Source organism: Beta vulgaris, chromosome 9 (assembly GCF_026745355.1).
Source record: "Beta vulgaris subsp. vulgaris cultivar EL10 chromosome 9, EL10.2, whole genome shotgun sequence".
In the NCBI taxonomy this organism is placed as follows: Eukaryota; Viridiplantae; Streptophyta; class Magnoliopsida; order Caryophyllales; family Amaranthaceae; genus Beta; species Beta vulgaris.
In genome coordinates, this window is record NC_079210.1 from 2,221,208 (window position 1) to 2,292,089 (window position 70,882).

The following is a 70,882-nucleotide window of genomic DNA, read 5'->3' on the forward strand; positions in this document are numbered from 1 at the left end:
TTTTCATTCATAATTTGTTTCTCTCTCACGTCCGTTATAACAAATTGGTATCAAGAGCTTTGGTGTTCGATCTGTGTGAGAAAGATGTCTGGGGTGAATGTCAAAATCGATAAATTTACTGGGAGGAATAGTTTTAGTCTGTGGCAGATCAAGATGCGGGCGTTACTAAAACAACAGGGGTTGTGGGCACCGTTGGCAAAAAAAGCAACGGATTTAGTCACCGCTGAGATGGCCGTTCTAGAGGAGAAAGCTCATTCAACGATTATGTTGTGCCTGGCAGATGACATAATCACTGAAGTCGCGGAGGAGGAAACCGCATCTGGTCTGTGGTTGAAATTAGAGAGTTTGTACATGACAAAATCTCTAACCAACAAGTTGCTTTTGAAGCAACGTCTGTTCAGCCGCGTATGCAGGAAGGTATGCCTCTTAGAGATCATCTTGATCAATTAAATACAATTTTATTAGAATTGCGTAATATTGATGTGAAGGTGGAGGATGAGGATGTCGCTTTAATTCTGCTTGTTTCTTTACCTATATCGTATGAAAATTTTGTGCAATCTTTCATTGTTGGTAAAGATTCTGTGTCCCTAGAAGAAGTTAGATCATCTTTGCATACTAGGGAATTGCGCCATAAGGCATCTGGTAGTAGTACAGAAAGTCAGTCTTCTGGGTTAGTGGCCAGTAGTAGTGGTGGTAAAGGACATGGTAAAAAGAATTTTAAGAAATCTGGAAATTCTAAAGGGGGTCCTAAACCTAATGATATCTGTAACTACTGTAAGGAAAAGGGGCATTGGAAGAAGGAATGTCCTAAAAAGAAGCATCAGGAGAACAAATCTGGGTCTGGTTCTGGTTCTGCTGCTGTTGCAGCAGAAAATTCGAATTCTGAGGATGACCTTGCTCTAGTGGCAAATGAGAAAACATATAGTGATGTGTGGGTTCTTGATTCTGGAGCGTCATATCATATGAGTCCTCATAGGGAGTGGTTTACTACTTATGAGCAGGTAGATGGGGGAAATATTTCGATGGCTAACAGTGCAGTCTGTAAGATAGTTGGAATAGGCTCTATCAAGATCCGGACTCATGATGATATTATCTATACTTTGAAAAATGTTAAGCATGTTCCACAGATGACCAACAATCTGATTTCACTTAGTCTACTAGACAGTAAGGGTTTCAGTTTCAGAGGGAGTGGTGGAGTTGTGTATGTTTGCAAGGGTTCAAAGGAGGTTTTGAAGGGGGTCAAGCGTAGTACTTTGTATGTTCTGCAGGGTTCTACTATCTCAGGTTCAGCTTCTATTGCATCATCTGAGGTTCAGAAGAGGATATGACCAAGCTATGGCACATGAGACTTGGCATATGAGTGAGAGAGGAATGCAAATCCTCTCCAAGGCAGATCTTCTGTGTGGCCATAAGGTCACAAACCTGGAGTTTTGTGAGCATTGTGTTCTTGGAAAATTACATCGTAGCAAGTTTTCCAAAGGGCATTCATAGAACAAAAGGTACTCTGGATTATATCCACTCTGATTGTTGGGGTCCTTCACGCGTGGAGTCTTTGGCAGGTCACAGTATTTTGTTTCTTTCATAGATGATTATTCAAGAATGACTTGGTTGATTATTATGAAGTCAAAAGGTGAAGCTTTCAAGAATTTAAGCAGTGGAAGGCATTAGTGGAAAATCAAACTGGGAAGAAGATCAAAAGGCTACGAACTGATAATGGTCTGGAATTTTGTTTGTCTGAGTTCAATGAGTTCTGTAAAATTGAAGGGATTGCTAGGCATCACACTGTCAGAGTACACCACAGCAGAATGGTGTAGCAGAAAGGATGAATCAGACACTTCTGGAGAGAGCTCGGTGCATGCTCTCTAATGCTGGTATGACTAGAAGATTCTGGGGAGAAGCTGTCAATACAGCATGTTATTTGATAAATCGTGGACCTCATTCTGGGATCAATCTCAAAACACCATATGAGATGTGGTCAGGTAAGCCTGCAGACTACTCAGATTTGCGAGTTTTTGGTTGTAATGTCTACTATCATGTGAATGAAGGAAAACTAGAACCAAGGGCTAAAAGGGGAGTGTTTGTGGGTTATGGGGATGGAGTTAAGGGTTATAGAATCTGGTCTCCGTCTGAAAAAAGGGTTATACTTAGTAGAAATGTAGTCTTTGATGAAAATTCTATGTTTAATCCTAATGTGATGTCCATTGAAGTGTCAGATAGTAGTAGTGTTGATAAACAGGTGGAGCAGCAAGACACTCATGATGAGAGTGATGATCAACACATTGGTTCTGAAGAACCATCATCTTCGACGCCTAGTGAGGAGGCGCCTAGCCTGGCACGGGAACGTCCTATAAGGACAAATTTTGGTAAACCTCCAACTAGATATGGGTTTGAAGATATGGTAGCTTATGCACTGCAGGTCGCTGAAGAGGTGGATGTCTATGAGCCATCAACCTATAGGGAGGCAGTTACATGTACGGAGTCTACCCATTGGCTTGCTGCAAGGGGGAAGAGATGGAGTCACTTCATAAGAACGAGACTTGGGAGCTTGTGTCTAAGCCTTAGGGAGAAAAATTGTTACTTGTAAATGGGTTTTCAAGAAAAAGAAGGGATGACATCTGAAGAAGGGGTCAAGTATAAGGCTCGACTGGTTGCAAGAGGGTTCACACAAAGGGAGGGTGTAGACTATAATGAGATTTTTTCGCCTGTAGTCAGACATACTTCCATCAGGGTGCTACTAGCGATAGTTGCACATCAGGATTTTGAGCTTGAGCAGCTAGATGTAAAAACAGCTTTCTTACATGGAGAGTTGGAGGAGGAGATATATATGGCTCAACCAGATGGGTTTCAGGTTCCAGGAAAAGAAAACAGTGTTTGCAAGTTGAAGAAGTCCTTATATGGGCTAAAGCAGTCTCCAAGGCAATGGTACAAGAAGTTTGATAGCTATATGATGAAGCTAGGCTACAACAGGAGCTCATATGATTGTTGTGTGTATCATAACAAGCTGACAGATGGGTCTTTCATCTACTTAGTGCTATATGTGGATGATATGTTGATAGCTGCCAGGAACAAGTCAGATGTTCAGAAATTGAAGGAACTTCTCAGTGCTGAATTTGAAATGAAGGATTTGGGTGCAGCAAGGAAGATTTTGGGGATGGAAATTTATAGGGATAGGACTCAGAAGAAACTTTTCTTGTCACAGAAGGGTTATATTGAGAAGATATTGTCAAGGTTTGGCATGTCAACAGCAAAACTATAGATACTCCAAGTGCTTCGAATAGTCATTTGTCAGTGGCTTTTGCACCTAAGTCGGCTGAGGAGAAGGAGTACATGAGTCGGGTTCCGTATGCTAGTGCAGTAGGGAGTCTGATGTATGCTATGGTTTGCACTAGGCCGGATCTTGCACATGCAGTCAGTGTGGTTAGTAGGTTCATGGGTGACCTGGTAAGGAGCATTGGCAGCAGTCAAGAGGATCTTTCGGTACCTTAGAGGTACGTCAGATATTGGTCTCATTTATGGAGGTGATATGGCTTGCTTAGTTGCAGGATATTCTGATTCTGATTATGCTGGAGATGTAGATGGTAGAAGGTCTATGACTGGATATGTGTTTACTCTGGGTGGTTCTGTGGTGAGTTGGAAAGCAACTTTACAACCTACTGTAACTTTGTCTACTACTGAGGCAGAGTACATGGCCTTGACAGAAGCAGCTAAGGAGGGAATCTGGTTAAAGGGGTTAAATCAGTGATTTGGGTCTACATCATGATCAAGCAACTGTGTTCTGTGACAACTTAAGTGCAATATGTTTAGCAAAGGATGAAGTCCATCATGAGAGGACTAAACATATTGATGTCAGATATCATTTTCTGAGGAGTGAGACAAGGATTAAGGTGAAGAAGGTAGGAACTGCTGATAATCCTGCTGATATGTTCACCAAGCCGGTTCCGCAGAGTAAGTTCCAACATTGCTTGGACTTACTTAATGTTCGTGATTGTTAGTTGCCCTCTTGAGGCAATTCTGGAGTCCTTAGGGACTAATCTGGTCTGGTTGTCTTTTGGGACAAATCTGGTGTTTGGGAGATTCTGGGCGTTGTGATCAATGCATCTGGTTTTCTGGTGATTATGAGAGAATTCAAGTCAAGGTGGAGATTTGTAAGAATATGCCTTGAATTGTGGTGCTCAAGAAGTGTTCGACGAATTTCACAAGAGAGACGCAAAACTGCGTCTCGCCCGGGCGGTCGGGCGAACCTCACCCGGTCGGGCGCGGGAGCAAAGTTGGAGAAGCGTTTGTTTCGCCCGGTCGGGCAGGTCTCGCCCGGTCGGGCGCGTGTACACTTTTAGGAGAGCTGGGGACCGCCCGGTCGGGCGGATTTCGCCCGGGCGCCCGGGCGGATCGGGAAAAGACGCGGAAAACGCGTTTTTGAGCGGGTTGTATAAATAGGTTATTTTAACCTATCTTTTACACTACGAAAAAACACTCTGTTCTCTCTGTAATCTGGTTTCTTCTCATAATAAAATATTCTCTCTCCCTCTGCCGTGGACGTAGCCAATTTGGTGAACCACGTAATTCTGGTGTCTGTTTTTATCGCTTTTTGCATTCATAATTTGTTTCTCTCTCACGTCCGTTATAACAGATCAACAGTAGATTCAAGCATGAACTGAGTAACATTAGGTGCCTTGTCCTGGAGAAGGTGGCTGCATCCCTTGAACTTCCATGTAAATATCAAAGTTTTGGATATGCCGACATCGATTATCAATGATTCATCGATTATCAATTTAGCTCAGGAAAATCTGACAATTTATAGGGGCTTGGATGCTTCTTTTGGTGGGTGGTTGAGTAGGAAATTGTCCCTGTCTAATCCTTTCGATGATACCATCGACCTGGAGGAAGTAACAGCACTGGTTTCAGTTTTTGAAAATAGTGGTTCTCTTTTAGTGGAGACAATCTGCAGGAAACAAAATATTAAAGGGTCTAACAAGCACATATTTTCCAGTGTTCACAAGGTTAGTGTTTTGTTTTCTTTTCAGTTGGACTTTGTTTATTTTCAGTTGGACTTTGTTTTCTTTCAGTTGGACTTTGTTTTCTTTCAGTTGGACTTTGTTTTGTTTCAGTTGGACTACCTGAAAATAAATGAAGACTACCTGAAAAAGAATGAAGACTACCTGAAAAAAAATGAAGACTACCTGAAAAAGAATAAAGACCAACTGAAACCCAAAGTAAGTCTAACTGAAGTACAAAAACCAACTGAAAAAAAAAGAAGACTAACTGAAAACAAAATGAAGACTACCTGAAAAAAAATGAAGACTACCTGAAAAAGAATAAAGACCAACTGAAACCCAAAGTAAGTCTAACTGAAGTACAAAAACCAACTGAAAAAAAAGAAGACTAACTGAAAACAAAATGAAGACTACCTGAAAAAAAATGAAGACTACCTGAAAAAAATTAAGACTAACTGAAAAAAAATTGGAACCACCTGAAAGTCGTCCGACCAAAGATTATGGTCGGACGAGTCCGACACAATACGTTCTCTACTTTTATTACAAAATGAGCAAAATGAGCAAATGAGTAAATGAGCAAAATGTCAATATGAGCAAATTTGGTGTCAAATGAGCACCTGAAATTCTAATATATTACAAAAATATCCATGTGTGTACCATGCTCATGGTACACCCGTGTGTACCATGAGTGAACTCTGGTAATTTTACTGCTAAATTTTTTTTTAATGGTACAATTACCGAATCGATAAAATTAAGGGTTAAATGGTAAAGTTACGGTTATGATTTATGAGTAAATGGTGAACCGAAATATCGAATTTTTTCTCAATTTAATTATTGTGAAACATTTTCAAACAATTACATTAATTCTAATATTTGTTACTAAGTTACAACAATTAGAGGAAGTATGTGATTATTCCTAATAGAGCAGGCTCATAAATAGCAATATTAACTTTTAGTAAGATTTAACAACAACAAGAACTTGTAGTAAGAAAATACGATTGCGAGGAGAATTTAATTTTTTTTATCCATATGAGCCACGAAGGCAGTACAAAGTATAAAAAAAGGGAATGAAAGATTCAGACCTATGACCTATCGTTCACAACATCTCAATCTTAACCACTAGACTAAGACATCCTTGGTAGAATTTGATTAATTTGGTAGCACATTAAACGCTTATCATCAAAGGTAACATTATCACTAAGCAATTTTTTTATATTTTCCTGATACCACTAGGCAATAATTAATTGTTATTATCACATTTAGTGACCATTACCAAGTTCTTGTCATTTAATTTGAACTTCGAAAAAGAAAAAGAAACAAAAACAAAGACAAACAAAAAAGGCAAAAACAAAAACAAAACGCAAATATGTCTATAAATAAGTAACCGTACGAGCTAGTGATTGATGAATGAAATTTCGAAAACAATGTGCCAAAGTGGCTTATTGAGTGGATTAGTGTTTTGGAAATTTATGTAAGTAGTCTTCTACTTTAGACCTTTTTCAAAAACGTCTCTGATTTATTAGACATTTTCTAAGAAATTTCAAGATTTCAAAAAACACTATACGAAATTATCTATAGTAATTATGAGATATCCGAGAATGCAACCATCTCATAAACCTGTAAAAAAAAAGGATTGTGGGAAATTAAATTATATAACAAAAGAATTATAAATATATTTGAATGATGGTTATTGGAAATTTAGTTCTCTTTAATTTATTACCCGTCTTTTAATAGTTTACATTTTTTCATGTGCACAAAGTTTATTTGAGTGGATAATATAGAAGAATATAAGATTAAAACTCCCTACATTCTTTTATGTTCTTCCTATCTAAATTTATTTAGAGATAAAAAAAAGTTTAGGAAGAATAAAAGAGAACAAATAGCGGTATTGAACTTTTTATTGAAAGAACTATCGAGTGGGCCACAACCACGACATTAGAAAGTGGGTAAAGTAAAAAAAAAAAGTCTCATTCCAAAAAAATAAAGATAAACTAATTCATGACAACTCAAATAAGAAAAAAAATATATACTAATAAAAAACAAACGGAGTACAGATGAAGGCTATACTGAAAAATTGTACGTCTAAAGTATTACAAGGTAACTTGCATCGAATACCAAGCAACGCTTAGCCTAGTTGGCTAGTTGTAAAAGTTTGACATCACGGCTTCAAGATTATAGGATCAAATCTCACAAGGGACTCTTTGAAAGTGAAGATTCTCTTACTAACGTAGGAAGGTTAGCGGATAAGTTCGATAACGAAGTTCGACAAAAGAGCCTGAAATGATTTCTACTAATCGGGCTTCCGGAGTCCGATTGCTTATTGTGATACCTTTCTGGAAGCGAAACGGGCCAACGAGTCAAACTCACCGCTATGTTGTGACCTATAGGCTTTTTAAGCCATCCGAGTTCGTTTAAGGCCCGAAATCAGCATTTTAATTATTTCCGAATTTTATTATTTCCTTAATTTCGTATTAGGGTTTTTTGTTAAGTATTTAAACATTATTAGGACATTATTGGGAGGTAGTTTTTGACTTTTAATAATATCACAGAGTTCCTACTCTTTTCTGGTGGATTCCGGAGTTTTACAGATTTATCGCTTGTAAATCTGTTTGTTCTTGATCGAGATTAGCGCTTGCTTTTCTCCATATTTTCCGACTGCGTCACTTACCAACTCGAGTTCAGTACAATCCTTCATATTAATTTTCACCTACCTACCTGAAAATCGAAAATAAAAATAAAACTTGCACCAAAAAAAAGTACAAGTTAACCATATCCCTAAGTTTTTTCAACTTGATCTAAGAATATGAAGTAACTATGAATCTAAGATCTTACGTTTAAATCTGCACAATTTATCTGTCACTGACAATCAATCTTGAAGGTTACATCCATACTTATATGCCCTAATTTTGCTTTGATTAAGGAGATTTAAAATGCCATTATTATACAAGTGGGATCAAAAAAAGAAAAACAGCAACAATAACGTGAAGAATAAAGTCAAATGATCGTTAGAAAATGAAAAGATTGTTACTTGAAAAGGTACTCATCAATCACAGGTATCTACGACAAAGTTGTAATGTCCCTCTTAATTAGACTACTCTTGTATTATTATTAGCCCGTGATTACATGTCTATATCAACTTGTATGTACAATATACAATATACAGTAATACAGCCTTAGATGTTTTCTAAGTGAGAAATTATAAGGATTAGTATGGGACATAGGCTTTAATAAGTATGAATTAAAATTTTAAAATGTACTAGGCTTGTGTTCTTAGGTTTAGGTTTATGAGATTATACTTTTTTAAGATGTGAAAGTAGTAATTAGTTGAGATTTGTGTTTAAAGGTAGAGTTTGGCCTTTTATGTTACAATTGTAGTAAGTGAGCTCCAGAAATTTATCCAAGTGTTAAACTACACACTTCCACCGCCCTATGTTACTCGGACTTGAGTACCTATGCATGTTCGACACGGGTACGTTCCTAAATATCTAACCCGGCTATTTTGTGGAACTTTCTCAATTTTTTGGCTCAAAATGAAGTGTCCAAGTGTTCCACACATGTACGAGTGTCGTTTCTCGATCTTGTTGTTACCGCTTTCTTACAAGCTAAGTGAGGGAGCCCTCAAAAGGCGCCCGAACGTTTATGAAGAAGCTAGTAACAAAAGAACTGTTGGTTGTTTTACCTAGTGATAGCATTTATCGTTTATAAAGATGTTTGATAGAATAAGAAATTGATTGTTTTACCAAAATATTATTGGAATGAGTATCCGAACTCTAAACAATTTCTTAGAATTCGAAGTAGTACTCCACTGAGCTACCAACCCCCTCTTTCAACTATTTCGTAAAAATATGTATGAATGAATTGACACTTGATGAGAAATTTAACCTCTAGGTAAGTAAGAGTCAAACCTTCCCACTAAAATCTCTTGATTCTATTCCTTATCATACTCGACCTGAAAACTTTTTAACTTGATCGACAATGAAACTCTGTAGAAAATGACACTTCCCACCTTCAACAAACGACTATTAACACTGACAACAATTACTGGGTAATTTTGATCAATAATTTTAAGAGCATTAAAGAAAGAAAAGGAAAGGGGATAATACAAGAGAAGCAAAGATACATACCATATAAGTCCACTCAATATGACTTCAAATGCACTCACTATGCTAATTCATGGTACAAAGTCGGCAAGAACAATAGCCGTATTGGTAAAATGCCCTTAGGCTTCCTACATGTCTATACACGAATCTCGACAGCAAATCACAAGCTACTGTAATTTTCTTCCTAAGTAAAAAAAATCAGGAAAATACAAGAAGTCGTTCGAAAGCTATCAAAAGATCCTAATCAAGGCATGGTGAGAAAGTAACTAGTGATCTTTGAGAACAATTTACACGACAAAGACAATGTCGATCAAAAGAGTTGGGATGGAGCAATCAGGAGTTATGTTCTCTGCTACTACTTTGAATAGGCTCTGGTGCACATCTATCCTCACTTGTCTGAGAAGCATTCAGCTTTCGCAAAGATCTATATTGCAAGCGAACACTTTCTCCGCTTCCAATAATTTTGAGTGAATACCTGACACGTTTCAAGAGCATGAATGTAAATATGTTTTGCTTAAGATTCACCAGTATGCAAGAAATTGCAAAAATATACAGTGTATTAAAAATATAGAATATTCTTCTTTAATTTAGAGAAGAATAAAAACAAGAACAGACACTGAGATATCCTTCCCCCGAGCCACCTCCACCTCAGTAGGTGACGAATCATGGCTACAAGTTCCAGTAGAAATTGGTCGCAAACTAGTCATATTTCCCAGCTGAGACACAGCATCTCCTGTGCTCTCCCACACATTACCCTGATCTAAAGAAATTAACGTTTCCAAAGCCCTTGGTCCTGATATACATACTTGATCCTAATGGAAAATAATACAGATGCCCACATGAGACATGACCAAATAATACTAGTAGGCTCTTGATTTTTCTCCCCTGATGGCTCGTATGATGGAAATCAGGGGATACAGACTTGAGAACTATTTATAAGGTAGTTACTATTTTGGATGTTGTATCTCTTCCTTCTCTATATGAGAGGTTTGAGGTCCTAAAGATGAGATAGTAGATCACACAGACTTTTTGAGGAGCTACAATGTAGGGTGAGAACTCCCATGCAAGGATAATTAACATAGTAATGTATAACTCGTGCTGAAATGAGATGGGAAAAAACATAAGAAAATTCTCAGTGCCAAAAGGTTTTGCAAGCATAAATGACAAACTCGAGAGTTTCTCCTTCCAATATTTCAAATACAAGTATATAATTCAATATATCAAGTATTTTAAGCAAATCAACTAAACGTTAATTAATCTTTGGGGGGGAGGGGGAGAAGAACGAAAAACAGACTAACCATCCATTAAGACATTGAGATGTTATTATAGCTTCTTTTCCTACAAATTTATCTGGCGTTCTCCTGTTTCCCTGCACCATTTACACAAACAATTAGCAGATTCATGGAAAAAGTATTCTAAAAGAGAATGTGATCAACAAATAAATTACCTTTATCATCACTTTCTCACTAACAGAAAATGGATACTGAACTCTTTGCAACCCAATATCTGGAGAAATATCCCCATCTTCCTGAAAAAATCATATGTGAACCAGTTACAAGTGTTAAACAATTAAGAGAGCAAGATTCCTCCCACCCTCAAAGTAAAGTATACAAGCAGTATCCCAAGATCCAACAATTTTAAGCCTCAGAGCTGTACCCAATGTCCAAACAATTAGAGAGAGCAAGATTTCCTCAACAACCATAATACCAAGCTAGTCGGGGGATAAGAAGGTACCAAATTTCCAAGAGGAAGTATCCAAGACAAAAGGTGGGGCATATTTTAAGTTAATTCATGAAATCTCATCACAATATAATTCAACTGAAGAGAAAATGAGTAAAAACAATCTTCACCAGTGTTACCTAATTCGCCTTTTGAATTCGCCAATTCGCCCAAAATGAGCCAAAAATGAACCAAAACTGACCATAATTCGCTTTTCTCAATTCGCGATTCGCGGGGGAATTAGGGAATTAGGTAACATTGATCTTCACAGTGAAGAGTAAAACGAAAAAGGTATACTTGGCTACCTGCCCAGACTCTTCATATAGTTCAAGTTTCCATGTAGAATACAAGAAGAAGCCAAATAGAATGCATGCATGACACACTTCAATCATGGCAAAAAGGGGGAAATTAATACATTACTAGTTACTACTCATGTATACATATATAGCAACGGAAACCAGAAAGTATTATTGTCTTCCTTGTCCATATCATAACTCTGGAAATTCGTCAATTGTCATAGTTTGCTCCTATCTTCATTCAAGAATTTGCCCACCTTAGACTATTACTCAAGTCCTGACAGTTGACACTCATATCCCTGTCTAAACAACATAGATATTTCAAGGGTTCTTTCCTGATGTAAATATACCAAAGTCTAAGAGTTATACGACTGTATGAAATTGATTCGAGAAACTTATCAAAGTAGTGAACTTGATCACGTTCTTTCTCTATATGAGCACAGTATCCTACAATTGTCATAACACCTTAAGTTGCAGTCAGCTTTTCTTCTTTTCTTTTCATTAATTTCCTTCAAATTTTGTTGGGTAGGTTCATAAATAAAAGACATGCACATTGGTCACTATCTTGTAGTAGGACAGTAAGAACCAGGGAACATTCAGCTATCATAATATATATACTTGTACACTGTTGAAACTTGAAACAGTAATAGAGAATGTATAGGTGCAGAGGACAAAGATAAAACAGCTAACAGGGTCCAACTAAAGGGAAAGGTAAAACGCAAGTGATATCATTTCCAATAAAGAGTAACTTAGAAGAGCGCATTCTACAAAAGCAAGCAGTATAGCTTTAGTACCTTGTTAATCCTTCTTCCCAAATCTATCTGATCACCAAATTCTTTACGTCGCTTTCGGAGTGCTGCATTATGGAATAGTCGTCGATCATCCTCATGCTTGACAGCTGCCGCTGCAGCTCTTAGAGCTGTACAGAGAATAAAAATAAGAATAAGCAAAACCATTCAGAAACAGAAAAGCGAGAAAGAAATGGCAGTTAGACCATCATTTATAAAGGACAAAAAGGGGTCCTTGAACGAAACGGGATTCTTGTCCAGTTATACCATTACTTCAAAAAACAAAATAAGAAACAAGAAATCAAAAGATAAAAGGAGAGATTATGAGGGGTAGAGCAAAGGCAAGAAAAGCTACAGAGTGAAGATGAAAAGTCAATCAGAAGAACAATACCATGGTTTGGAATCAATGACCGGGTCTCGACTTCTGAATGACAGAGCATGCACCTGGACTGTCAGGCAAATAATCGGCAGTCATAAATTCTATTTGTACGAGAATCACAAACAGCATAGTCAGAGCTCAGAAACACAGCATGTAAAAGATCATTGTCTCAAGAAATTAGAAATTAGAAATTTGAACTGCTGTAGATCCATAGCACAGGTGCCAGTCATATTATCAGGCAAACATATCATAATGTTCATGTATATCACTTGTAGAATATCTTCCATTTCACCAAATAATTTAATTAGCCCATACCCTCAAAACTCAAAAGCAATGATCTCTGCTGAGAGTAGCAATAATACACAATCTGAGCAATTAGAAGAGTGATTCACTGCAATTTAACTGATTGAGTCCCATCCATTGCTCAAGACGTGACCCCCATTCCTCTTACTCTTACACATAAGACGATGTTAACCAGACAGACTAAGATCGTTCTATTACGTTCATTATTCCTCTTACTCCTCTTCCACTGAATATTGATCATTGAAAGACAGGCATAACCTTAGACTAGCAACAGCTTCACATATCAGGAGGAATATAAGAAGCAAGAGATGCTCCGATATAAGAAAGGTGATCGCCCAACATAGAGGTTGAGCATGATTTTGTTTAATTTCTAGGTAGTGTCTGATAAGTCATGCCTTTTCTCCACTTCAAATAATTCAAAAGGAGAAACTTCCAATGGCTCTAAGTTCTATATAGAGCAAAGTCAGCCTCTTCATACTCTTATCTATCTTCTAAAAAACATCAAAAAACAGCAAGTGAAAAGTTTGGGTCCCCCATGCCTTCACAAGAACCAGTAAGAGAGAACTTCCTGATAACAAACTTAAGATTCAATCAGACGACACATAAGAGTAACCGAAGCACCAACAAACCAAAACCTTCCCCTTCGCATCCACTAACAAAAAGACATGCTCAGATTAAATTAACAATATACCAGTACAATCCAGTAAACATTCAAACGCCAAATATATACACATCATCCATGCAGGTGACTAAAAGGATGAATGAAGCAGACTGTGGCCTCTGAATGGAAACACTCAAAACAATGACATGAGAGAAGAATGCCAAGATATTCCAAGGTGTACAGATGGACTCATGGAGCAAAGAATTTCACACCTTGTGTAGTGACTCTCAAAAGTTAGTTTCAATTTATGTAATTGGACAAAATCTAGAGGAAAACAAATCAATGAAGATCCAAACGTAAGAGAAAATACCAAAGTTGAGGAGTTTACATGGAACCCTATTCACATAAATAATTGAGTTTGTTGGGTCATACCAAACGCTTATAGAGTCTCCTACTTCATAATATCTATGTTGATTGAAAGCCAGCAATTTTTGCAGAGACAAAGTGTTACATACAAGTCTCATATAACAATTTCGAAGAATAAATTTGGTAGTGCTTAGATAATACAAAATACATTCAGCATATATAGCATATAAAAGTACGAGTCCTACAAATAACTGCAACCAATTTAAAGGCAGTGACCAAAAATTCTCTGCCTCATTACTCATGTCTGCAAGACAGATTTGCAAAGCAATCCATCAAGAAACCGTGAAGAACATCTTCAAGAACACTATCAATCAAAACCAAGCAAAGATTATCCTACCGATTCAATAACCTTCCTCAGCATGAGACCCCCAAATGAGTGTCCACAAGAGACGACTACAGCATCTTCAAGAAATGCACCACTGCATATCAACCAAGTAGACCAATAAAATTGATTTAGCTCCATACATAATCTTTAAATCTGGAAACAGGATTCAGAAATAAAACATGTTGAAAAAAAGAAAAAAGAATGAAGGAAATATTGAGAGCTCTGGAAAAATGAGCATCCACAGAACAAACAATATTCTACTATCATCCCCATATCCAAGAGACAGTAAACTGCACTTAATATTTATAATGTGTGCTACCATTTGTTCACGTTCTAATCAAATGTCTAACCCTAACATAGTTATATTCACCTTATACTTTATCACTTTAGCAATCCTGGCCAACATAACTTTTAGAGGGCCAATACAAAAGCGACAATAGGGATGAGGATCCATATTGCACCTTCAGCATGAGCAATATGAACTAGAGTTTTTGTTGTTGTCATAGTTATATTTTGACTATGTTCAAAGTCTATGAACATCAGATCATAGAACCTTTACCAAATTTTAAAGCCAAAAACAGATTATGACACAAAAAGCGAGGAACCCTGGACCCCTAATTCGTAAAGAAAATTAAGGTAAACAAAGATACTTCAAAAGAAAGATAAATAGAGAATGAAACAGAAAAAGGGTGGAATAGAACTTACGATAAGGGATCTGAAAGCACACTTCTCAACGATGCTTCCTTGTTGGTATTATTTTGCTCCACCTGAAACCGCACCACACAACATTAGAATACAACAATTTTCATTGACATGAAAAGATTGGCCATAAAGAGGTTTCAAACAGTTTTATTAGGTCTGAGTTTGTGACTAAGAAACATAAACAACTAAAATCTTGCCAGCAGAGCAATGGATTTAAGATATGCTTTCAAATACATGGAAAGCATTGCTGCTGAAGTCATACGATAGTTTTGAAAACAAATACAATTACAGCACAACCATGCAGCCCCATGGTCAATGCACATGAGATTGCGCAACTCAGTCTTGAATTTGTACGACACAACCCGTTTGTTATTTTTTGCTTTGATCCCTAAACTTCGGGATAAAGTCTTTTAAGGCCTAGAAATATTGCATCATGATTGACTTACTTTTATTAACCAGTACTTCCAACTATGCCTCAAAAAGTACTGAAGAAAATCTAAATCCTTAATTACAAAAATATATGTCCTGGCCAATCGTAATTCAGACAAAACGTTCGAATTTGATGGTCAATGGGAATTATAAAAGTCACAAATTACCTTCTTCAGCCTTGTCTCTCACTCAACTAATCCTAAAGGCATAACCTAAAATCACCAAATGAATAACATTTCATTCAAATCCATCACTCCTGGAAGGCATAAAACTCATTATCTCTTCGTTCAATAAACGAACTACATGAGACCAATTGACACAGTAGCGTGCACTACACTCTAGCTGTATTTATGGGCATCCTCACAACATGAAGTCCCTATTTAACTAGTCAATAGTAGACAGCTCTCAAGCTTTCAACTTCACGAAACCAGCCACCAAGTGAAACCAAGCTGCGTCTCAGTTATTCATAAAAGGCTGGTTTCAACTACTGCCATGCACATCCCACTTCCTGCTCTACCAAGCCAAAGCAAGGGAACTAAAATGCATTTCACTTGGTCACATGTGGGAACAGGATTGCAGTTCACCCCTTCTCTTGCCACAAGGCATATACTTTCAACATCTTCCGAAGTTGTATATTTGGAATATAAACTCATATCATCTTATTAGATGAAGACAAATTTACATGTCTCCTACTGGTCTTGTGAAAGTTCCCAAAACAAGTAGAAAGGTGAACATGATAAAGGAGGCTATCTCGTTCTACAAAAACAGAAGTGCGTCAAGCCGGAATTCGAGCACCAAAGAATGGAGGAAGCCCAAAAAATTTCAATGATGAAAAATAAATTTAAAATATAACAAGAACCAAGGCAATAACTCACTGCTGCCCCTAACTTCCTGGTGTCACAAGCTGCTACTAGCAAACAGACACCAGAATCTCCATACTCCATAGACAAGAATTTTTTTTTGTAGAAGCTTGTAACTGAGACTCGCAAAGTTCACAACTGCTCTTTTTCGGCATGCACCAATTTAAACATCTAGGCCAATCACTAATGAAGAGAAACCATCAGAAAGTTCAACCTCAGTTGAATTAAACCGATCATTAATGGGGAAGGGGGTAAAAGCATGTCTATACACAGTTTGCGTCAAATCGCTGGATATCAGGGTCCCTTGTCCATTGATAAGATTCCCATGGAAATGCTAATTCACCAGATAAAGACCTACCGATCTAAAGATGGGCACAGATAATTTGGTAATTCTCCAGTCAATGTCTCATTGAACATGTAACCATTTCTAGACTCGGCTAATCTCTAATGAAGAGAAACCATCAGAAAGTTCATCTTCAGTTGAATCAAACTGATCATTAATGGGGAAGGGGGTAAAAGCATGTCTATACACAGTTTCCGTCAAATCGCCGGATATCAGGATCCCTTGTCCATTGATAAGGTTCCCAAGGAAATGCTAATTCACCAGACAAAGACCTACCGATCTAAAGATGGGCACAGATAATTTGGTAAATCTCCAGTCAATGTCTCAATGAAAATGTAACCATTCCTAGACTCGGACTCTGTGAATAGAAGAAATAGAAACTACGAACTCCAACGCCAATTTCTAGAAAAGAAATATCATGACTTCTCATCAACATTGTAAACTAGGTTCTTCATGCACTTGCTGGACTACAAACTAACAGAATAGACCGCCACATCTTATTACTATATTCCCTGCTCTCTAGAATACTCTGAACTGGATAAGAGTACCATCTTTACACATAGCTTACCAACCAGTAAAACCTAAATAGATCATTGAAGAAAAATCAAATAATACTTCCTCCGTTTTATATTAGTTGCAACATTTCCTTTTACAGGAAGTTTTATATTATTGCAACATTATTTCATTTGGTAATAGGTTCTAACTATCTTTCTACTCATTAGATGAGTCCCTCTTTTAATTTCTCTCTCTCTCCTCTTCACATGCACTCCGTAAATGTGGGCCTCCCCCCATGTTGCACCTAATATCGAACGAAAGAAGTATAATATATGAATATATTACACTACTTGAAATATTAATCCTTGTGAGTTTGGTCACACAACAATTTAAAGCTGCAAAATGGAAAAGTAGCACATACAAGTTATTTGAATTTTCCTCCAATATCTTCTAACTTGGCAAAGCATACTTCTTGTACCAAAGCTTGAGCTGACTGTAGAAAAGACTTACATATGTACTGTCATTGTGATTGCATAAAGCATCTTCTTCTGCAGAGATATCATCCATGAATTGGCTTACTGATATCGGAACATAACTATGAGGAATGACATGACCAGCAGTAGTAATGGGTGAACAGTCCAAAATGGCATTGCTCTGCGGCATAAGCCTAAAGGCTAATGAAGTCCTGAAATGGAACACAAGTAAGCCTTTTTCTTTTCTTTTCAACCCCCTACTTCTTTTCTCAGGAAAAGGGGTCAACTATAGAAAACCACCCTGAAATGTCAAAGCTATACATCAAAATACCTTCCAACACAACCAGCTACAGAGGAGATATCAGGCGCTGCACGGTATGAGGCAGCAGGACGAAGCCCTGCTGTAGCATGACTAAGTGCCTTTCCTGTCAGTAACAAAACAGAACCAGACCCTAATCCACTATCTGCCGGGTACCATCGACCATTGGGGTCACAGACCTATGGAGACAAACAGCTGACGGGGATCATTTGAATACCACGACTTTAAGAGGAGGAAAGCAACAAAATCAAACCTACCAAAGAAGAGTACAATCTAAAAAGAAAGTAACCAAAAGGATAAACACACAAATAGTTGTAAATTTGAAATACTCAAGATATCATGCTGGAGTAAAGAGATCTGAATGCATACATACCTGAAGGCCAGGAGTATCGGACGATATGAGCGTTAACAGTCCCTTCTCAAATTCTCCGTTGACAGATGGTTTGCCTCCTCCAATAGCCCCTTTTCCATTTTGCATAGGAGCAGGAATATAGGTTGCGACGAGCACCGAAGAGGATGCCTCATTGGCGGGCAGTGGGTTATCATCAAGCAGATGGTTAAAAATACTGTTCACAACAAATTACAGCTGTTAAGCAAGAGTAGAAGCCATAAGACGAGTCAAAAAAGGCATAGGGTAGAAGAGCCAAAATATATATGATGGTTACTTAATTACATACTCGCTACGCAGACGGAGGTGCCTTGCAATAGCACACAAAACAGCACGAGCAGCCTTACCCAAGCATCTAAAAGTTTCAGCCATACATGGAGGAGATGAATCGCTATCTTCCAGAGCCCTTCAGACAAAAGCTGATGGAGTGTCAATTTCTCAACTGATAATTAGGGTAGATATGCACAAAATCATAGATCAATGGACATCAATGCATATCCACACGCACAAAAATACCACTAATTGTCCTAACTAATTAGTAAGAGTAACGATAAGATATAAGAACAAAAACAGAAGGCCTCCAACAGGAACCGATACTCCTTGTCCTTCCATCATCCTCAGAATTGACAGCTTGTTTCAGACAATCAATACTGTCCAACTACATATCCAGGACAGCGCTAAAAGAGTAAAAGGCACATTGCCAAAAGCATGAGAGCATGTCTCTGGGAAAAAAGTTCTCTCAAGAAGCATCAAAAATAAAACATAACCCCACAAACCTGTCAAGACACAGGTTACTCTACAAAAGTCTTGGGACATCAACATTTTAATGTATCTGAAAGTATCATTCCCTTGCTTATGCCTCTTACAGGGTGTTTGGTATGTGGGAATATGAGTTTATGGATTAGAGAGTAGGATGGAGAGTAGTTGGTGATTGGGAAATTATAAAGTATTGATATTACCTTGTTTCTTGTGTAGTGGGGATTTGTGGGAATAAATAACAAAGACACAAACCTACCCTACGAACCTTTTTTCCTTTGTTTTCATTAATAGCAAAGTTGTCACCTTGTCCCGATTTCCATCTCTAATACCCCCCCCCCCCCAACAAGGTAATAAAATGATGGGAATAGACCCTTTCTATTAAAAATTTCAGCTACTTTTTTAACCACAACATCATGTCTTTGAGCTAAAGATAACCAAGCATGATGCACTCACAAGCTGCTCTGTTTCACCAAGTGAAGAAGACAATGCCAGACGTAAAGAGGACAACTCTAGCTATCAACTATACCAATGGTGGGGCTTTCTAAATATATAGCAGATAATTGATGCAGGATCCAAATGTCTATAGAAATTCAAGCATCTACTAGTACTCTACTAGAAACTCTACCTACAACAGCTTGGAGATATTCCACCCCCTAGAACTCTACTTCATAAATCAATGTTGCTCAACCGTGGGAAACTCATAGTTCGCAGATAAGGTCCACCCTGGTTCTCTTAGGTCTAAATGACCACATCCCAAGGTCATATTACAATCTCATTCTCAAAGGTCTAATTATGTATGTTATGTTGGAATAGTCAGACGACTTGTTTAGCAACAAACTAAAGCCTAACCCACGATATTACTAAAACACTAAGACGATCCATCCATCAAAAAAACTATGCATAAAAAGTCACATTACATGGTAAGGCCTCAAACCTTACTTGTAAAACAACATAAATCTAGTACAAATGCAGTGGAGGCAAGGTCAGAGAGGTCAAGATGTGCACATTTTTACCACTAGATAGTCCACTAAACTCCAATTTCTCGAAAAAAAATTCTCCACAAAAATCCGTTGTCTTCACTTAAAAATTCTCTTTACAAGGAAATATTGGAACTTAATAGTCGTGAGCATAACTTAATTGTAAGTTACACTTGGCTACCCCTTATTGGCCCTAAACGAAACTTATTTCCAATGAACTTATCGAAATTTGTCTGAACCTATTAGCCCTCTCAACTAAAAGTATCATCACACCTTACTTCCCCTAAAACTAGTACTTCCTCTGTTTCCATTTAATTGTGACACTTTCTATATTAGGAAGTTTCAATTTAATTGTGATACTTTTATTTTGGGTAATAATTTCTCTCTATCTCTCTCCTATCACATGGCGAGTATGGCACCCTTTAATTTTCTTTCTCTATCTCTCTCCTCTCCAAAAAATTACCTAGGAGTCCGTGATTTTAAAAGTGTCACAACTAAATTGAATTGGAGAAAGTATAAATAAGCTCCCAATTTTGAAACCACTATTATGCATCTCAAAAACACCAATTAAGTGCAACAATCCAACAACAGAAAAACGATTACGAATTCAAACATAACAATCACAGCAAATGAGAAAAATGAGCACCCTCAAGAGCAATAGCAAAAATACCTTCCAGCCCTATACATGTACACACCTCTGCTTCCTTTCCCAACATTAACAGCCCTATTCCTGAAATACAACCTCGCTGACTCCAACCCACACCGCATAATAGCAGCATCGTTGCTACCGAGCTCAAGAACCGCAGCATTATGCCTCATTAGAGACCCAGAAAGAGCATCCACAGCCTTCAAGTAGCCCCCACAAGGCGCCCCATCATAGGGCCCAATATCCGAAAGCCGAACCCTCACCGGAAGAACCTCAGATTGGAAAGTAGAAATGGGAACAGCATGATCAGCACCACGGTGGGAGGAAGAAGATGAAGGAAGAGGCGGCACCGAAGCGAGAGGTGAAAGACAGAGTGGAGGTGGCTGATTATGGTGATGATGATGATGAGTTTGCGAATTGTTGTTGTTGTTATTGTTGTTGTTTTGAGAGTGTGAGTGAGACATCATCATCATCATCACCATTAACAACAACAGCAACAACAAGATGATGATAACTACAACTTGAACAACATATGAAGTTCACTCTCATTATTCTGGGGTTTTTTTTTATTTAATAGGGTTTAGGGTTTTGGAGAAATTGGAATGAATTTACAATTAAAGCATAGAAAATCAAGTTTTTTTCAATTCTAAGCTAATATTGGTGAAATCAGCACATATATTATATGAATTAGATACTTACAAACAAGAGGAAGTTGAGAATTGAAGTGGGAAATTGAATTGAGAGGGTTTTTTGCGGAGAAATGTTGTGATTTCTTGCTGCAGTAGTCGAGCAAGAACAAGAGAGTATAGAATGAAAGGAGAGAGAAAAAAAGTGGTGGAAAGTGGGAAATTAGAGCAAATTTTTTGGGTTTTATTCGTCAGAAAATCTGTATATAGAAGTGGCGTAAAGTTGTTTTCAAGATTTTTGTGTTTGTTTGTGTGCACATGGCTAAGTAACCATGGCTTCTTTAGTCATGATCCTCTTAGAGTCTCATGCTCTTAATTAGGTTACGACTTACGACGCATAACAGCATGGTTCTTCATTAGGAGATTCTCCGCACGAGGGGAGTTTCAACCTTATCGTTTATAAGGATTGAATAAAGAGCTGAATGAGTATAATTTTTCATACAAAAGCTAGATTTTATGAGATTATTAACATTGGCAATCCAATCTGCTGCTTTGTTTGCTTCTCGGTAGACATGTCTATTAACAGCTAAATCTTATCTTCTATATGTAGATATATTCTCTAATATTGTTAGTTAGAGTTGACTCCTTCTTCTTTGTTATCTTTTAGATATCTTATCATGTAAACAACTGTATTCCTATTCTTTAGCCTACGAATACTTATCACTCTAGGTTGTTGTAATCTCTGCTTATTTAAGCAACATACTTTACTCAATATAATTCACTTGAAATTATAAACCTTACATGGTATCAGACGAAACCGATCCGCCCACCACCTCTCTCTCTTCTTCCTCCTCAATGGCCAACGAAAATTCGCTCATCCCTAACCCAACTGATCCTACCAGACCGTTTACCATTATTCAAGTTCACAACTCCATCAAACTCACGTCCACCAATTATGTTGCGTGGCAAACCCAACTTCAAGCCACCCTGCTTGCCTATGACCTTTGGAAATTTGTTGATGGCACTCATCCCTCGCCTCCTGCTTCCATTACCGCCGATGATGGCACCTCCATCCCCAATCTCGCTACCCTTCCATGGTTCCGTCAAGACCGTCTCGTCTTTGGCGCCATTATTAGAACCCTTTCTCAAGACATTGTCCCTCTTGTGTCTCAAACCGCCACCTCTGAAGAGGCTTGGAGAGTTCTCTCCAAAACCTATGCCAACCCCTCCTGTGGTCACCTTAAACAAATTAAAACCAAACTTAACCAAATCTCCCACACCACTCAATCAATCACTGCCTATATGCAAGCCATTAAACAATGTACCGATCGTCTCGCCGCCATGGGAAAACATATGGATCATGAAGATGTCATTGATAAAGTCCTGCTCGGCCTTGACTACGAGCAATACAAATCTGTTATTGATGCGGTTAACGCACGCGACACTCCCATCTCCTTTGATGAACTCCGTGAGAAGCTCATCAACAAGGAAGCCACGCACGACTTCCCTACAACCTGCTCCTCTCACCTTCCCGACCTCCGTTAATGTCGCGCACTATCGTGGTCGTCTGCCTTCTCTCTCTGCGGCACCACGACAACCCAAGCCCTACCTTGGCAAATGCTAATGGTGTCGTGAGCAAGGCCACTCCCTCAGCCACTGTGCTCTCTTCAAAAATAAGCACCCCACCATTGTCGTGCCTCCCCTGACTCACTTTCGGTCTACACCCTCGATCTGGGTCATCCTCTTCGAAGCCACCTCCCCAAGCTCACATGGATACTGCTTCCTCGTCGAACCCCTCTGCATGGCTTCTCGACAGCGATGCCACGCACCATGTTACCAATAACCTAGCCAACTTGTCTCTTCATGCACCCTACGATGGCACGGAAGAGCTCATTATTGGCGACGGCTCCACCCTTCCGATCCACAACACAGGTAGTTTTAAAGTTAATACATGTTCTACAACTTTCATTTTTTCTAACGTATTACATGTTCCGTCCATCTCTCGTAACATCCTCTCCATCTCTCAATTTTGTCGAGAAAACCGCACCTCCATTGAATTCTTACCATCCTGTTTTTGTGTTAAGGGGCTTTTGCAAGGGGGATCTTCTTCTTCAAGGACCAACTAGAGCTGCCATTTATGAATGGCATCCTTCCCCTCCTCAAGCTTTCACCGGCATGACCCTTCCTCGTAGCGACTGGCATCACAAATTAGGACATCCTTCTTCTTCAGTTCTTAGGACTTTAAATTCGCATTATGATTTGTCAATTCCTCTATTTGAAATATCACATTGTAATGCTTGCAATATCAATAAAAGTCACAAGCTACCTTTTTTTACTTCTAAAATCTCGTCTCATCAACCACTAGATGTTATTTTCTCTGATGTATGGACCTCTCCGATCTACTCTATTGACAATCTTAAATATTACGTTATTTTTGTCGATCACTACACTAAGTACACTTGGTTCTATCCAATTAAACACAAATATGATGTCTTTGATGCTTTCAAACGTTTTAAGGCTCTCGTTGAAAACTACTTTAATCTGAAAATTAAACACTTCTTTTCTGACAATGGCGGTGAGTTCATCAAGTTGACTCATTTTCTCACTTCGCATGGAATTTCCCATCTCACCTCCCCTCCCCATACCCCTGAACATAGTGGTTATGCGGAGCGCCGTCATCGACATCTTGTTGAAACGGGGCTCTCGTTACTCTCTCATGCTCATCTCCCGTCTAAGTTTTGGTCTCATGCTCTCGCCACGGCTTCCTACTTAATCAATAGGCTGCCCACTCCTACTCTCGGCTATACTTCTCCGTATCAAAAATTGTTTGGCCTAGCCCCCAATTACTCCAAATTACGCAACTTTGGTTGTCTGTGTTATCCTTGGTTAAAACCGTACACCACTCATAAACTCGACTCAAAATCTCTTCCCTGCATCTTTTTAGGTTACTCCTTCACTCAAAGTGCCTATCACTGTTTTGACCCCTCCACTACTCGTGTCTATACGTCAAGGCATGTGCATTTTGTAGAACATGTATTTCCTTATACTAACTTGTGCAGGTTTGCTGAGTCTCCCTCTTCTAGCTGCCTTCATGAATGGACAACCATCAATGTGCCGGTTCTCATTTCCTCGGCAACCTCCACCACACCACCACAAACTCCCCCCACCTCTCCCATGCCTCGCTCACCCTCACCACCCTCTCCATCATCTTCTCCACCACCCACCTCACCCGTCCATGCTCCCTCTCGGACCATGGTCACTCGCCTCCAAAATAATATCATCAAACCAAACCCCAAGTATGCCCATACGACTACTGTGTCCCTCCCCCTTGTGAGCCCACAAATATCACTCAAGCCCTCAAAAGCCCTGGCGTGCCGCCATGGCCGCTGAATTTGATGCCCTTGTGAGAAACCGCACATGGGATCTTGTTCCCCGTCAACCCGCGCACAATCTCGTTGGAAACAAATGGGTTTTTCACATAAAATATCAGTCCACCGGTGACATTAAACGGTTTAAGGCCCGTCTCGTCGCCAAAGGTTTTCATCAACGCCCCGGTATCGACTTCTCCGAAACATTCAGCCCGGTAATTAAACCCACTACGGTTCGGCTTATCCTCTCCTTTGCCGTGACCTGTGGTTGGACACTACGGCAGCTCGACATCAATAATGCCTTCCTCCAAGGCACTCTTTGTGAAGATGTTTACATGGCTCAACCCCCTGGTTTTGTTGATCCGACTAAACCCACTCATGTTTGCAAGCTCCGTAAGGCTATTTATGGCCTTAAACAGGAGCCCCGTGCTTGGTACACTGAGCTCAAAAATTACTTACTCTCCTTTGGGTTCATTAACTCCATTGCTGACTCTTCATTGTTCATTTACAATCATCGTGGCGTCATCCTCTACTTACTAGTGTATGTCGACGATATTATCATCACTGGACCATCACCAAATGCTCTCCACAGCTTTATTGCCTCTCTTGCGGCTCGTTTTTCCTTGAAAGATTTGGGTCCCCTGTCTTACTTCCTTGGCGTGGAAGTTGTCCCTAATGCTCATGGTCTCTTCCTCACTCAACGGAAATACATTGGTGACTTGCTTGCTCTTGCAAATATGGTTAATGCTAAGCCGGTCACGACTCCCATGATTCAGCACCCCCCCTTGACACTTGATGCTGGGAGCCCTATTTCAAACGTTACTGAATAACGCGCACTTGTGGGTGTCCTGCAGTACCTTTCTCTCAAGCGGCTCGACGTCGCTTTTGCGGTAAATAAATTATCTCAGTTCATGCATCGTCCCTCCGACGTGCATTGGGTCGCTCTTCGTCATCTACTTCGCTATTTAAATGGAACACTTGATCATGGTCTCATGGTTTATCGTGACTCTCCACTCACCTTGCATGCGTTTACAGACAAGGATTGGGCTGGGGATCATGATACGTTTGTATCCACAACCGGGTTTGTGGTTTATCTTGGTCGCAATGCCCTCTCATGGGCCTCCAAGAAACAACAAGGAGTTGCTCGCTCCTCTACGGAGGCTGAGTTTCGAGCGGTTGCTACCACTACGGCAAAGTTTCTTTGGTTGCAATCCTTACTCACTGAACTTCGTCTTCCTCTCCCTACAGCTCCCACCATTTATTGTGACAATCTCAGTGCCACACATTACTCGAAGAATCCGGTCTTTCACTCTCGGATAACACATCTAGCCTTGGCTTTCCACTTTGTCCGAGAGCAGGTGCAACAACAACAGCTTCGTGTGCAACACATTAATGGTGATGATCAATTAGCTGATGCACTTACCAAGCCCTTAGCTCTTGCACGGTTTGCTACATTACTGTCCAAACTTGGCGTGGTCACACGACCCTCCAGTTTGCGGGGTAATATTAACAGCTAGATCTTATCTTCTATATGTAGATATATTCTCTAATATTGTTAGTTAGAGTTGACTCCTTCTTCTTTGTTATCTTTTAGATATCTTATCATATAAACAACTGTATTCCTATTCTTTAGCCTACGAATACTTATCACTCTAGGTTGTTGTAATCTCTGCTTATTTAAGCAACATACTTTACTCAATATAATTCACTTGAAATTATAAACCTTACAGAATTGTCTAGGAAGAAAAGGAGCGGAGAGAAGTCTGGATATCCTGAATGATGTAAGAGAAATCTTAGTGGAAGCAAAAAAAATACTAATATGGTCATTTTAACATATGATTAGTATGATATAACTAGTTTTTATACTCGGGCTACTTTCTAAGTAATTATATCGTTCATTTATTTATATTTTACTTTAAAATAATAACATCAAGTATTACTTTGTCTAATGGTTAAAACTTTAGTACATATGCTTATGATCACGAGGTCAAAAGTATGATTATTTGTTATATTATTTGTCTAAACTATTTTAGCAAATCATTCATGTGTTAACATGGACACAATCGAGTTCCATTTCTTTTTTCAAAGTCAAACTTGTGAACTTCGATCATGAATTCTCACCAATATATATATAAAGAAACACACTTATGAATTCTCACCAATATATATATAAAGAAACACACTTATGTATGATCTTGTTGTATACATCTTAATGTGTATATTCTGATTTTCAATTTTTTTTATAATTTTTAGTAATACATAATTTAATATATGAGTGATCAAACATATATATTAGAGATTGTGCAAAAAAAAAAGAGAATTTATTAAAAAAAATTATGGGAGTAATTCTCAAGAGTCAAGACATGCAATTGAACTCGCCTACGCCAGTGCTTTTGTGGCCCCCTACATAACCCAAATTGGAAAAAGTTTCATGATATTTGTATTCAGATTTCATATTAGAAAATAAGAGTTTGAGAAAGCAACTCTTTTTTTACAAGTCATTTTTAAAAAAAATATAAATGTACAAATTTTAAGATTTGGTTCACGGATGAGGGTGAAATTTTAAATGGCCACAAATGATGGTCATGGAATGCTGTAATCCAACAACTTTTTGAATATATGGTGTTGCTTAAATTCTAAATCCTATATACATTTTATATGCTATAAAGAAAACTAATAGATCAGAGATTTTGCAGCCAAACAAGGTGCAAATAAATATAACTTCACCATCATCTTTGCCTCATCTTCTCTGAGGGCTAATTCTTTCCACAAAAAAGGGTCACGCCAATGACTGATCTCATCCAAGATCACCATTTTCACAGTTACAAATCTCATTTGTAGATCCATTCATTCGAACGAGCTCCGGACTCGTCCATGTCTATGAATATGCTTACAGCCTGCAGCATAAGAAACAACAATTTCAGCCTCAGTTTGCTTTACTCCTTCCCCAAAACAGTTACTAAAAGATAAATCAATCACATCAACTTTGTAGAATCATTTATAAGATGACTGTGTCATGCTCCTTTTGTGGTAGTTCTTATTGTATAAATGTTTAGAAATCCTTCCATAGTTCCATATATATTGATGCATTCATGAAAACCAACTAAGTTCTTGAACTAAAAAAATTTGATACCTTTCCAATCCGTGGTCGTTCCTTCAACTTAGCGAGGCTGTTTCGGATATGTGAGACAGCTCCCCAACATTTCAAATTGGTTGCTACATCATCAAGCCTCAATATGTATTCCTCTTCACTTAATGGAAATGATCTCTGAGATAATAGTATACAAAAACAAGAAGAAAAAACCTTAGCTGTCTATGAACAAGAATTTTTTTTTGAAAAATAGGATTATTATCTGCACAGTTGATGAATTGATGCAACTGTATAAGACTGATCCACCAGAAAAGTGCTATGCTTTAAGCCTAAAGCAACTATTGCCATGCCAACCAACATTTAAACCATAGGAAATTTATCTATATCGGTTCCTTGGTTTTCATTCAAGCACGGAAATGAAAAGCTGTTCCAGATTAGCCTACTCTAAGCATTATAATGGCATCAACCCCTCTAACATGAATGACACGGAACAGGACAACCAGAGGTTTTATACAAGGGGCTCGTTCCGTGTCACAGTAGGGTCACATACAAACATAACTGTAGAACAGACAACAGACACAAGGTGTAGATGAAAATCAGCATAATGCTTAAAAGCAAGTTTCTAAATTCAAAGCCTTTCCGTTTCAAAATTTGATTTGCTTTCTGTTACCGAATTCAGGCTAATTGTACCTAATAACAGCATGTTAGGTTTCAATAATTCCATCCTTCTCTGACTTCTGTAGCTATCTAATAATGTTAATTTTCCCAACCTGCAAAATAGCAGCAGAGGATCTGTGCCTTAAAGTTTAGGCGACATTAGGAATGTCACACCATAAAACACAGTTATCATTTTTCAGTGTATGGCTAAGAATGCACTGGCAAACATGAGATGGACAAAAAAAAAAGTGAATTACAGAAAATTCGGGGGATTTGATTGATTATAATCTAAGTAATTGATAAGATATTAAAGTGATTCCCTTAAAGCTAACCAACATTTGAGAAGTTGGTACTCTCCAACATTCTTCTTTCAATCTTACACCAGCCTTCTGGTGAAATACATTACAAAAAAATGTCATACTTTCTGCATTCACTTCTAGCAATTTCTGGACCTTATTCGCTACTAGGGAATTCACACAGAAGGGAACGAAGAATTATCAGCAAAAGAATTGCTCTCTGAACCGAATGTGAGTTGTTTTCTATCAGACGGCTGTTCCTGTAACTCCATTCTCGACACAAGTCCTACTGTCAAGCAAAAGGCTAAGAGCACTTGTTCTACTTCTAGTTCTAGAGGGATGGGAAGCAAAGGCACTTCCCAAATCCCGTGGACGACGTACCATGAAACTTTCTATTTTGTCGAGCCCGGCTTTGGTCTCGGTAAGAACTTTGTTTTCGAGGTAGCAGGTCCGCTGCAACCTGCATACATTCCTCTGCAGCCCAGGTATGTAACTTGCTCTAGACGAAGATGGAGTAGATGCGAACGTTTGGATTGAAGATCTTCACGAAATGGCCCAAGCAAAGATCGGCACTATACTGCACTCTGAACCAAGTCCTCACATGCACTAGTAAATAAAGCATTCTGCATTTCCCAAAAGACCGGTGCTGACATATTCATAAGTAGCTTTCCCATTGCATTACCATCTTTGCCTTGCTTGTCTCACCTCTCACCCAGCATAACTAATACAGGGAGGATAATTATTCTGATGCCTTGCATGGTCATCAAGACACGGTCCCTCATGATCATACTAATAGGACAAACGACAAAGAGTCAAAGCTATAAGTGCAGAAGCCAAACAAAGAATTCTGTGACAAATACTTCACTAGATAAAATCTTCACGATGCTCCACAAGAAGGGTATGTTCTCAGAGGTTTTATTTACATGCAAGCTCTTTCACAACCTTTCTTTGCGCATCTTAGGATGTGTAACATCCCATGCTTTATTACTTGCAAAGAGGCAGTAGAAAATCTTCTCAAAAAGCAGATCAATTTACTGTATAGATGCCAACTCGCACTTGTCCAACATAGCATCTTCTCTTATTCTCTCTGACATATACAACTACAAGCATTTGAAATTAACATATCCCTCCAACTTAACATTTACACCTTATCCAAACTTATCTAAGTAATCTAGCAACATTGTCAACCATTAAGTGAGTCTACCCATATTAAATAAGTAAATGATTTTTGTGTATGAACTAGACAAAGAGGCACGATATTGTCCAAATCATAATATAATTAACAGCGATGAGCTTAAGCAGACATGCCGCTACCAAGACATCACGACACAAAGTACGACTCTCATGGTATGATAATGGAGAAAGGTTAGAAAAAGAAGCTGCTGCACTGAAACGTTAAAGAAAATGTTTTTGTACCTGCTCCCTATACTTCCACATAACATTCATAGCAAGAAGGTTTCTCCCCATGAACTCCTGCATAATAGCACTAAGAAACAATAAGTATAATGCCCTTGAAATCTAAAACAAAGCACTTTAAATGAACCCAAGAAAATACAATGCCATTCCTTAATAATTCAGGGTAGGTTGCTGGCTCAACAAGTACAGCCATGCTGATTACTCAAGCCTAAAGCGAGGAATTTTCACTAATTTGGTTACCCGCCCATTTCCTTGGTCAAAACTCATTTAGTTGAGCACCTAGGAAAGCACAGCTACTGATGAGTGGGCAGTGGAAGTAATTCCATAAGTAAAAGAACGATGTTTAATATACTGAAAATCAAACAAAAATTGAAGAAAATTTATCACCCCACCATCCAATTTAATTTCTTTTTCTAAAATGATGTTATAGATTACAGCCTGATAGAGTTGAAAGTGAAAAGTATATAGATGTCAGATCCGAATACTCATAAGTCATAATGTCAACCAGAAAAGACTAAACACTGTTGTTTTCAGATGTTTGTTTTGTTTGGATAAGTAAGATAATTTCAGGAGAAGAGAAAACACCCTTATCAAAAGAAAAGGGAACAAAAAGGGATCAGGTTTTGCTCCGTATAGTCATGTAATTTCATACATAAAACTGTCTTGAATCAAAAAAACTAGAAGAATCCTTGTTAAATTAGTAAAATGAAAGAGATACCTTCTTTATAAGTTGTACATCATAGGACCTTCCATATTTGTTTCTTATAAGAGCTGCAAGATCTGCTCCATTGAACTTGGAGTCATCCACTCCAATAGTTTTTTCCAGATTGTCCCTAAAACTGTCACTGCTTGCCTGCAAAAACTCAGCAGCACAAAATTTTTTTACTTGGAAGAATTCCCTTTAAAAACAAGGCACTCAACAGTCAGTTAACCCCATAGAAACACAGTTATAAACATTTATTTTTAAGACCTAAAGTGAAGCAAGAAAGGACCTATAATCTAGCTACTTCCATAGTATCAGTATGGAACAGAAAAGGTCATTAGAATAATATTTGTGCATGATGGATTTGTTTTTGGGTCATAGTTATTCTGTACTTTGTAATTTCATAAAGTCAAAATTAATATGCTTCTTTCCTGGTCCTTTTGGCCCATCATAAAAGAAAATCAATATATACCGGTTGGTTTTCAGGCTTTGATGATTTCTTCTCTGAGTTTTCATCCTCTGGCTCGATTGGATCGCTTCTATTCAATGAGCTGGAACAAACAACATGATGTTTTCCATCTTTATTGATGTAGATAAGGTCACGGCTTGGAGAAAAGTTTGATTTATAATGAAGTGATGATCCCGTATATCCCTGTCTTCTGCCTTCACTGAATCTTCCGGTAAAACATTGTTGAGCCCCAGACCATATACTGGAATGGGTTGTTGCAATGCTCGTCATACCTCTGCAATTAAATCTTGCACCGGTTAAAACATGTTTCCATGAAATTTACAGTTAAGAATATGAATTCAATCCAGCATAAGATATGCATAATCATCAAATATGTATTGTCCATATGGAGCATGCTACATTTGTCTAGGCCAGCATTTCAAGGTAGCACCAAAAGTTTCAGATTTAGGAGCAGCGCAGCTAGTAAAAACGTTGACACTCCAGCAATGTACTACCAAAAGAAGTATAATAAAGAAATTGCAATAAACTAACAGTAGGCAACAAGGTCACTCAAAAGATAAATAGTAGGAGCAGATTCAAAGTCATTATCCTGTCCCGCGTATTCCATATTGGATCAATATCTGCCAATACATCAAATAGAAAGCTCTGTTGCAACAAGTCCAGAAAGTGGGCTATATTTTTCTAGCCAAAGAAAAAAGTTCAAAAGTGCTTGAAAGATATGTCTGAGCAACATGTTGGGATTTTGATGAATCTTTAAGACTACCCATGACTTAGCTATCAAGTCAGAAGATTGGGCTCGGACCTCGCAGGAGACTTGACTCTTAAGGAAGAATACATTCATCAGATAGTTGTCTGAAATACTTTGAAACACTTGATTGCTTGGAAAGTATAATTCTACCACATTGATCATAAACAATCAACGGACATGTCATCACTCAGCATGCATGAGTTGATGGGATCCTAAGAAACACATAAGCAAAGGATGAAGATAAATACAAATTTACATAGATCACTATTCCAATCCCTGCTTGATGTATCAAGCTTTAGCAATATATCAAGAAGAAACAAAGAAATGCAGGGACAACCAAAGAGGATATCGATATGGAAGAGCTTGCTGTACCCACATATTAGTCATGGCCAAGTTCAAAGTCAAGGTAGCGATTGCGGATAACACCCAGATTATCGGCAGAGATCGAAGAATCTTGATTGATATTTAAGCCTGACTACTAATCATGAGATTGGTAACGCACAATCATGCAGTTGCTTACCAAACAAGGCCAAGCTGAATTTTTGAAAGTAGAAATTTGTCGAACTTAATAGAAGTACAAATTTGCATCCTCATTGAAAATGATTCACAAAATATAATCCCTTCACTCCTTAAATGTCTTCCTTCTTTATGTTTTAGTCCGGTTTAAAAGTTCTTCTCTTCTTTGTTCTATGTCTTTCTAGCAATCCCTCCCTTACCCAACTTAATGGAAATTACACCTACATTTCTAACCAACTTTGTCTCTCCTACCCAACAATTTATTAAAGACCCATTTTCAGATTCTCCATTCTTTTCCTTGTTTCCATTGCTACACTAATATTGAAGATTTAAGGAACACAAGGTGTAGTAGACAACTAATGATCAAAATGTATAGATGTGATATAGAACAGGCCAACTCTGACACAGTTGAAACCCGACATAAAGATATTGAGGGAAATGTGAGCCCTATGCAAACTAGAACAATCCCAATTCGGTCTGATTTGACCCAATCATCACAACTTATCGATAGAGTCTAAAACTATTCCTAGGGCTCCAACCATCAGCTTAAACTTTTGGTTGAGTTAATCCTTTGACATGGTATCGGAGCTAACGTGATGAGAAGGTCACGGGTTCATATTTCATCCACCCCTCCTTTCGTGGAATATCTAGCGCCAAGTATGAAGGAGGTAGGTTTGTGCTGCATCAACACTTCAAACTCAAAAGGTTCGTGCGTGAAGGATCATGATAGGGTATAATACTATTCCTGGATGATCAATTACACAGTTAAATTTTTGGTTGAGTTGGTCCTTTGAAACATGTATTATATTATGTTTTACATGATTATAACATATTTAGAACATAACTCGAAATCCACCTAAAACCAAATTCGAACCCAACCCATTAACCCAAATTGCCATTTCTATAGAATAGAGCTCAATATAGAAGACATGGTAATATTCAAAGGTACACCCTCATACTAAATTTCCTTCTTAAATAGCATAATTTGTACTCCCTCCCTTCCATTTTGATGTTCAATCATGTAGAATGTCAATGTCATATAACCATAATTTTAATTATAAATTATCATAAATCTATAAGAACCAATGTTATCAGGATCGGGATCCTACTTTGGATCGTAGGGGCTGGTAGAATCGAATCGGTGGGATCGGATCGTAGGATCGTAAGATCCTACAATTCGGTGAAATAGAGATAATTATACTAAAATATGGTGAGAACCTCATGTTAAAAATTTACACATATTAATAATGATTTTCTTAGTTAGCAAATGATGATAGTTTTTCAATACAATAAGATTGAAGTAACATGCGACCAAAATCTAATAGGAGAAATATAATATGTGAAATTACTTTATGATTTTTATATGGTAGGATCGGATCGTAGAGTCGTAGGATCGTAGAATCGTGTTAAGATCCTACCATTTGATTTTTTGTGGTTGAGCAGGATCGAAAGATCCTACAAAATTAAGATCCTACGTAGGATCGGGATCGGTGAGATCCTCCAGGATCGTAAAATCGTAGAATCGTAAGATTCGGATCGGGATTTTAACAACAATGATAAGAACAATAGAAAAATATATAATCATATGGAATCTTGTTAGCACGAATTTCCTTAATCATCAAATTTTCATAAATTTTATACTAGCCACCAGTGTTACTCCGACACCTTCATTTACCTCAAAGACGGGGTGTCATGTCGTGTCGTGTCCGACACGACACTTTACTTTTTAAACTAAGAACTTGACTTTTTTTCTACAAAATAGCCGAGTCGACATTTGGACACCCATATCCGAGTAGACACTCAATCCGTGTCTGAGTAACATAGCTGGCCACCTAGTCCATGAGAGTATACAAAATGATGTAACAAATAAGATGCATGTGTGAACAAATTAACTCATCACAAAAACAATCACTAATAACTAATAACATTATACTTCCTCCGTTTCTAAATAAGTGCAACACTCCTTGTTTTCACGTTTGCCAATGCATTATTTTAACCATTAATATCTTCAATTATCAATAAGTAAAAATTATAAAAAGTTGATACTAAAAAAATTCACATTAAGACGAATCTAATAAGATCCCCCATTACTATGTTTTTCCTAAAATGTAAATCGCCAAAGCTAATTAAAGTTTAAATTGTGAATAGTAAACACTGTGCAAATGTTGCACTTATTTAGAAACGGAGGAAGTATAAGGGAATAAGGTCATGTTCTTTTAGACGGAACTTAACTAAATTAAACTGAACTGAAACTGTGCCGAAAAGAACATAGCCTAAGTAATCGTAATCACCCAACAAAATAAAAAGATTGAAATATAAATGAGGAAATAATAGATTAATCATGTGTACCTGAACAGAGGAAATTAAGACGAGGGAAGACTATGATTCTTTGATTCAGAGAGAGAAAGAAGAAGAAGTAAGACAAAGAGAACCTCATATTTTATCATTTTCTTTTTGTTTTATATTTTCATGAATACAACAAAATCAACAAGACAGTTATCGACCGTTGATTATTACTTTTTTTTATAATTAGAAGAAGGGTGTGAGAGAAATTTTGGTACGTGGGGCAACTAACACTTGCTTTTGTGGATGCTATCAAACCAGGAATTTTACGCTTTCTTCTTTGTTTTTTTTTTTTTTTCTTTCACAAGGGTCTGAGTGATTTTCATCTTGTTATTGAGGAAATTTTTAATATTGTTCCTTCTTTTACTTTTGTAAGTTGGTCTTTTGTTAAACGTTCATGGAATCGTGTTGCACATGAGTTAGCTCACTTTCAATAGGAGGGTGGGAAATGCGTGTAGATAGATGATTTTCCGGACTCTATTGTAAGTCTTGTTTCAAGTGATTTAATGAATTAAGTTTCCGTTAACGAATTCTTTCAAAAAAAATAAATGAAAATAATTGTTGTTTTCTTTTGAAAAATTAGTCATGTTTGTATATTTATCCCACCTTTGAAATTAATTTAACTTGGCATGTCACATTCGTATAAAAATTACTTTTATTTTGTTTTCTTTGACTTTTCGTGTCAAAATCTACAATTATGTTGTAAAAATTCACTGAGATGAATTTTGCAGCTCTTACTAATATCATCTCAAAGTAGAATACCAATAAATCAAAATATGATGATATTTAGTAATATGTAATTGTAAAGATGATGGTTAAAGTTGTATATTGGAAACCATAAAGTCAAACAAGACAATTATTTAAGGATGAACCGATGGAGTTTGTTTTCTAATACTCATTGCGATTATAATGAGTAAATCCAAAAATACAATCGAGTTGAAACTCATTTTCTTGAGAAGTTTAGCTTTAAGTTGCATAATTGCAAAAGCTTTCATTTAAATTTTTACATCACTCATATTAATGTTGTATTTCTTTGAAATCCTCGTTTAAGGAATATCAACAAGGGAAATATACAAACTTGAAGTTCCAAATTACTCAACTTAGAAAATGGTCCAATGATATTTGAATGAAGATTTTAGATAAGCTGCAATACTCTTGCTAATACAGAAGCTAAAGTTCTTTCTAGTGTGCATCTTTCAACTAGAATACGAGTAATCAGAGCCAAGCAAAGAAAGCATATAAGGGGATATAACGGTTTTAGCTATGAGTAGCTCCAAAATGTGAGTTTAGGCAGAAACCAAAGAGCTCGGTTTTTCTTGCGAGTTTAGGCAGAAACCAAAGAGCTTGATTTTTCTTGCGAGTTTAGGCAGAAACCAAATAGCTCGATTTTTCTTGCCTTCTCGCGCAACTCTTCTAATATTATGTTTGAGTTGCAGGCAACAGTTTTAAATGGGAGCCTTGTTAGGTTGATAGTCATTGACATTCGTTTCGCACAGAAACAGATGTACCATAAGTCGATAAAGCCTTACTGGCAAAAGTTCTGTTAAGGATCACTAGAAATAAGTCAAAAGCTTGGTCTGCTATAAGACCAAAGAGCTTGCTTTCATTCAGCTTCAGGCACAAGTCATTGTTCCATGCACATGCCATCAATAGCATACAAAATATTCCGTGTCCATCCCAAAAGATATTCAGCAAAAATAAGGGGGCTGATGCAAAATAATACAACAGTTGAGACCATAATGAAAGCTAAATGACAAGCCAATTAGCCCCACTCATTGCATAAGGTTTATAATTATCCGCTTCACAACTGCCAGTCGATGGGTATTTCCCCATTCTGTTCTAGAATCTGATTTGTCCGCGAAAAGTGCCTGTTCAAGCATTTGGTAATTAGCAAACCATTAGTCTAGCTCTCTTCCCCCTTTTCCCCACAATCTAGAATTGCTATATTGTGTATTTCCTTTGAGAAAGGACTTGGAGTTGAAAATCTGATAATGATGCTACCATCAAATATTCAAATGTCAATATAAACAGAAAACAGTACCTGCATCCAAAGAAACCTCTGTTCGCAGAAAGACCAGAAGGATGAGCTGATTTAAGAATATGGTGCTTAGACTCATCAATCAACCTGTACAAAAATTTATACATTACCACTATAAATGTTGTATCAAATTGCAAATTCGGTTCATTTTCCTGTCATTTATATTTTTTAAGGTTTCCCCAACATGACTACACAGCATAAGCAGTAATATATGCTTCAAGAATGAGGTCGTCCTCCAAACAAAAACGCATCTACAGAAATAAAACAGAGTGCAACCAAGACAATTAACAAAAGCAGACTGCCAAAGTGCCAAATGCCAATATTTAGAAGACAAATCATAGAAGAAACTCAGATAATAGCTACATTTAAAACACGGAAAAGAAACAAATTCAGGTTTACTCGGGCCTATACTTTGCAGAAAAATGTAGTTTCACACCAAAGTAATATCATGTAGACAAAGTGACTGATGACTTGCGCAAAGTTCTACTCAGTGTAGTACAGAGCTGGGAAACATACCTGATTTTCTCTTGAGCACAGTTTCCCCAAAGAATAAATACAACGCCTTGTCTCTTTTCAGATATTGTTCGTATTACAGAATCAGTAAACTGCTCCCAACCTTTCTTAGCATGAGAGTTAGCTTGATGATTCCTAACTGACGGGATAAGACAGCAGATAACAAACATAAGTCAGATTTATGTGAATAACATGAAGGTTCAATTTGGGAGTTCAAGATTACAGGAAAGACTTCTGTAGTTTCTGCACTTGAAAAATCTCTCGGGTTCCAAAGGTAAGTTCTAGGGAACCATTTATCAGGCCAGTTGATGTGCAAGTAAGTTGTAATGTTAGAAATAATCCCTCTCCCCCCCCCCCAAATTATCGCTTCTTAATCTGTCTATCAAATCACATTAATTCTGGGAAGGTTATCTTGTGGGAGGTTCTCCATCGTTGTTACAGTGACCAACAAATATCCCTTGGTACTGCTAACCAGTGACTTGTAGTTGTAGCCACCTTAATCTGGAGTGACTGCTATCAGAATAATGTAAAGAGACCACTTTGCTTTAGCTATCAAATTCTTGCAATTCTATCCACATAGATTGACCATCAATTATCATCCTTTCACCATATTGAACTCAACCTTATTCAATATAACTCTTAACCTATATACTTTGCTCTCTACAGGTCATTCTCCTCAATTAATAGCATCTCGAGAAACCAAAATACACTTATATACAAAATCAACATGCATCGCTCTCTGATGTCCATAATAAGTTTAACATTCACTGCTCTACGGTTCCTGCACATGATTCTTATGGAGAGCAACAAAATGGGAGAGTTGACATGTACAATGTGAATTGGTAATTGATCATCTACTTGCTAATTTATATCTTATACATCAGCATCTTGCCATCAGTTTGAATATTATCAATCTTTGCACTTCTGCTTTTATGATGCCTAGTCCTTTTCTGACACATGTTAGTTTAACTAGCTTGTAGATACAGATTAGACAGAGTTAAGAAGGAGGCCATATGAAAAAGTAGTGGGAGATTTCTTGTGTTCAACTGCGATAAGTTTTGCTGATAACTTGAAGAGCAAGATGCATAAAGAAAATTGTTGATCAAGAAATGTGAAAGGGGTTAAGAAGAAAGGATTCAGAAGGGAATGAAGCAAGAAGCAAATCTAATACTTCAGTGAAATGAAGAAGCTAATACAGACACAAAACTTTGCTAGATGAGGCAGTTTACCTGTGAGGACTGTGTTGAGCAGCAAAACACCCTGCAGTACAGCAAATCTTATTTAGAATCTCTTTTCTAATATTGACATTTATGTTACAAAGACTTTTCATTTTGCCTCATCTACCGTGTTGGATCCTCGACATTAATATGACATGAACACTTTGACACTTCATTTTGGACCAAAACTTCATTAAATAGTCAGGTCGGACCCGAGTGGCGGAGTCTGAGTAATATAGATTACCAATACCTTCTGTCAAAACCGTCATAGAAGTGTTTAGTATCTTATTGCTATCCTTAAGGATGAACAATGAGTTGACATGATTTAGGATCAGAAAATACACTTCGAACGACATGCAACATAAAACATTAACCACAGACTTGTCAGAACTATCACCTGTACAACCCATCTCTCCAAATTCCCATGCGATGGAATAGAACATCCAAGATCTTGTTTAAGTTCCTTGAATATATTTCCAAGACTTGAAGGAATCTTAATACCCTCTGGTACTGAGAAAGAAAGGCCCATTGCTTGTCCTGGTCCATGATATGGATCCTGACAAAAGAAATACCATAAGTTTCTTCTCTTGATGTCCTCTTACGAGAAAATTAGGCAAATCATGAAGTCACATGATTCAAAAGGGTATGAAAGCCAAAAAGCTCATTAATGAACAAACGAATAGCTGATGAAAATAAGAAAAAGATGAGTCTCAAAATCTCAAATATATTTAGCTGATGACCTACCTAGTGAGTTCAACATAACAACTGGTAAAAGAAAACTTCCTACGAAAGATAAAGCTGGAAGCTTGAATAGAGTTTTGAGAAGTTAACGATGGATACTTCAACATTTGGCCACCGTATCTTATTGACATTGCACATATCAGTTTGCTTGGCATCAACCTACTTGTTGAATGCTAAAAGGGTATATTCACATACAGCAATTTAAAGTCCCCAAACTACAATCAATTGAAATGTTTTTTTTTTTTTTTGACATCGAGAAAATGTGCATTAATGAAACAAAGGAAGTACAGCCTAATGCTAATACAATCCTACAAACACAACATAACTAAGCTGAGCGATACATGCTCTTACATAACTAGTACAAAAACATAAATAACGTAAACAAAGATAAAACTGCTCGATCTGGAGGACGGAGATGATAGAGAACTGTAGAAAAACTCTTCTACTGGTAGATGACGAGTGCCATGACTCTGACGAACTGAGTGATAGGAAAAGGTTGATTTCGCAAACGGGGCAGTAAAGCAATCGCGAGACTAAAAACTCGCTACCAGACCAATCCCAGTGACATTCTGTTACATGGGATTCTTCATCCAGGAAAGTTTCCTGGAAGAGTCACATTCCTTTGTGACTCAATACCCTTTTGGAAGGGTATGTCAGGCTTCTCCATTGATGAGAAGCTCGATTGAGTTGACGTGCTATAAACCCAATTATCAAATTGGGGAGCCGCCTTCAGATTTCTTTTTGTCAAGGCAATGATTGATAAAATCATTACCAAGCGAGATTGAGATCTAACAACAATTAGATCCCGAAGAACCGTCCGATTGTCAAAATCGGACATAACTGACCCCATCCATGAGACCTCTTGCCACGCAATTCCTAACCAATCACTTACACCAGAACCAACATCAAGATCAAAACGACCTCCAGCAATTAACACAAGTAACAAGCAGCTTAGACTCAACACCCATACTAACTCACCCACAAACTAAACAACTAACAAATTTCCAACACGTACTAAGGGAGGGAGAGAGCCGGATAATCACCAACAAAAGGGATGAAAATTCAACACAAACCGGGGAGGGGGAAGGGATTCCCACGTTATACTAACCAGGGGGGTAGGGAGGGGGATGCCCAAACTCAGACTAACTCTAACCTAGGGGGGAGGGGATAGGGGAAGCCCAAAGCCACGACACTAGGGGGAGGGGAAGAGGGAGGCCCAAACACAACACAGAAACAGGGGAGGGGTGAGGAATCCGACGCACCACCAAGTGAGGGGGAGGGAGCTGTTGGAAATACTACAACAAGGGTGAACCTACCAAGGAAAGGGTGAGACTCGACGACGACGCAACAAAGGAGGGGTTTTTAACCGGCGGACACCACCCAAAACCGACTGAGGAGATCGGAGCAAAGAGACCCACCGACCCAAAGGAACGAAAACCGAAGAACCACCAGCGACAAGAACGAAAAACAACAAAAAAAAACTAAAGAAACTAAAGGAACTCGGGAGAACAGGCCGGTGGCTTGCCGCGCGCAGAACTCCGGCGAGTTCCTAGGGTTTGTTTTGGGGGAAAGGGGGTTTTATCACTTTTATTAGAGAAGGCAGAGAAAATTATTTAGAGAGAGAAAGGGCCGCGGTGTTTGATTTTGAGTATCAATTGAAATGTTAAATTCCCATATAGTGATGATAGTGATAAACCATGAATTCTGCAGTGATAAGTATTAGTACATTAGAACTGAAATTCAAGAAATTTGATCGTCTGTAAGATTGACTTATTAACTAACTGATTAAAGTGTTTTGAGGCTGTAACACATGAGATCTAATCACCAATACAGTTTTCCGTACTCGTTGAAAAGTCATAAGAATCTCTCCTTCTGATGTATGTGGTATGAATCTAAAAAGACCCAAGCAAAAACTAAAGGGTAGTTTCCTAAACGCACAAATTAGAGGGTTTTGAAGCGCACAAACAACAAGAGAGAAGAGGTAAGTATTCACGCAAGAACAATTTGAAAATAAGTAACACAAACTCGTCAACTCAATAGTTCCTCCTTTTCTTTCACTTCTACTATCTGCTCTTTGCACATTTACCAAAACAATTATATCTTTAATAACAAGATCACACATGACCATGTTTTTCCTTGTATGTAAATAATACAAGATGGTCAAAGTAGAATTTGTGAGTAGTATCAAAATTCAAAAGTCAAAATAGTAATACTAAAAAAAACGGTGGAAGTAATTATCAAATTCAATCTCTCAAATTCAATCTCTCTAATTTTGGTTTTAAATCCTAGTTCTATATTTATAGCTAGTGTTATCTTGCTTCCTACTCCAACAAGCTAGAAAAATCAAAGTCCGATAAAATACCAAGAGTCCAAGACAAATAACTAATGAACTAAAATAGCCCAACAATTAACTCATACAACCCGAAACCTTGTTGAAGGCCCAAAAACACCTAAATCAAGTCGAATAAAAATAAAAACAATAATAAAAGCAAACTAGATATGAGTTTTAATTCTATTCCATATCAGTATATTATTGTCTAGCCAATTTGGCTTAAACATGAAATCACGTACTTTCATATGACAGCATCGCCAATACTTGAAAGAGCGTTATTCCCAAATGTACACACTGTATGTAGCATGCAGAAATTTTGGTATACCAAGAAAGATTAGGCCAGCAGCTTGCCTTCATTTCTATAAAATTGGTTACTCATTCCAATAAAAAAATAAGAAGGCTTTTCCGTCTCTGAATTGTAGCATATGTAGGATCATATAGATAATGGCATAAAGCAAATTCATGTTTTTCAATGCTGTTAAAAAGCCTAGACAGAGCATTGATAAGAGAAATAGAAGTCCAACATGAAGCTGAAAGCTTCAGACCACACAAACCCTTCGAACAAAAGATGGTAAGCAAACATTTGCCATAGGTTGGTAGGTAAGACTTAAGAGTTGAAATGAAGTGTCTTAGCATCTAATATGGCTAACACAGAGATTCAAAAGGATTAAACTCCGCATGAGAAATAAATCATAAAGTGTGAGAAGCAATAGCGTGTGAAGGATACCTGCCCAAGAATGACGGCCTTAACTCTATCAAATGGCGTCGAATTCAGAGCATTAAAGATCAAGTGTTGAGGGGGATAAATGGGTACTTTGCCACCACAAATTTCATTCTCGACAAATTTACATAAATTCTTAGCATACGGCTTTTCTAATTCCTCAGGTAATGCTCCCAACCACGAATCCTCCACCAGGAGCTCCTTCAGCTTCACATAGCCATTACCCCCTTCAACTGGTAAGTTTACATAAACAAATATTATAACGATAATAACAAAACCTCTTTGGCCATATACACTTAAAATCATTCATGTATCAATAGACTAAAACACAAATTACATGCATATGATTGCAAAGTTGGATGCCAATTACCAATTTCTTACTTCTTAATATCATAATTTTCCAGGCTAACCTCAGATTTAAAAAAAAAAAGCTTCAAAACATCATATACATGACAAATTGTATATTTTCCTATTCTTCTCCTAATGCAAATCTCTTTTCAGCATCCTCAAGTGAACAAGCACATTACTCCTAATCAGGAAAAGAAATCAAAGTTCCACTTCTCTAATCCAAAGTTACATTCATATTGCACCACCAAATCCAAGTTCATGCATTTCAATAAATATATTTTCATAGTCCATCTCAAAATAAAGTCACACAATTAATTATACCATAAATCAATCATCTTACCAGAAAAACTCTTCATATTAACAGGAAGGCTATTTACACAACACAACTCTAAACAATTTTAACAAAATAGAACCAAAATTAGGAAAAATGCCTAAATCTGAACAACATTTGGTGGTAGATTTAGCAAAAGCAATAGTACATTTGTTACAAAAAGTACTATATTTACCATTTCGAAAAAGGTAGTACATGAAAACTCTACATATGATGTGATTATAGGTATAACATACTAATTACCAAACAAGACTTGGCCTAATGGTAATGATTTGGCCTCATGATTTCAAGGTCATGGGATCAAATTACAATAGAAGTTCTTTGAGGGTGAGGTTCTTTACTATCCCGTCCCTCCAAGGAGTCTGGCGTACAAACCTGACTAATTATACCTTTGCGAGGTACCAATTCGGTAAGGTGCTCCATCTTACCAACTAAAAAAACTTCCAAAATTAGTGTACTACCTCCCTTTAATATTAGTTACAACAATTAGACATCTTTCTATGCACACTTTATGTCAAATCGTTACAAATAATATGCAACGATTAGACATCTTTGTACTCACACCTTATGTCAAATCGTTGCAAAAAATATAAAACGGGTGTAGTATTTTAACTTTTAACCACCAAAATAAAATGTGCCCTAACAATTTAGAACAATGAGAAGTAAATAAAGAGAAACCTCTAGAATTCTGGACTTTTTCGGAACAAATTCGGAGATTCATTTTAGACAAAGCTAGTGATTTGTTAAACTCCATTCTGAACTTCTGCTCAGCAGTGAGGAAGTTAGAATCACCATCGCTAGGGTTTTCAACGTAATCGCCATTGTTGTCGGAGTTGGAGAGAGAAGAAGAGCGAGGAGGAGGAAAGCTGGTGGCGGCGCCATTGTCGGTGGTTTTGCGACGTTTGGAATTGGTTTGGGGGAAGAAGTCGATTAGGGTTTTGGAGGAAGAAGGTGGCATTTTAATGGCGGAAAGATTGAAGAGAGAGAATTTATGGCGGGAAAAGAAGATGGAGGAAGAAAGAGAAAAAATTGGGGGTTTATGAACTGTTGCTACGGTTGTAGTTGTAGTTAGTGGGAGGTGAAATATTCGGAGAGATTTCATTTCTTTGACGCATTTTGATGTTTGTGTACATGCTATTGCTGGTTGTGGTTTTCTGCTTTTATTTTGGCGCTCAATTGTTGCAACATGAATGTCGGGGTGTTCATAAAAAATCGAAATTCAAAAATCGTATCGAAATATTAAAAAATTAGTCTAAGGTCATGTTTAGTTCATCTGAAATTTTCTGATTTGAACTTATCTGATCTGATCTGAACTTATTTTTTCTGATTTGATCTGATCTGATCAGATTACAAGATCTTATCTTTTAAATATTTCTCAATATATAAGAAAAAAATATAGACATGTAGGGTCTTGTTTGATTCGTCTCAATGAGTACTTTATTAATATTCAATTATTATAATTTTTACTAATATGTAATGAAAGATATAATGATTTTTAAATATAAGCATAATCTGATCTGAACTTATTTTTTCTGATCTGATCTGATCTGATCTGATCTGATTAGATCTGAAATAAGCAAAAATAAGCTGAACTGAATATAGCCTAAATGAGTGGTAATTGTATCAATGAAAGAATATTTTAACGATCTGGTTATCAAACTGATAAGATTAAAGGTTAAATGTTACGGTTGTGGTTTTTGAGTTAGCGTTTAACCGAAATATTGAAATATTTTTTTCCTCTATTTAATTATTCTTAAACATTTTCAAACAATTACATTAATTCTAATATTTGGTATTAAGTTACAACAATTAGAGAAAGTATGTAATTATTTGAAAATTCTAGTACTAATGTCTAATATAAACACTGTAATTAGAAAATGGAGTTAAAATCCATTCAAAAAAAGAAAAAAAGAAAATGGAGTTAATTCTTAGTGTTAGTTATGTTTTTCAATTGATATATCCACTTTATAATTTATTTTATATTATAAAATAATTATAATATTAAAATATATGAAAAAAAGTAGAAAATATATATGTACATTAAGTAAAACATAATACTAATTTAACTTGAAAAACAGTTTATGGTTAATCGAAATTCCGTACCGAAAAAACAATTAACCGCTTATGCGGTAAACGGTTTAAATGATTACAGTTCGCAAAAAGAGCGAACTGAAACTTCTGATTACCGAAATGTTGTTTCGGAACGGTTAACCACTCATGAACATCCGGTAACATACAGGGGATGCCAAAAAAAGAAAAAAAAAAGGGGTAATCACTTACTTCATTTAAATGGAAAAATAAAAAATAAAAGTATGAGAGACATTTCCTTGAATAATGCAAAAGTGGGTTTTAATTACCAAAATATGCCACCTGCATACCGTCCACGTAGGACGGCACGCGAGAAACTTTTTTTTTTGTTTTTGCCCACGTAAACCGCTACTCAAAGTAGCGGTTTATTTTAAAATAAACCGCTACTTCAAGTAACGGTTTATACACATAAATTGTTGTCTCAAGTAGCGGTTTATATATATAAACCGCTACCCTGAGTAGCGATTTACCTGGGCAAAATGTTGCAAGCACATATCAAACTCTATAGTTGGGGATTTCAGTAAACCACTACTTCAAGTAGCGGTTTTACTTAAGAAGAAAAAAAAAATTCTCGCGTGCCGTCCTACGTGGACGATACGCAGGGATTTTATTTTTTTTGGGCATATTTTGGGAATTAAAACCCACTTTTGCATTATTCAAGGAAAAAATTCAAAAGTATCACATTTGAACAAAAAGATAATTTTTTGAAAAAACAAAAGATAAAGACAATTCTCCTACATAATTTAGTTTTATATATGCTCGCATGAATTGCTTACATAAAGGCTAGTTTTTTATGTGCTCAGCCACACATATATCTATGGGTACGGTTGGCTCATATATAAAGTACATTATCTTCTTTCTTTATGTTTCTCGTGATTTTCTTATATTTCTCTTCTCTTTCATGGTTTCTCATTTTTTTCGTCACTTGAATACTTGAAATTTTGCCCAAGATCCAAGGGAAAAGCTCCTTATATGATCCCTGAATTTGCACATAATTAAGGTGAACTTTGAAACCTTCGTTCTCCTAGCATACTTCGACCTTTTTGGAGTGGGATTTGTTAAACATCACCCTAAAAGTACTTAAAATCACCCCCAAATTCATTTTTATAGACTATTTTACCCTTCCTCTTTTCTACACCATCCACCACAACCACCAGCCATCACCTATCTCCCACTGCCACCCGTCACCTCCTCCTCCACCCACCTAGAAGCAATGGAAACTTGTTTAGGGCGATGGGCGAGCGTCTGGCCTGGACGTTCGCTTAGCTTCATGGGGCGAACATCTGGCCAGCGAGTCAGACCAGACGTTCGGGCCATAGAGCGAACGTCCTGGCCAGATGTTCGCCCATCGCCCTAAAAAAATTTCGACTCCTTCCAGGTGGTTGTGGCAATGGGGTGGTGGTGGCAGGAGGTGGATGGTGGTGGCTGGTGGTGGAGGTGGTTTAGGAAAAAAGAAGGAAAAGGTTAAAGATGTAATTTCAACTTTTTTGGGGATTTTAAGTACTTTTGAGGCGATCGATGAATAGAAGTTCCGTTTTGAAGTTTCTTTAACCTAAACTACACTACTCCCTGTTTAATTCAACGTGCTAAAATTTAATAGGTTTCAAGTAGATTTCATATGGTTTGGAGCTCAAGTTTGAAGTTGGTAAGAAATAACTGGAAACTGGGCTAATTGGAGTAAAATGATAACTAGGACTACTTTTTTAGTAATACTTTAACTGACTGTTTATAATATTTGGATCTTGTTCGTTGTAAAATTTCACCCGATTTCGAGTTGTTTTTGTTGAAAATTCGATAGAATAAACATGAACTTTGAAACTTTCGTTCTCCTAGCATACTTTGGCCTTCTCAGAGTTTCTCGATCCTACACTGTATCATTCCTTATCTAGTTTAAAGTATTAAAATTTCATAAAGTTTTAAGTTGATTTTTCACAAGAAAGAATCAAGGTTGACCTAATTGGTTGAAGACTCTTTCCTTCCACCCTTGTAACAAAGGTTTGATTAGTGCCCTTATAAAATCATATCCTCAATTTTTTTTCTCTAATTTATGTACGGGATATTTATCTTACTCTAACACAAATCAAAAGAGGTAATAATTTCAAGAAAGTTACCCCGTTTACTATTACTCCCTCCGTCTTTTTTTATTTGCTACATTTTGCCATTTAGGTGTGTCTCTTATTATTTGCTACATTTGCCAACATTACAAATGTAATAAAACAAATCCAAAACTTCAGCCCAAAAAATTAGCCCACTTAATCAAATTCCCTAAACCTACCCAACCCACCTAACTCTATTTATTACCCTCCCTCCATTTAACCCTACCCCAACCCCCTATAACTACTCCCTCCAAAACCCTAATCTCATAACTTCCGTCATTTTCTCTCTCTTCTTGACTCTCTCTCTCCTTCTGACTGTCACTTTCCTCTCTCTTCTTCTTCTTAAACCCTCAGATCTAGGGTTTTTTACTCCAAAATTGTTGAAAAAAAAGATAATTAATCATCTACTCTTTTCTGCGATCATTATAAACCTAGATTTGTCATTTTGGAGTGATTTCAGAAAAGTCCCCTGTTTCTTGGTATTTTGGTATTTGAGTGATTTTGGGTATTTCATGGATGAGTTAACTCCGAAATCAAAGAAACGGCTCTTTGATTTGATGGACGAGTTAGATGCGGAGGCTAAAAATTCTAGGGTTGCAAAAAAATCTTGGATTTTGGTTCGTTTTGTTGGTCTTGTGGCGCGCCTTCAAGAAAACCACCAGATCTTCAATTTGGTGGTGTATTTGAGGGCAAAAAACCTGAAAATTGGAAGATCCACCTCCGGAAGGCTTTAAATCATGGCGAGCTTACCTCTCTTGGTATAAAAACCATCTCGAAATGGTTTCGGAGAGTCCCCTTTCAAATTTTGACTCAGATCGGTCCACTCCTTAACTTAAATCTTTGTTTTTAAAATTTTAGGAAGTTTTTTTAACATTGCTTTGCCTGTGGGGTTGCGTTTGATTAGATTGCATGTTTAGGTTTTTGTGTTTTTTTCATGTTTTGCCTCGATTTGTTTATACGCATGTTGTTTATGCCTCGATCTGTTTAAAACTTGTTTATTTTGCCTTGATTTGTTTAATTTCTGTTTATTTTGCCTTGATTTGTTTAATTTCTGTTTATTTTGCCTTGAGTTGTTCTGTTTATAGATTTTTCACTTGATCTGTTAAAACATGTTTTTTAGCCTTCATTAGTTCTGTTTATATGATATTTTGCCTTGATCTGATAATAATGTTATTTTAGCCTTCATTAGTTCTGTTTATATGATATTTTGCCTTGATTGTTAAAACTTGTTCATTTTAGCCTTGAGTTGTTCTGTTTATAGATATTTTCACTTGATCTGTTAAAACATGTTCATTTAAGCCTTGAGTTGTTCTGTTTATATGATATTTTGCCTTGATTTGTCAAAACATGTTCATTTTAGCCTTGAGTTGTTCTGTTTATATGATATTTTGCCTTGATCTGTTAAAACATGTTCATTTTAGCATTGAGTTGTTCTGTTTATATGATATTTTACTTGATCTGTTAAAAATGTTCATTTTAAGCCTTGAGTTGTTTGTTTATATGATATTTTGCCTTGATTGTTAAAACATTTCATTTAGCCTTGAGTTGTTTGTTTATATGATATTTTGCCTTGATTTGTTAAAACATGTTCATTTAAGCCTTGAGTTGTTCTGTTTATATGATATTTTGCCTTGATCTGTTAAAACATGTTCATTTTAGCCTTGAGTTGTTCTGTTTATATGATATTTTGCCTTCATTTGTTAAAACTTGTTCATTTTAGCCTTGAGTTGTTCTGTTTATATGATATTTTCACTTGATCTGTTAAAACATGTTCATTTTAGCCTTGAGTTGTTCTGTTTATATGATATTTTGCCTTGATTTGTTAAAACTTGTTCATTTTAGCCTTGATTAGTTCTGTTTATATGATATTTTGTTATGTATATGTTCATTTGCCTTTATTTGTGTGTGTGTTGGTGTGATCCTCTATGATGAAATAGGATGTTACATCCAAATTGTTACTCCATTTTGCATTTAATCAGTGGTAAAATGAATAGAATTGTAGTATAAAGAAATTGATGAGGCATTTGTGTTATATTTTGGTTTTTCTTTGGCTGTCCAATTTAGTTTTAATGACATATAGAAAGTTTACATGAGAGGTGCACTATGTTCCTCAATGATGAATGAGGTCAAATGATTTATACTAAGGACATTATGCCTTTTAAGACCAGTATACTCATGTTGCCACCAATTTTTTGTGCTCTTCTTTTCAACTTTTCCTCTGTTTTAATAGCATGTGTTGAGTAATATGGATGAGTGGGGACTCCCTGAGAGGAACTTAAATCATGCCTTGATCTGTGTTTTTTTGAAATTGGCCTTCATTATCATTTTGTCTTAAATATGATTGAGAAAAAAATGAAATCTAATTGAATTTTTTGTGAAACAATGTTCAATTTGATTTTCTTTTTTTCTCAATCATTTGTTTGATACAATGATACCCTGTTTTTTGTTCTTAACCTCACATGAACTTTTTATTTACCTAAACCCTAAACATACATTATTGCACTACAGTTTTTGTAAACCTAACTAAACTTGAACTTTTATTTTTACTAACTGTTTTATTATGGATGTTATATGAAGTGTTTTCTTTTTTTTAACTTAACATCTGAGTCATCATCTAACCATTCAGCCACAAACTCTTCTTCATCATTCCCATGTTCCATTGCTGTGAAGTAATTTTCTTCTTCTTCACTTGATGCTGCTGGTGCTCTGTTAAGATCAAAGGCCTCTTGTTGTGGTTGAACTTGTAATTCTGGTAATGGTTGTGGTACTGGTTATGGTTCTGGTTCTGGCAGTGGGTCATTCAGATCAAAACTTGGGTAAGTTGGTGGTGAATTAAGAGGTGATGGGGATGGTGTTGAAGTGTTATCAGTAGAACTGTCTAGGGGGGCCATAGCTAAGCTATGGATGCCAGACATGTTCAAGCTGAGAAAGCTTCCACACTTTCCTCAAGTGAAGCTATGAAATCAGAAATGGCTTGTATAAAACTCTATGATGATTTTGCTCTGAGAGTTAATCTACCCAACCCCCCCCCCAAGGAAATGGCTACTAGTCGGTGCTTTTTATGGTGGTTTAGGCTGCTGGTTGGTGTCTTTGATGGTGGTGGTGGCTGGCTGCTGGTTGGTCTCTTTGGTTATGTTGATGGAAGTGGTGAAAATAATAAATGCAAGTGTAGAAGTGGTTGTGTATATATAGTCCACAGTTTCATAGGATTTTTTTTCATGTTTTTTGGGGGAAAATTTAATTCCCCCTTAAGTTCGAATTTTTGGGGAAAATTTCAATACCTGTTATGTAATCTACCTTTTAAATTTTGGAGGGAAAATTTTAGTTCCCTTTGGTTGTATAATTGTAACAGAATAATTTTAGTTCCACTACTTGTATAAAAATTTTGGAGGGAAATGAAATCCCTCCTTCTATAAAAGTGGCGCCTACCTTTAAAATTTTGTGGGCCAACTCTTTTTTTTGCCTTCTAATCTGCCTTTTCACAACTTAATTAACCACCATTAATTTTCTTCAAATCACCCACTGCACACCCACTGTACAGTGGTCCCCACCCTTTTCCTTGGTCTTTGTGAAAAAGTGCTTGTAGCAAATAAAAAAAGACAGAGGGAGTATTTACAATGATTATACATTTTCTAGTCACGCTTTATGTCAAATCGTTGCAAATAATGGGGGTGTTTGACAATTAGAGTTTTGGAGCAAAAAGAGAGGCTTGGACCACTTTTAGAGTTTTGACTAGTCAAAAACTCTAAAAGGGGTGTTTGGTAAAAGAGAGTTTTAAAGAGAGTTTTGGAATGAAAACTCTCAAAATGAAAAGCTCCTATTAGGAGCTTTTTCTTTAGAGGATTAGGTAGAAATATGTTTAATGACCTTTTTGCCCTTAATAATAATACTACACATATCTATTAAAATGTCTATAAATGTCATATTACACAAAAAATGACAATAAGCTTTTAGTAACTAGCTAATTTTTACCAAACACATTTATAAAAAAAACTGTCAAATCAGCAGTCAAATCTGCTGAACAAAAAGTTAAAACTCTAAGAACAAACTCTAAACTCTAATAGCTAAACTCTAAACTCTATTTGCCAAACCGGGCCGAAACGGATGTCCTATATAAAAAGTAGTTAAAACCAAAATTTGCATATCGATATTATACAACACCTGCCCAACCCTCAAGTTTATGACCCTCGAGTTCATACTTACATACGGAATTCTGATGCTCGAATTGTTCTTCAAAGCTCGTTCCAGGTTCCTTTTTTTCCCTAAGATGAATCTACTTGTTCTACTTCATGTGATTCTGATTATTCATGGATTGATTGTATGCGATTGTTATTGTTTGTTTCATAAATTCAACTTATGTTTTTCTTTATCTCATGTTATGTTTTTAGGGATAATTTACATGTTACAAACTAAATTCCAATTGTTGGTATTACTTCTTAATTCATGTTTGTTTCATAGAATCAAATGATAAAGAATATTTAGGTTACAATTAGTGGATGCGCACATTTTGTTCATTTCTTGTTGTTTGTTTCATCAAATCAATTTTTGGATCCCCTCTTGGTTAATTAAGGGCTTATAACAAGAATTAAAAAAATTGACTTGATGTTGCATTCTTCACACGGAGTATCGAATTCGATCGAAATCAAAGAAGAATATTTGGGTATGTAGATACTTCTTTCTGAAAATGCGCGGAATATTTGATTGAAATGGTAGCATAGCATAGTGGTGCCTGATCATTGTACTTGTGTATATAGATTTTAGACTTACAAGGGTGTTGGTTGCATTAAGATGTTTCGGTTCGAACGCTTGCTATGTCGTATGGGTTCCCGTTCTTCTCATATACTATGAGCTCCTTTTGGCTTTAGTTCACACATTGCTGTAATGATGCTGCTGTGTTGCTGTCCTAGTTTTGTAAAGGTTTGAGCAGAGCATTTTTGTGGTGGTGTATTTCCAAAGATGTTACCTAGGATAAAACGGGTTCACATTTGATTACTATATTCCTCAAATAAAGATTTTTATTCTCAAGTATAGGTTGCGACTGGGTTAGTGCATTAATTAGACTAGCTTGGTAAGGACTAGATTTATTCGTGAGAAAGGTGAAAGGAGGACATTGCTTACACTATGATTGCTATTTGCTACTAGCTGATCAGAGGTCAAGCGTTCTTCATCATAGTTATAGAGCTTTTAAGTTTTAAGTATGCTATTACCTAGCCTCTTCAGTCGAAGAGGAAGAAGGTCCGTGCTAAGCGTATAATTTTATATTTAGAAGACTCTGTCGAATTGCCACCTCCGTTCACTTGGTACGAATGTTTAAGTTTGTCTCTTGTTTTTTTAATAGACTAGCATAGGGAGGCAGAGGCACTTTTGGTAATAAACACTAGTTATTATGTTGGGGAGTAAGGCAAGTAGACTTTAAATACAGGAGATTAGGGAGAGAAAAGATCATGAAGAATATATTTGAGAGTTCAATTTAGTGGTTAGCTTTGGATTGTGTCAAGTCACTCGAAAATTTGACAATCTATCTTTATTTTCTGTAATTTCCAATTTTATCAATTAAAAATCATCTTCATCTTCTTTTATTCTATTGTCCGGATATCCAGTTCATTACAGTTTTTGTACAGTTTTATTGCAGTCTTACATTTCTTCTTCGAACATGAGTGGTAGAGGACGGAAGTTGCCTTCATGGATGATGAAATGTACTGCTACTGAGCAAGCAAGCAGTTCAGAGAGAAAAGAAGAAACCAACGAAAATGGTTTTGTAGAGCCTCATAGCAAAGCTGTTGAGCCCCAGAAGAAAGTTGAGGCAGATGAGACAGGGGTCCCATTGATTGAGAATACATGTAATGTGCTTAAAAAATGTGAAGCAAAAACAAGAAAAAGAAAGTCAAACAAGCTTGATGAAGGTCAAAGTGAAAGAGTACAAGAAGATGAATCGTGTTTTATTAAACCATGTAAAGGAACTAGAAGCAAAAGTAAGCCTGCTGAAGATCAAGTTGATGACTTCCTTGAAAGTCATATAGAGAAGAAATCTGATGGTATAGTGAGGAAAAGAGTTCGACACAATGCTCCTAGGAAGAAGCACACACAAAGTTCAACAAAGAAATTTCATAATGTAACAGCAGAATCCAGTCCAAGTGAAGATGACCTTACCGTGGAAGATCTAGTAAGCATTGCTGAAGAGGTGGGGTTCTTTGAGATGTTCATATAAATTATTTACGAAATGTTATTTTTTTTAGCAATACGCAAATCTAAATCAGTCACTGACTAGCAGTTGAAAAGAGATTATTTTGCTAGACCTTTGATTCATTTGGATACACTGGATTACAACAGCGTAATCAACAGGTCATTGTGTTTTAAGTAGGGAGGATCTGTGAAATAATCTCTTTCAACTGCTAGGTTAAGGTGTTTGTATAAAATAAAAACTGCTAGTAAGGTACAAAGGTTGGCTACATTTGAATTACTAACCCCCCCCCCCCTCTAAAAAAAGGGGAAAAAATAAAAATAAATGGTGGGTGGCAAGTGGCTTGCAGATTCAGACAGTGGTTTTGTATTATGTGATTGTTGATCTTATAGAAGGTTCGCGTTTGAATTTTGGTGTCAACTCTGAGTTATTATGTTTATATCATTTATCTGCAGTATGTGAAAGCTGACAGGGAAAAAGAGTATGAAAAGTCAAAGAATCTGGAACTTGAACCAAAGACCAAGCCTGTACTTAGGGAAGACTTTCAGATTGGTGCAGAGAAGGTTCTCACTTCTCGGACGGAAAAGAGATTGATCACTGATCAGCCACTCTCTTCAAATTCCTCCTTGACCAAGCCTTTATCTGGCCAAGGAAGCATCATGAATATGAGTACTACTGATGACCCTGCTCGAGATATGCTTGAATTGCTTTTGGGTCGCCGGCTAAAGAAGTTAGAAAATGTAGAGAGGAAGACTGATGCTATGACTGAGAAAATCACACAAGACTACGAGCTCAGTAAAAGGAGTCAAAATGACACTTTAACGGAAGTGGCCCCTGTGATGAAGAAGAAACTTAGTCTTAAAGACAAAGTAGCAAAATTCTTGGATGGAATAGTTGAGTAAGCTGAGCTTGAAAGACTACCAATTATACGGCACATAAAGCCCAGCTTCCGAGGTCTGTTGCTCTCTTTACACTATCTAGAATCTTAATTATCTTTTTTCCCCTTTTGTTTTGCCTAGAAGTCTAAGACTCAGGTCTTTCTGGTGCACATATTCTTAACAAGCTATGGACAAAGATATATATGAGGTCTTTCTGGCGCACATATTCCTAACAAGCTATGGACAGAGATATTTATGAAAATAATCGAGTCAAAGTAGAAAATACATTGAACCTTTAATTAGAGTGGTATGAGATTTGTTATAGTCCTTTTTATGGGGTCTTTGAGTAATTTACAGTCTAATAATGTTTTTTTAGGCCTGATTTTGCTAGAATTGAGAATATTGAATCGGAATAGGCAAAAGAAATTTAATTGGGAAAGGAAATAACTCTAATTTGTCAGGCTTATTGAGTTTCACAGATTGCTTCTTTTTTATTTTTACATCATTAAATGGAATTTCTGATTGCAACACTTCTTTTATAACTCTGTTAGTGGACTAGAACAACTGGTTTTTGTTATGATCAAGTCATAGATGAACTGACCATGATGACAACATAGTTTGGTTGCTGACTTTCACTGTGATTATTTATTTCTCCGTTTTTTGGAATTTGTGAGTCGTCTGAACATGATGTGCTTTAATGTTCGGGCCTCCTTGAACAAAGCATGTGAACTATCAGTTACAAGCATGAAAAATTGTTAAGCTTACAGAAGTTAGTAAAGGAAAAGTATTTGAGCAGTCCAACATTAGCTTGATTCCTTGTGTTTTTTTGTATCAGCATTTTGGATTAGTTGCAGCAATCTATTTCTCAGAGCCTAAAATGATGATGGCACCCTCAGCAGCATCAATGACCTTTGATCTGGAATTGAGACAAAAATATCTTTCCGGGGTTCAGGTATTTCTGGATGGGAACAGGTTCTTCAGTTGATTGACTGCTGCTTTCCGACTTTTTTGGTAAGTGGACTTTGCCTACTAGCAATTTCTTCAATGTGCAGTGAGGACAAGCCTCTTTAATAGCTAGACCATTTACTATAAGCTTTATCATACATGATAGAGTCGGTTATTGCAACTTGCTAAGAAAATCCAGATTGTTCAGGAAGAACTATCACTGTAGGAATGGAGACCGTGCAATAGAACAAAGGCGAACTGATCAATGAGATAGGCCAGCGTCACTATTCGTCTGTGCATTAGCAAAAGAAATGCAATGGCAGTTGTGGGTCAATCAAACAATTTTATGTTGCTATAAACGAAAGTTGCTCGGTTGAGGATCTCATGCGAAACTTTCGGAGAATAGGCTACTTGAGAAAAATCCTGTTGAGTTGATCTTCCTGCAGATCAGAGCTTTTCTGGCTTTCGAGATAGCTCAGCGGAATACACACTATACTTGAAAACACTTTGTGGAGCTTTTAAACTAGTGCTGTGCAATGCACGAACTGTAATTAACATTGATTGTATTCTACCTCTTAATTCTCAAGTAAACACTTCCTTATTTGTGATTAGAATGGGAGTAATATGTTGACTTAGTAATATAATATCCGAATCAATGAAAATGATTTAATCAAATTTCACACTTATAGTTGTATATGTCGAAAAATAAAATAATAATCCAGCTATTTGTCTTGTATATATACTTAGTTTTGTATAGGTCAATACAGGAAAGATGAATAATTATTGATATTGTTTTATTGTTTTAAACTTGTAATAACATTGATTATTGATATACCTAAGCTATTGGTAAGATATTCTTCATTTATCCTGTGAATATTGATCTAAATGTTTATTGTTTTTGGTTAAATTAAAGCATGAGTTTGTCTTATAAGAGACTGCTTATTTTTAAATTGAAATTAGGTAATGATAAGCCAACAAAATTGACCCAACAGAATTTACTCGATTCAAACTCGAATTTGTATGATTTGGGAGTATAATTGAAATTGATATCTTATATGGAAAAACCAATTGTAAATTGACCGTAAATCATCTGTGGCTGATTTGACGTGAGCTGTCTTGAAACTCATGTATATGAAAAACTAGTAATTTGTTTAGACTCAAACTCTAATATTTATTTTATCAATCAATAATTCAATTTGCTCACCTCAATTTAGCTGGGGCAATATGTGTTGTAAGATTAGGAAGCTAAAAGGCATGGTCTCGTGAACTATCTTATGGATTTCGCTTTAAGAAGTAGTTACATAATATTAATGTTTTTTTGAACGGAAAGAAATGATGTCATTAATAATAGCATACTCGAACATAACTCTAACTCCACCACTTCAAGCTTGACGCGAGTAATGTATTTCGATGTCCTTGCATCTTTCTAAGTGGATTTTAATGTTAAATCATTCTAAGTAGATATATTATGGATTTTTATTACTTAAAAGGGGGCAATAAATTATTCTTCCTTTCAATGTTATGAACAATGATCAAAATCCGGTTCTTGGTGTTCTTCAAGAAAATATATAATGTTTTTAAATATTTATCAAAAGACATTAACATCAAAAATATGCATTAGAAAGTGCGAAGAATTATTATTAGAACTAAGAAAAGACGGATAAAATTCGTTTTTTTTTTTTTTGTAAAAAGCTACTTAAGGGGAGACTATGTCAATAGAAAGTATTGCCACATATTAAGGAAATATTTGTGGCCAAAATGAGTAAAAGAACATTAACAAAAATTGACAATATTCATTGACATGGGAAAAACTTGGATTTGAAGATTAGAACAGCCAAAATGATTCTTGCTGTGCTAATCACTAACCCCCAAGGCAACATATTAGTTGAGAGGTATATTTTTCTTCATGTATCATCAGAGAAGTTCTTTTCCCTTCACTAAACAGGAGGAATTTGTCTAAATATTTCAGTAGTAAGTAGTATCATAAAAGCATGTATAGTAATACTTCCTCCGATCTGAAATAAGTGTTACATAAAATTGTCGTATTTTCAACTAATAATGTGACGACTAAATCCGATCAAAATTTGTTCTTGTTAAGATTTGAAATGCTAACTTGAATGTCTATGTTGATAGATTTAATGGGGTGCCATCAGAAGAACGTCTGCATTGGCGTTCTTTCCTACTTAATCTTGGGGAAACAAATCTCAATGGTGTCAAAACTGAAGAACATTTTGTTGCACATCACAAGTTTGTACTTTCTCTTCCCATCTTTTCTTATTTGGCCATTAATAATATTTATACTCTTTATTCTTCTTGATAAGTCTGTGAGGATTTGATTGGTGTCTTTGTAGTAATATAAACTAGTCTTGTTTCAAATATGGGAATGTGTTCCAGTATTTGATTCGGCTATTTAAGGAAAAAGTTGCGTGATTTTGGGTGAAATGATGTGTCATAAACGCGTAGTATCCTTACCCATGTCACATAGCTGAGTTTCCGACAAGAGTACCCGACGTAAAATGAAGAATCTGAGTGATCTAGTCTCACTTGCCTTATCATTATGTCAGTAGTTGTCTAGTTGACATGTTATTCTCTTCGTTCAACAATTCCCTTGTAGGAAATACTTGTTCATATCATTTTCTGGTGCAATGATTGTTTACTACTCTGTATTTGTAATCTTGCAGAACTAAGTATTGACATAAGTTTAATTTTTAACTGATCAATTAGCATGTCTGCCAATTTTCAGATCAGTGTATATCGTTTACACATTATTTGGAGATGTGAGCATCTTTGCTGTTGGCAAGGATGCATATGATGAACTCGCCCGTAAGCCATCAGCAAGCATACTACTTCATATCTTTGTGAAATTTTGCCTGTCTGATTAATAAACTCTACATTGCTTACAGGAGGTGATATGATTAACTCACATTGTTCTTTTTTTCTCTACAGTTTCAGAAGTTATCAGTACCATTACAACATCTATTAAGGATATATGTGGAAAACCTCCATCTGAGCGCCGATTTCTTGACAAGTATGGGAGAATATGTATGTACCTCGACGAGATCTTCTGGAAGGTAATATATGTTCATTGAAGATCTTTTCTGTCCAACCAAACAGTGTCTTATCGTCTTACATATGTTTGCCTTTTGGGGTATTCGTGTTTATGGTTAGAAATTAAACGAATGGAAATCGGAGATTTCATACTCATGCTAATGCTAGTAACTACACTCTCTTCTGTTTTGCAGGGTCTGATGGAAAACAATGACAAGGATAGAATTAAGAGGCTAGCCAGGTTGAAAACTCCCACTGAATTGTGAAGACAGAAGAGAAGAAATCATCCTCTCATTTTGAAGTTCTTTTATGCCAAGCCAAGTATATATGTTTTCGAGTTTCTGTTATTCGTCTTAACAGCTAATTTAAGGTTTGTTTGGTTGCATGGAAATATTTTCAATGGAAAGTGATTTAATTTCGTTAAAAAGTCGGAGAGAAGGAATATTGGAAATGGGGGTAAGGGAGAGGATGGATGGAATGAGATAAAGAGAAAGTTTAGAACTATGGAGGAAAAAGTGGCAATCCTTCTTAAAGAAATTTTCATATATAGAACTAAATTTTACCCTAGAAAAACCATCAAATTTCATCTTTTAAAACCAAATAAAGGACAATGGATCAACCACTTTTCTAGAAAAATATTTTCCTCAAACCACCACACTTTAGGAATGTTTGTATAATGATATGAAAACTATCTTTATAGCTTGAAGAACTTTCTATAATGGCCATAGTTAGGGTGCATTTTCTAATTTTCTCCACCTGAACTAATCCGAAATGAACTTGTTAGACCTAAATGCACCCATCCGCCCTTATTTCACCTTATGTTTACACCTGATTGAACATGCATCATGAAACTTATTAAGGTGAAGAGAAGTAGAGAACACGCCATTCCTTTTCCAGGTAAACAAACAGTTAGCAAGAAGGCAATTGAGTAATCAACAATCTCAGATTACAGAAATTCTGATCTTCTCTTTTCTACTTGCTGCTTGAAATCTTGAATATAAAAAGTTTTCTTTTGAATGAGCTAAGAACCGATAGAATGAACTCGAAAATTCTGTATTATGAAGTTTGTACCACATATCCATCTATTTTTTCTGCAAGTCCGCCTGAATCACTTTACCTATTACTGTATTCTTTGTCATTACTATCAGGCTGCCAGCATTTTGTGGGCTTAATACCATTTGAACACCCTGTTCTAATATCCCACAAGCACTCATGTGGAAACAATCTATCGCAATTCGTAGTAGTCAAAACATTAAACAAACTGATCAACATTGCAGAAGCATGTTTGTGTCTAATTCTTCCAGTACTCACATATTCGTAGTGCAGGGTAAAGAATCAACTGTTTGCAGCTTAATGAAGCTAGCCAGGTCAAAACAATGGATACAAACTGCTTACACAAACAGAAACAGATGATAGAAATGGTGATTCTATGAATATACTGCAATCATACACATTGTTAACATACGGAGAAAAATGCACTCCGGCATACAATAATGCAATATCCCAATAAGGAAAGAGATCTTGCTCTATAAACCAAATGAACATAAATCAAAACAGTGAAAATGATAATCTGAAATGCATCAGAAAGGGGAAAACACAAATATTTCAACATAAAATCTCAAAGTTAACAAGATACAGGTTCGAAACTGCAGAGTTCTATACCTGGCAATGAGGAGTGCAAATCTATTTTCTCTTTCTTTGATTTAGTTGTTCCGGTCACTCTTCTTCCATACACCACCTCTGAAACCAATTCCCTCTATTGGGAAGGCTATCAATTCGGGAGACCAACAAGCGTGCACGGTTTTTAAGGATGGCATTACTCCTTGAATCATCTCCCATTCTACATTCAGATTAGACAGTGAATCCAGCTTCAAGCCCTCAATTCTCCAAGAAGTTTCATCATTTCCCCAGAAACCTCTGCTCAACTGTCTTAGGTTTCCTCCGCATAGTGAAAGGTATCTGAGCATAGGCAGAGAAACCGGGTTAAGCCATTTTGGGCTGATTTTTCCGGGGTAAAATTTAAGAGACAACTCGTGTAGCTGTGAGGGTGGGCAGACTTTCTCAAGTTTAGATATGAGTTTATCACTCTCAAAGCTGTTAAAACAACTTATTGTCAAAATCTGCATCTTTCTTAAGCCAGTCAAGGCATCAGTCTCAGCATCATCGATTTCATCAGCTCGAGTCAGTTGCAGTTCCAGTATCCTCAGATCACTTAAGTTTCTCAACTCAGAGATTCTAGAACCTTCGCTTTCCAGCCTAGCTGGCTTGAATCCTAACAGCACTTGAAGATGTGATAGCATCCCCAAGCCTCTTGGCAGGAGCTCAAGGGACCCACAATGACTCACGTCTAGCACCACTAGGTTCTTGAAAGTCATGACAAAAGCAGGAAGGGATCTTAGACTCTGACAGTAACTTAAATCCAATATCTGAAGGTTATGAAGTTTCTCTAATGTTTGAGGAACTTGAGTCAATGGGTGGGTGTTGCTTAAGTTGAAGCATGTCAAGTGTTTTAACCCGCCAACCTTGCACAGTAGGTCGGCAAGAAGCACTCCAAAGATAGATTTCGACAAATCCAGCACTCGCAGGTACCGAAAATCACACAACTTATTCCCAATACATGTAGCAATTTTGTTCACTTCACCACTTTTGGAGGTGGATACCAATGCCCGCATTTTTTTGCTCGTAACCATCTGCTTTTCCTCCATGTCTGTGGTAAGCCCCAGATGACGACAATGAGCAGCACTTAATCCAGAGAAGGCGTCATCAGCTGCAATCTTGATTACCTGATCTCGGACCATATCATGGACTTTGCAAGTAGATATTTTTCCATTATAATCCCACTCGACCACTTCAACTAAGCACCTATTAGTTAAACCAGAGAAGCAATCCTCACTAGCTTCAGTTGCTAGCCTACCATTTCTCACAGGCACAAACCCTTCCCCAATCCACCATCGGACTAATTGGTCTTTACTAATTTCACAGTCTTCAGGATAAATGGAAAGGGAGAGGAAGCAAGATTTCAAGTAAGGTGGGAGCTCATCATAGCTACACTGCAAGGAAGCCATGACAGAGTTGTCTTCAACACCCAATTCATCCCGGAAATGATCTGCAATCCTTCTCCACTCGTGATAGTATGGTGGCTTGCATAGCATCATTCCTCCAACTGCCTTGATTGCCAGTGGAAGGCCTCTGCATTTGGAGACAATCTCCTTACCAACGCTCTCAAGTTCAGTCGATGTACATTCACCATGTGTTTCTGCAAAAGCTACATTGCAGAAAAGTGACCAACTGTGACCCTCATTCAAGACTTGGGGCCGATGAATTCTTGCTTCCTGCACTCTCATTTTTCTAGTAACTTCCTCGATTCTAGAGGTCACAATAATACAACTCCCATTTCCTTTTGGTAAACCCTCATAAATTCTCACCCACCATGAAGTATCCTCACTCCATACATCGTCCAACACAATCAGAAACCTCTTGCCTAAAAGGTATTGGTTTATCCTCCTTAGTAAATCACCATGATTATCCCCAATGTTAGTGTCTCCGAGGTATCTCAAGATGCTCCTCATTATCTGCTCTTCATTAAACTTCTGAGATACAGAGACCCAAATTCTCTTCTCAAACCGAAGATCAATGTCCTTGTCGTTAAAGACCGTTTGAGCAACAGTGGTTTTCCCCAGTCCACCCATACCCACAACTCCAATGGATAGTATGCCACTGCTATCTGATTGGGATAACCAATCTTTGAGTTTTCTTGTATCGCGTTCTAATCCAACCACCTGGGTGTGATCGTAGACGGGAGAACTCCATCTGGGTGGTCCCTCTTCTTCTACATTACCATGGACAGGTTGAAGAGGCCCAAGAAAAGATGAGATGTTATTTTTAATGCTATTGATCTTTTCATTGATTTCACCAATTCTTTTCCCCATTTGGTATTTGGCTGGAACCTTTGTAGGAGAATAGTCTTCAAGAAGTTTTCCAGAACTATTTGACAAAAGCTGGCAATCTGCAAGTATGTCTTCAGCTTCATATACCAGCTCACGCATGTCGGCCAGAGTGCATTTTAGAGACTCATCTTTCCTTTTGAGCCTCTCGGCGTCTTTAAAGAAGCTTTGCATGTATTTGAGATCATTTTGTAGCTTCTTAAACTGATCTTTGAAACCAAGTAAAACACCACCCTCCTGAACAAGGACATTGAAAAGTTTTTCCAAAAACACAGTGACCACTGCGTCCACCATATTCTACTCCAGAACTGTCCTGATTCAATGAAACAATTAGTCAGTTCAAAAACACGATAGAACATCAGAAAAAGGTGCCTATAAAGAGCAAATCCTGGGTGAGACAACCTCACATTAGCTTATGGCAAAGCATCAAAAGTTACCCCCAAAACTATCTCCTCAAAAAAAAAAAAAGAGCAAAGCTTCACCCCAGACTCACAATACTTTGTATCATCTCATAGAGATCTTTCCCTCTTTCTCGATTCAATCATTAATACAGCAGCTTCATAGATATATATCATATGGCTAAAGTGATCTCCTAGATTATCAAAAGAAATTACTCTATTTAGTCAAATTTTAGGTAGCTAAGCAAGAGACGAGGTTGTGATCTGACAAGTTTATTATGAGGAGAGAGAAACAATATGATTTGATTAAGGTGTGTTCAATAATGAACGATGACTACAATATATATAGGAGTACATAGAAACTCCTATCTGGAAACCATCTCCAGATAATATTTCCCTAAGATAATTAATATCCTAACTACTAACCTATCCTAAAGATATTTATCATATCTTTAGTATCCTAATATATCTCTAACATGATCCCCTCCCTACACACACAATGAAGTTACGAAAAATCCCCTTTAAGGGACAAATTTTTAGCAAAAAGCCATACTCTTCTCAAATATCCAAATTCAACAAAATGGCGAAATTTACTATTTTGGAGCCTCTTCTCCCCCTAGTGCAAAAGAATCCATATACCCAAAATACCAAAATTTGTGCAATTGGCAAGATTGCAAGAAACAACTCAAAGGTTAAGACTATCCTAAGGACTAAGAAAGCAGAAAGTGAAAAAAATGCAGATTTATATACTCTTCAAAAAGAATTAAGCCGATAAAGACGACATCATCTGCTTTCAAACAAACATAGAAAGAACACAAATCCATTTGAAACAAATTCATCCTTGTGACAATTCATGTTAAGTAGAAGTTCAAAAACTAACTAATTTTCATTACAACAAAGACAGAAGATAATCATTTCAAAATTCTTCAATTTGAATTGTAACAGGATCAAATTAGATGTCTCTTTTAATTCTTCAACAGTCAACACTATAAAATTACTTGATGAGAAACAAAAGATGGAATAATTGGAAAATGGTTTAAACATACTTTAGTTATATCTCTGGAAAAATTATGAACTAAGCTTACATTTATAACATATTGAACATCTCACTATCAGTAAAATTCTGCAAAAATAATACTCTTTTTCAGCCATTTCCACACACAATCAACTTACTATTTACTTATCTTTTGGTGAAACAATAATCTAACTTTACAAAGGCACAATTTCATCAAAAACCCATAATTTATGAATGGAAGAAGAGAGAGATAAAGAGAAAGAGAAAGAGAAAGAGAAAGAGAGAGCTTACAGTGATGAGGGAATCTTGAAGTTGGATGATGATAAGAGGTTGATGATGACTTCAAATTAATCATTGTAAATAAGTGGGAACTAGGAAATGGAGGATTAGTTGACTTTTGACTATTCAAACCTTTGAAGAGTATCCATAAACAATTGGAGTAACACTCTTCACTCTATAACGAGTTTAATTCTATTTGTACTCACTCTGTTCTTTTTAATTTATCCACCTCATTTTAGCGGAGATCCAAAGAGTAAATACAAAAGTATAAAAGAGAAATTGAAAATGAAAGAATAAAATTAAAAAATGCATTAAAATATTAAAAAGTGAATGACATGTATGGAAAAAGAGGAGAAATTAGATTATCCCACGCGTCAGAAGTTCGTTGGGCTTGCTCATGCGTTGAGATGCAAATCTTGCCTTTGGTTCGTTGTTCATATTGTGATCGTCATTTGCTTCTCCTACCACATCCGTCAATCACCAGAGTTTTGATTTCACCAACACATTCATCAACTAGCGGCGCGCTACTTCTTAGGCGACTTTTTATTAGCTTTGCTTATATCTGTTTTTTAGGGCATGTAAGAGTTCATAAAGCTCCTTTAGGCTTTATTTTGTTCTTTGTGTTGTTGTTTTAGTAATAGGTTATACTATTTAATCAATGCACCTTTTCCCGATGTAAAAAAAAAATAAAAAATAAATATTTTACAAGGATTATGTATAAAGTATGGAAATATTGCATGTGGTTGGCAATAACAATTATGTATTCTCCCTATACTGTACAATACTACTTTGTTTCCTTAGAAATATAGACAAGTGGCATGCAAAAGAAGTGCCAAACGTGGATTTATAGGTTAATCTATTTAGCTTTATATCTTTAGATAGTTAATTTCACTATTATAGCTTGGTTACAATGAGTGTATTGGTAGGTCATCCCACATTGGAAGTTGAAAAAATCATAACAAAACCTCTTCCTGATATAGAGTAGATACCTCAACCTAATAATTTTTTTTGGATATGACTATGATCCTACAACACATTAAAATCTTACGAGATAAAGCGGATAGAGCAATCCCTTTATGATATTTTGAAGTTTAAAAATAAACTTAATCAATCCTAAAAATGAAAAAACATAACCTAGAAAATTAAATAAAAAGAAAAATTTATCAACAATATATAAATGATTTTAAGTAAAACTCCAGAATCTTTGGAACTTCATCAATGACATTCGTTTCAATCTCCCCCACATTTCGCTTCATTATTTTTGCCATGAGCCTTATAATTCGAGCCACATATGAGCGAGACTATATCCTTGGAAGTTTGTGACACCTCAGAACTATATTTTATCGTCGGCTTTAGTTAAAACTTAAACGAGAAAAGTTACAAAAAAACTAGTGTAATAGAAAAAGAATCGTGTTTTTCGATGTACTAAGAAGTTTTTTTCTTGGAAAGTGTGATTAGAGATGGCCATGGGTCGGGATAGCACATGGATCGGCCTGGTCCGTCACGGCTTGGGTCCGGCCCGACCTAGTCCATTGTTCGCTACGTGGGGCGTGGGCCTACCACGATCAAGAAATTTTATTTTAGACCAGGTCCGACATAAGCCCGCTCATATGGCCCAGGGAGTCAAAAATCTCTTTCTATTTGTTTTTTAGTCGAAAACTACCAAGAATAAAAAATAAAATAAAACAAGGGTCAGGCCGTGGAAAAAATTTGCAAATTTCATGCTCGGTCCGCCATTTTCCTAAATTCGCGACTCGGACCCGTGAACAGGCCCGACCCATGCCCATGTCTATGTGTGATAGGGGATTTTGTTTTTCAATGTAATTTTTTTCTAATGTTATAAATTGGTATAATTTGAGACCTAAATTTAGATTCAACATCAATGTCGTTGTAATCAATATTATACCCTTAACAAAAGAATACAATAAATTTTCCAAGAGGTATTAACAATGTAAATAAGTCAAAAAGTTTATACTCTATATATTTATTATTCAATTGTGATTTAATGTTCATTAGTATCATGTTAGGTTTTATATTTTATTTATAATGTAGTACTCAACTTTGTTGATTACGTGGTTTTATATGTGTCGATCATGATTGTGTCTTATTGATCCTGTAATGACCCATTTGGTGAGCAGTTGTATAGGATCAATAAAGCATCAACCAATCCAGGTTTAAAGATGATGCATCATTGCGTGTCTGGAAACAGTGGAGCGCTTGTGCTTAGACTATTTTATATTTTAAATAATTTTGGTTAATATGTTGTGGTTGACTTTTAAGTTGGTTTGACTTTTGGTTTGGTTTTGGAGTTGACTTGATGATTGACTAAGTTTTTATATCTGTTTGGTTAATATGTTGTGGTTGACTTCTAAGTTTGTTTGACTTTTGGTTTGGTTTTGGAGTTGATTTTACGATTGACTAAGCTATTTATATTTTCAAAGCTATTTATTTACTTAACTAACTTAAGTTGCAAATTTTTAAATATGCTGATACGTTGTCACACGGGCGATAGTATTTTGATAATTCTTTAAATTTTATGTGAAAAAGGGATTTTATAAGAGAACTGTCGGGTTGTTAGAATTGTACCCTTGAGTTGTATATATAACCCTTTGCTCCTTCAATGAGATATTTGATACATTATTCTCTACAGTTTATCTTCCCTTGTTTCCTTCTTTCTCTATTTCCCCCTCAATACTGGTTTTGGACATATGTATAGATTTTCATTTGTGAACCGTTAGTACACACAATTTTAAATGCCGAGCCAACCTCAGCAATAGATCTCTTTGTTTCAAATGCACCGTGTTAGTGCGACCTACAAAATCGTCTTTTAAGACCTTCATTTCAGTAGTGACTCCTTCTAAACTCATAATTCGAATTTACCCACTATTCACTCAGGTGTATCTAGAGCATGATACATCCCCACATATCTTTATCCATCATAGACTCTACACACAAGCACATAAATGGAGAATATAAAATACCATATACATACACTCAAGTTAGGGCTGGCAATGGATCGGGTTGGGTCAAAATCAGGTTAGGTTGGCGGGTTGAGAACCCCTTGACCCAACTTGACCTGTTAACTTAAATGGGTTGAAATTTACAACCCAACCCAACCTTATGATAAACGGGTCAACCTTCAGGTCGACCCGTTTAATTTTTTTTTTCGTTTTTTTTCTAGAAAAAAATAAATAAAAACAACATAATTTATTTGCAAATAACAGTAGGCAGCAAATTAAAATTAAGTCATTACATAACCATATGATAATATTGTTCAAAATCAACACAAATGTTCAGCCCAATTTTTTTGGGCTGAAATCTGAATTGACTTAGGTATTTTTTTTACCTTGTTTTTTCATAAATGGGTTAGGTGGGTCAAAATCAGGTTGTGACCCAACCCATTTAATTAAACGGGCTGGGTCAAGTTGACCCATTTAAGTAAACGGGCTCAAATATTTGACCCAACCCATTATTAATGGGTTGGGTTTGGGTCGGGTTGGCGTGTTGGGTAATATTTTGCCAGCTCTAACTCAAGTGCACGATACAAATTGTATTAAACTTTTCGATCTCCATTAATTATTCTTCACCGAGTTCACTCATCATATACTCAAGTGTACCATGCATCTCTATTCTATATGGGAAGAGGGGGTAGGACACCAAAATATTAGAAATCTCATTTTACCCTCATAACATCTCTATTATAACTACTTTCTGTAATGAAAAAATAAAAAAGAAAACTACCTAATTAATTTAAAAAATAAAAAATATTACAAAAAGAAAACCATCAAGAATTTAAATATTCCTAATTTATTAAAAATAATTAATAATTAATTTAATTTTTTTCATCTCCTAAAAAAATAATTTTGTACGTATGTTCGCACGCATCGCGTGCATATAAAAACTAGTCAAACATAATAATATTGGATGTACAATGCTCACGATGTTAAAAAAATATGAGTGGCGCGTAATTTTGAACCCTCTTCCCGCCCAAACTCATAGAAGAAAGTTAACTTTCTTTTACGCCATTTTCAATTTTTCTATCCAAAATTCCGCATTTCCCAGTTTTCCGCTTGAATTTCGTATGATCACATCATAAATTCATAGCATCAGATGCTGCGTACTCTTCCACTCTTCAACCCACTCTTAAAGTTCGTCTGCAATTTTTGTTTTTCAATTTAGTAATCTCCTTTTTGTGCTGAATTCACCTTTTTTTGTGTGTTTTGCAAACCCTAACCCTAATTCAAATTTGTACAAAATTTCAGCTGTTTTACGCATCAGGTAATTGCAACACGAACATCAATTCGTTATATCAGTCTGAAATTTCAGCGGAATTGCTCAATTACTGCTACAAAAATGGAGAATGATCATTCGAAGAAAGATGAGATTTCAAACCCTAATTCTGAATTCAAGTCAAGAGGTGCTTTGGTGGTATTAGAAGGGTTAGATCGAAGTGGAAAGAGCTCTCAATGTGGCGAGCTTCTCACTCATTTGCTAAATGTTGGGTATTCTGCTGAATTATGGCGGTTTCCGGATCGAAATACCGCAGTTGGGAAGATGATTTCTGCTTATCTTTCCAATGAATCTAATTTGGATGATCGCACCATTCATCTATTGTTCAGTGCTAATCGATGGGAGAAAAGGTACTTTCTTTTTTGTTTCTTTTTCCTCCTTTTTTTGGTGTTGCACTCTATATGTTTGATGAAATGTCTAGCTGAAAAAAGTTCCTCTTGAAGTTGTTTATTTTAACTTTTGGGCATGTTCTACCCGGCTGAGGAATTATTGTTGCCGTGTCTATTTTTTCGTGCATCGAACTTGTGGGAGGTTTGATTAATTGTTGATATTGTATTTTTCGATGTCAGGTCGTTGATGGAAGATAAGTTGAAAGCAGGGATTACTCTCATTGTTGATCGTTATTCGTACTCTGGTGTGGCTTTCTCATCAGCCAAAGGCCTTGACTTTGATTGGTGTAAGGTAAATTTGCTGTTACAAAATACTGTCTCAGTGACAGATTAATTTTCTATAAATTAAGTTACTATCTTCACCCTATATATCCTTCGATATGATTATCTGTGGAAATATATCCTTTTTGAGTAGTTGAATTTAGAAATTTAGAGTGCTTCAATGTGCATTTATATAAATACATACTTCCTCTTTTTTTATTTATTTAATTGTACCATTTTGTTTGTGGCACTATTCATCAACCAACTTCATTAAGCTATCTCACATCATTATATAAGAAAAAACATAGTCAAGTTGGGTCTTGTTAGATTCGACTCAATGCAAGGACTTCAAATATCAAATTTTACGCAATTAGAGATATTGACGTTCAAAGAAACGTCTCAGCATATGTGAAAAATGAAATGGTGCAACTAAAAAACATATAAAGCTATTATCTTCCTGCATGATCAGTATGGCTGCACCAAAGATATCTAGTAATATTTCCACATATTTGCTACCTTGCATTTGTTGGCAACTTGGTACTACAAAAGAGGACCTGAAGAATGCAAGTTTAATCAAGTATCGGAGAGGAGTGGTGAAATAAATGGCTTGGGATGAAAAGTCATTTGTGGTAAAAAAAGGCTTAGGTATCTTTGTGGATGCATCATATAGCTGTTCTAATGTGTCTTGTAATCCTGTAACTTTTGCACCATGTAAAGCATTTCGTTAAGACAAAGCAAGACTTATATGGGGAAGAGCTAGAATTAGACAGATATTGTGAACACATCTTCAGCTGCTCATATGTGATATACGTGGACTACCTCGAAAGGGTCATAGCAATGAACCAGACCCCTAAAGCACTCTTGCTGACTAGAATTCTCTTTTTGCAGGCACCAGAGAAGGGATTGCTAGCTCCGGACAAAGTCTTGTATCTTGATATTTCACCGGAGGTACTTTTTTCGTATGAAGATTTAATTCTTGATATTAGCTGCAAAAACATGGACTATAGAATCAAAAGTACTTATGACATGATTTAAGAACCATACCCTGTATTTGTTTGGGTTCCTTGAGATTTACAGAATCTACCATTTGTTTGATGAGAATTGAGATATACATGCAGTCTTTGAGACACAGGGCCATTCAATCAGATCATAGTTCCTTCATTTAAGTTGCCCTGGATTGTACAAATTAAGTAAAATACGTAAACACACAAAAAATGGTCATCTTACCACTGTCGTACAATCCATCTTATCATGTCAATAAAAAATGGTCATCTTACCACTGTCGTACAATCCATCTTATCATGTCAATAAAAAATGGTTATATACAACTTGGCAAATATTGTGCTTGAACATAATAAATATAGTACCTGAGTGTTATATTCTCTAATAACAGTTTAATTTCATTAAATCTTTAAATTGCTGGTTCAGAATATATCCTAAAATCTCTCTCAATTCTCAAATTGCAGAAAGCTGCAGAAAGAGGAGGCTATGGTGGTGAAAGATACGAACGTCTTGATTTTCAGAGGAAAGTGAGAGAGAAATATCAGGCTCTTCATGATTCCTCATGGCAGGTATACTTTATTAGATATATACACCTGATCCTGCCGCCGTCTTGGAATTATTGTCACCCATGTAATATGTACTGTCATTTCTTATAGACTCCAGCTTGCATTGTATGCCATTTTCACATCTAAGTAGTTCCGACATAGTTTTAAATATATCTCCCATTATGCCAACTGCAGAAGTATGCTTGTGCATTTCATTCTAATAAGGCTAAAATTTCATTGCGAGGCTAACTTTCTCTTCTAAAATTCCGTTTCTTTTAAACATTGGTTTCTGAAATTCGATCTTGTGGGATTAATGTTCAAAGTTACAGGCAGCTCCCATTTCTCTCTTCATTATGTCTCCATTTTCTCCTTTTTTTGTATACAATATTTTTTTTGTTTTTATTTTTAGGTTGGGGGGTGGGTTGTTGGTCTTATCTCTTTGCTGCAACGTAATAGACAGACAGGAAAAATTTAGTGCTTATAGACAATACCCTTTTCTTATTTATGTCTAGTGATAGCAAGCCAACTGACACTCTGTTTCCATTAGGACTATTTGGTTTTTGGGATGACACTTTCTTGATAGTATCTTCTAACCTGATCTCATCTGCCTTTAATACATGCCCTTTAACTACTTTCTATGAGTTTGTTGCTACTGTTCTTCTAACTCTGCTTGTCATCAAAGTCCGTATTCGCCACCATCCAGACTTTTATATGATGCTAAATGATAATA

General features: G+C 36.6%; 7 protein-coding genes across 12 annotated transcripts in view; 3 read left to right on the top strand and 4 right to left on the bottom strand.

Annotated features, from left to right (window-relative positions):
• Nucleotides 1–9,098: 9,098 nt before the first annotated feature.
• Nucleotides 9,099–21,282, bottom strand: LOC104902626 (hypothetical protein). 2 transcript variants are annotated; one of them, XM_010690467.4, is made up of 12 exons: nt 20,344–21,282; nt 18,227–18,343; nt 17,923–18,115; nt 17,562–17,728; nt 17,268–17,442; nt 14,634–14,695; nt 13,941–14,022; nt 12,286–12,343; nt 11,901–12,025; nt 10,539–10,619; nt 10,390–10,460; nt 9,099–9,566 (listed from the first exon to the last, which is right to left on the bottom strand). In XM_010690467.4, the coding sequence occupies exons 1-12, from the start codon at nt 20,799–20,801 to the stop codon at nt 9,425–9,427; spliced, it is 1,731 nt and encodes a 576-aa protein (XP_010688769.2). In that variant the 5' UTR covers nt 20,802–21,282; the 3' UTR covers nt 9,099–9,424. The 2 variants fall into 2 exon arrangements, with proteins under 2 accessions (XP_010688769.2, XP_010688770.2); XM_010690468.3 differs by having other exon boundaries at nt 18,227–18,356; nt 20,344–20,483.
• A 5,586-nt stretch (nt 21,283–26,868) lies between these two features.
• On the bottom strand, nt 26,869–34,714 carry LOC104902627 (hypothetical protein). The gene is made up of 6 exons (XM_010690469.3): nt 34,559–34,714; nt 30,949–31,219; nt 30,492–30,626; nt 29,774–29,830; nt 27,447–27,581; nt 26,869–27,210 (listed from the first exon to the last, which is right to left on the bottom strand). The coding sequence occupies exons 2-6, from the start codon at nt 31,213–31,215 to the stop codon at nt 27,145–27,147; spliced, it is 660 nt and encodes a 219-aa protein (XP_010688771.2). The 5' UTR covers nt 31,216–31,219; nt 34,559–34,714; the 3' UTR covers nt 26,869–27,144.
• A 1,398-nt stretch (nt 34,715–36,112) lies between these two features.
• LOC104902628 (uracil-DNA glycosylase, mitochondrial) lies at nt 36,113–43,931 on the bottom strand. The gene is made up of 7 exons (XM_048636618.2): nt 43,472–43,931; nt 42,121–42,347; nt 38,718–38,876; nt 38,333–38,363; nt 37,107–37,242; nt 36,594–36,677; nt 36,113–36,420 (listed from the first exon to the last, which is right to left on the bottom strand). Exons 1-7 carry the CDS (start codon nt 43,893–43,895, stop codon nt 36,354–36,356), a joined length of 1,128 nt encoding a protein of 375 aa, XP_048492575.1. The 5' UTR covers nt 43,896–43,931; the 3' UTR covers nt 36,113–36,353.
• A 7,198-nt stretch (nt 43,932–51,129) lies between these two features.
• LOC104902629 (hypothetical protein) lies at nt 51,130–55,831 on the top strand. Its single transcript, XM_010690472.3, has 4 exons — nt 51,130–51,225; nt 52,610–53,158; nt 53,614–54,112; nt 54,872–55,831. The coding sequence occupies exons 2-3, from the start codon at nt 52,631–52,633 to the stop codon at nt 54,058–54,060; spliced, it is 975 nt and encodes a 324-aa protein (XP_010688774.2). The 5' UTR covers nt 51,130–51,225; nt 52,610–52,630; the 3' UTR covers nt 54,061–54,112; nt 54,872–55,831.
• A 655-nt stretch (nt 55,832–56,486) lies between these two features.
• Nucleotides 56,487–58,366, top strand: LOC104902630 (hypothetical protein). The gene is made up of 5 exons (XM_010690473.4): nt 56,487–56,873; nt 57,115–57,228; nt 57,725–57,804; nt 57,928–58,052; nt 58,224–58,366. The coding sequence occupies exons 1-5, from the start codon at nt 56,821–56,823 to the stop codon at nt 58,293–58,295; spliced, it is 444 nt and encodes a 147-aa protein (XP_010688775.3). The 5' UTR covers nt 56,487–56,820; the 3' UTR covers nt 58,296–58,366.
• Nucleotides 58,367–59,439: 1,073 nt separating this feature from the next.
• LOC104902631 (disease resistance RPP13-like protein 4) lies at nt 59,440–63,836 on the bottom strand. 5 transcript variants are annotated; one of them, XM_010690475.4, is made up of 2 exons: nt 63,678–63,836; nt 59,440–62,281 (listed from the first exon to the last, which is right to left on the bottom strand). In XM_010690475.4, the coding sequence occupies exon 2, from the start codon at nt 62,265–62,267 to the stop codon at nt 59,733–59,735; it is 2,535 nt and encodes an 844-aa protein (XP_010688777.1). In that variant the 5' UTR covers nt 62,268–62,281; nt 63,678–63,836; the 3' UTR covers nt 59,440–59,732. The 5 variants fall into 5 exon arrangements, with proteins under 5 accessions (XP_010688777.1, XP_010688776.1, XP_010688778.1 ...); XM_010690474.3 differs by having other exon boundaries at nt 59,440–62,286; nt 63,678–63,833; XM_010690476.4 differs by lacking the exon at nt 63,678–63,836 and adding an exon at nt 63,545–63,638 and having other exon boundaries at nt 59,440–62,286.
• Nucleotides 63,837–67,588: 3,752 nt separating this feature from the next.
• Nucleotides 67,589–70,882, top strand: part of LOC104902632 (thymidylate kinase) — a 3,699-nt gene continuing 405 nt past the window's right edge. The window contains exons 1-5 of the mRNA XM_010690480.4: nt 67,589–67,813; nt 67,928–68,305; nt 68,525–68,636; nt 69,494–69,553; nt 70,072–70,176. Coding sequence (XP_010688782.2) covers nt 67,776–67,813; nt 67,928–68,305; nt 68,525–68,636; nt 69,494–69,553; nt 70,072–70,176 — 693 coding nt within the window. The 5' untranslated portion in view covers nt 67,589–67,775. The remainder of the gene's footprint in view (nt 67,814–67,927; nt 68,306–68,524; nt 68,637–69,493; nt 69,554–70,071; nt 70,177–70,882) is intronic.

Coding starts and splice junctions, on each gene's coding strand:
- LOC104902626 (XM_010690467.4), bottom strand. CDS start 20,801: ATGGTGATGATGATGATGATGTCTCACTCACACTCTCAAAACAACAAC. Junction 14,696..17,267: donor ATCACAATGACAGTACATAT/GTAAGTCTTTTC, acceptor GTGCGGTTTCAG/GTGGAGCAAAATAATACCAA. Junction 12,026..12,285: donor GTCATTGATTCCAAACCATG/GTATTGTTCTTC, acceptor TTCTCTGTACAG/CTCTAAGAGCTGCAGCGGCA.
- LOC104902627 (XM_010690469.3), bottom strand. CDS start 31,215: ATGACGAGCATTGCAACAACCCATTCCAGTATATGGTCTGGGGCTCAA. Junction 30,627..30,948: donor CAAAGCCTGAAAACCAACCG/GTATATATTGAT, acceptor GAGTTTTTGCAG/GCAAGCAGTGACAGTTTTAG. Junction 29,831..30,491: donor ATGTACAACTTATAAAGAAG/GTATCTCTTTCA, acceptor GCTATTATGCAG/GAGTTCATGGGGAGAAACCT.
- LOC104902628 (XM_048636618.2), bottom strand. CDS start 43,895: ATGAAATCTCTCCGAATATTTCACCTCCCACTAACTACAACTACAACC. Junction 37,243..38,332: donor GCTCAACACAGTCCTCACAG/GTAAACTGCCTC, acceptor TTATCCCGTCAG/TTAGGAATCATCAAGCTAAC. Junction 36,421..36,593: donor AGAGGTTTCTTTGGATGCAG/GTACTGTTTTCT, acceptor ATGCTTGAACAG/GCACTTTTCGCGGACAAATC.
- LOC104902629 (XM_010690472.3), top strand. CDS start 52,631: ATGAGTGGTAGAGGACGGAAGTTGCCTTCATGGATGATGAAATGTACT. Junction 53,159..53,613: donor TAGTAAGCATTGCTGAAGAG/GTGGGGTTCTTT, acceptor ATTTATCTGCAG/TATGTGAAAGCTGACAGGGA.
- LOC104902630 (XM_010690473.4), top strand. CDS start 56,821: ATGATTCTTGCTGTGCTAATCACTAACCCCCAAGGCAACATATTAGTT. Junction 56,874..57,114: donor GGCAACATATTAGTTGAGAG/GTATATTTTTCT, acceptor CTATGTTGATAG/ATTTAATGGGGTGCCATCAG. Junction 57,805..57,927: donor TGCATATGATGAACTCGCCC/GTAAGCCATCAG, acceptor TTTTCTCTACAG/TTTCAGAAGTTATCAGTACC.
- LOC104902631 (XM_010690475.4), bottom strand. CDS start 62,267: ATGGTGGACGCAGTGGTCACTGTGTTTTTGGAAAAACTTTTCAATGTC.